The sequence below is a fragment of the Enhydra lutris genome, unplaced genomic scaffold (genome assembly GCF_002288905.1).
Source record: "Enhydra lutris kenyoni isolate GAN:26980312 unplaced genomic scaffold, ASM228890v2 scaffoldscaffold8, whole genome shotgun sequence".
Lineage (NCBI taxonomy): Eukaryota > Metazoa > Chordata > Mammalia > Carnivora > Mustelidae > Enhydra > Enhydra lutris.
The window spans coordinates 12,302,733-12,374,821 of record NW_019154092.1 but is presented as its reverse complement, the minus strand read 5'-3'; positions in this window follow the sequence as shown (position 1 = coordinate 12,374,821).

Sequence of the window (72,089 nt, the reverse complement as noted above, 5' to 3'; positions counted from 1 at the left end):
GTTATTTCCTTCCTTCTGCTAACTTTGGAATGATGCTCTTTCTTGGCCCATTGGTACTTAGTGACAACTCCCACACAGACTCTATTATTTGTGAATGAATGCCAAATTTGTTTGTTGTTGGGTGGGCAGAAAAGGAGAGATGTCTTATGTTGCTATGATGCTAATGTCAACAACCTAACTTTATAGTTCTAAAGTGCTTAGATTTAAGTACTTTGTATTAAAGACATAAAATAAGCATGTCAGACACACAAATAAGGAATACGTTTTTCAATCAGAACTACCCATTTTCTTTTCTCATGTTTTCTGAAATCTGGAAGTGTACATGGAATATGTGAATATTTTTCTTCACATAAAACTGTTTCAAAGTCATTGTTGTACCTTACAGGCTGCTAATATGAATAGAAGTATAAAAACTTTTGTCATAATTCTGTTGGTATAAAAATTTTATTGAAAGTATTTTGTTAAATAATATGTTACAAAATGAATTCAGGTTTTCCATAACTAGGTCCATTTTGATTCACACCTGAATATATTCCCATTAAATTAACAGTATTGCAAATTTATATTTAAATAACTTAGTGTGCTTCTGATATAAAAGTGACAAGGTAAAAATTGCATAAATTTTAAATTAAACAATAGTACATTTAATGAATAATAGAAAAAATATGTAATAGTTACCTTACATATTTGAAATTGATTCTTTCAGTTTCACTCATAATATATAAGTTTGCCTTTTAAAAGCTATGTGTTTCAACAAGGATCCCCACTCTCACCACTCTTGTTCAACATAGTATTAGAAGTCCTAGCAACAGCGATTAGACAACAAAGAGAAATAAAAGGTATTCAAATTGACAATGAAGAAGTCAAACTCTCTTTGCAGATGACATGATACTTTATATGGAAAACCCAAAAGACTCCACCCCCCAAACCAATAGAACTCATACAACAATTCAATCATGTGGCAGGATGCAAAATCAATGTACAGAAATCAGTTGCTTTCTTATATACTAACAATGAAAATACAGAAAGGGAAATTAGAGAATTGATCCCATTTATTATAGCACCAAGAACCATAAGATACCTGGAAATAAACCTAACCAAAGAGGTAAAGGATCTGTACTCAAGGAACCACAGAATACTCATGAAAGAAACTGAAGAAGACACAAAAAGATGGAAGACCATTCCATGCTCATAGATTGGAAGAATAAACATCATTAAAATGTCTATACTGCCTAGAGCAATCTATACTTTCAATGTTATTCCGATCAAAATTCCACTGGCATTTTTCAAAGAGCTGGAGCAAACAATCCTAAAATTTGTATGGAATCAGAAGAGACCCCAAATTGCTAAGGAAATGTTGAAAAAGAAAAACAAAACTAGGGGCATCACATTGCCTGATTTCAAGGTTTACTACAAAGCAGTGATCACCAAGATAGCATGGTACTGGCACAAAAACAGACACATAGACCAGTGGAACAGAGTAGAGAGCCCAGATATGGACCCTCAACTTTATGGTTAAATAAAGCAGGAAAAAATACACAGTGGAAAAAAGATAGTCTCTTCGATAAATGGATAAATAAATGGGAAAATTGGACAGCTATGTGTAGAAGAATGAAACTCGACCATTCTCTTATACCATACACAAAGATAAACTCGAAATGGATAAAAGACCTCAATGTGAGGCAGGAATCCATCAGAATCCTAGAGAAGAACAAAGGCAGTAACCTCTTCGACATTGGCCACAGCAACTTCTTTCAAGATATGTCTCCAAAGGCAAAGGAAACAAAAGCGAAAATGAACTTTTGGGACTTCATCAATATCAAAAGCTTCTGCACAGCAAAGGAAACAGTCAACAAAACAGAAAGGCAACCCATGGAATGGGGGAAGATATTCACAAATGACAATACAAAGGGCTGATATCCAAGATCTATAAAGAACTCCTCAAACTCAACACACACAAAACAGATAATCATGTCAAAAAAAAAAAAAATGGACAGAAGACATGAACAGACACTTCTCCAAAGAAGACATACAAATGGCTAACAGACAGGTGAAAAAATGTTCATCATCACTAGCCATGAGGGAGATTCAAATCAAAACCACATTGAGATACCACCTTATACCAGTTAGAATGGCCAAAATTAACAAGACAGTAAACAACATGTATTGAAGAGGATGTGGAGAAAGGGGAACCCTCTTAGACTGTTGGTGCAAATACAAGTTGATGCAGCCACTTTGGAAAACAGTGTGGAGATTCCTTAAGAAATTAAAAATAGAGCTACCCTATGATCCTGCAATTGCACTACTGGGTATTTACCCCAAAGATACAGATGCAGTGAAAAGAATGGCCAACTGTACCGCAATGTTCATAGCAGCAATGGCCACAGTTGCCAAACTGTTGAAAGAACCAAGATGCCCTTCAATGGAAAAATGGATAAAGAAGATAATGGTCCATGTATACTATGAAGTATTATGCCTCCATCAGAAAGGATGAATACCCAACTTTTGTATCAACATGGATGGGACTGGAAGAGATTATGCTGAGTGAAATAAGTCAAGCTGAGAGTCAATTATCATATGATTTCACTTATTTGTGGAGTATAAGGAATAACATGGAGGACATGGGGAGATGGAGAGGAGAAGTGAGTTGGGGGAAATTGGAGGGGGAGACCAACCATGAGAGACTGTGGACTCTGAGAAACAAGCTGAAGGTTTTGGAGGGGGATGGAAGGTTGGGTGAGCCTGGTGGTGGGTGTTATGGAGTATACATATTGCATGGAGCACTGGGTGTGGTGCATAAACAATGAATTCTGGAACACTGAAAAGAAATTTAAAAAAATAAATAAAAATTAAAAAAAATCTATGTGTTTAATATGGAATTTCCACTGAAAGTGCCCTAAGAGATTCATGTTCAACACTTTTAAAATATTTTAATAAATGTGAAGCAAAGAAATGTGGTAATTGATTTTAACAGTAACCCAAAACTTATTTTACCCTTTAAGGAACATTATGTTTTTTAGTACTGCTTGTTCATTCCTATTTTTTTTAGTATGCTATAAACAATTATGACACAGAATTGAATAAATTATTCCCAAGATACTTCTCATATGTTCATTTTTCTCATTTCAATATCACTCTCTAAAAAGTAGTTTTAATTATTTTATGACTGACAATCAGTATCAGTTTGGGTTACAAAAGAAACATTACTATATTTTAAGCATATATAGAATAGCTTTTGCAGCCATAAGTTTTACACCTATCAATATATGAAGCATACAAGGTACTATTCTAAGCATTTAATGGTAACTCACTAAATCATTCCAACAACTCAATGAACTTGACTCTATTAATATTCCCATTTTACAGTTAAAGAAACTGGCATACCATGATTAGAAACTTGCTCATGGTTTCAACACTTTGAACATTGGCAGTTGGTCTGCAGATTGCATGTTCTTTTCTACTATATATAACTACTCACAAGAGAGCTCACATTTGTATCATAGTAAAAAATAAAATTATGTATAGAATTATCAAGTGATGGTAATTTTCAAGCATGCTATTTGCAATATATGAAGCTATGATGCTATTGGAATGGAAAGCAAATACTGAATTTAAAGGTATTTTATATTAGAAGACAGAAAGTGTTACAAAATACAGTGAAAAGTTAAAGTTAACCAAAGAAGTAGTGACAGAGCTTCAGTTTTCCAGAAAAATTAGTGAAAGAGTTTGTAATAACAAATACCAAGAGGTGCTACTACAAAATTAAGTTATTCTGTAATAAAATATAATAATAAGACAGATAAAATTCTATAGGCATTAAAGCAATTTCAGAAGTATTTGTTATATTTTAGGAACTTAGACTTGTTTTCTGGGTAGTTGTTAAAATTATTTTTAAAAAATGTGAACAAAATTAAAAATTTAGTGTTCAATTTTTACTGTGGTGCTTGCTGTAATGACTCATTATGACATCTGTTGATGAACTAATTATTTTAACAACTTTGTCTCCATATGTCTTAAGGTGTTTTTCTCCTGAATTTGAAACTTATTTTGAAACATTTCCAATGATCCACTTTGGCTCTTTTAGACAAGGATGTATATAAAACATGCATTTGTACTACAGAATGCCAAATACTTCCATAAGGTTTTATAACGTACAACTTTAAAAGCCATTTGTAAGATACATGAACTGATATATTTAATTAATCTTCTAGTTATCCCCTCTATTTCAAACACAAAGCAGTAACCAATAATATAATCAAAGTTGAATTCAAAGTCCAAAAGGACTTAATGGAATGGAAATATCAAAGAATGAGTGAAGCTAAAGCCCTGGGTCTTCCAGAAGGGGGGCAAAGCAGCCTGATATAAACTCTAGAAAAGAATTTAAGAGGGGTCAATTAGAAACAGTATTGGAAAAATTACACAGAAACTAGTGTAAAACAAGGAAAACAAAAGTAAAAGAAAAACCACACACACACACACACACACACACAGAGAGAGAGAGAGAGAGAGAGAGAGAGAAGAAAAAGAAAAGAAAAGAAAACCACGTAGGAAGAAAACATGGAGGCATAGTGAGGCTTCTACATTCATGAAACCAGAAATTCAGTAAGAGCAGAATGGAGCAACAATCAGAGCAATTTTCCAGATCAAAAATGTACTCCAAGTACTCAGCAGAATGATTTAAATAAATAAATGTGTAGACATAGAGTGGTAAAGTTGTAGAACATTAGAATAAAGAGAAAATCTTAAAAGGCAACAGAGAGAAACAACCTATTACCAACCATGGCATGATCAATTAAACCAAGAGAAATCAGCAACAATAAATGGTAAAAGACAATGGAATAATAAACTGAAAGTGGTGACTGAAAGTAACTGTAAACCTAGAATTTTATACACAGATAAATTATTCATGACTAAATGAAAAATAAAGAAGTTTCATGGTAACAATTACCAGAAGAATTTACCAACCACACAGACTCTGATTAAAAGAACTATCAAGGGGCACCTGGGTGGCTCAGTGGGTTAAAGCCTCTGCCTTCGGCTCAGGTCATGATCCCAGGATCCTGGGATGGAGCCCCGCATCAGGCTCTCTGCTCAGCAGGGAGCCTGCTTCCCCTCCTCTCTCTCTGCCTGATTGTAATCTTTGTCTGTCAAATAAATAAATAAAATCTTTAAAAAAATAATAAATAAAAGAACTATCAAATATATACTTCAGCAAGAAGAAAACCAAACAAAAGAAGGAAGCTGTAGGATTCAAGAAACAAATATGAGTTTTAAAATTTACTAAATGCCAGGAAATCTCATTAACAGTTCACTATAAATGTTAAGTAAAAACTTATACTTTAAAATAGGGATCTAAAGTTAATAGCCCATGCAGTCATGGTGAGATTGGAGAGGTATCTTCATTTAGTAATGAAAATATTGCATCTTTTCAAATTTGGAAGAGGGAATGAATACTGAATATCTTTGATGTTTTCAAGAGGAAAAAATGTAGGGATAGAAGTGCTCAACGCTATTTATAACTTTAAACCAGAAGAGGGGTAATGAAAGAAGTATATTTTTTAAGTTAACAATAGAATAGAAATCAGGAAGAAAAAGAGACTTAAAGTAAAATTTTAAAAATGGTAAATGGAAAGTGATATGACTAAGTCCAAATATTTCAGAAATCACAACTATAAAATTTATGTACAAATACTGAAAGACACACTGGATTTTTAAAATCCCCGTTATGATACTGAAATGAGTAATCAAAACCAAAATTCTCCAGAAAGATTGAAAACAAAATGCAGAAAAAGAAAACATGGGAAATTTTTCCAATTATCTGAGAGCAAGAAACATTTTTATAATTATAACTCAAAACCCAGAAATTATAAAAGAGTGACAAAGTAGATAAAAAATTTAAATATCTGCATATCAAAAGATATAGTCAAAATGAAATTGGAGAAAAATAACTGCAACTCATACCACAGAAAAATGTTTTAATATTGTTGGTATATTAGAAGATGGTATTATATACCAGTATATTTATTATTATTTATATTAATAATTTATATTATTAATATTATTATTATTTATATTAATTCTGTAAGATATGTATATCTTACAGAAACACATACCTGTACAGATATCTATAATAATGATTGTGTAGTGCTATTTATAATAGTGAAGATTAAGTATGCAAAATGTCCATAAAAAGGAACATTGATACATTGTTATATTTTGATACAATGCAAAATTATGGAGTGGTTGAATTAATTTGGACTTTCAAATTATCATACATATTTCCCCACATATTTTTGTACTCATAATCAGTACACAGTGTTTGAATTGCATATGAATTGTACCATCTTTTCTAACCTGCTTTTTATTTTTACCAATAGGGTTTCACAGACTTGCCTATATTGTTTCATGTAGCCCAAGTTTATTCATGTTCACTCCTCTTGAATATTTTATTGGAATTGGATCACAATTCTCATTTTTCTAGACTTGGCCACAAATGACTTAAAAATAAATTAAGCATTTGGAATATATTTTTTTAGAATTTCCTTCATGATCTTCTCTTTTTGAGTAAAAATGAAGCCAATTTTCATGATCACTATGGGGCTCCAGAAATTTGTGCCAGCACTATTAACCAGATGTGTTTCCCAAAATATGAATGGAGTCGCACCAAGCAAGCATTTGTCTCCTTCCCCACTCCTTGTTCCAACGTGCACTCTGAAATGTGAGATGAAAATTCCCTAACCAATTGAGGGGTGGGGGGCTCCCATCCAGCTTCTAATCCCCTAACTCTGACATCTACATTCTGCACCCTAAAGGCAGACAGCCATCCTAATATACCACAACTCAAGGTATTCCAGATACAGAAACAGTTCCAAAACCTGGCGAGTTCAGGATAGATGCTAAGGAGGGACTAAAGAAACGAGAAAGCATGTTAGGTTTGTACTCTTCAACCGAAAATGCAGAATTAGGTCAAGAATTCTTTTGAGATATAAAATTTCTAATTTCATCATTGATACCTTGAGTAATATTTAATAGCAATTTGTGTCATTTGATGAATTTTGTTTTTAATCAGGGTGAATTCTTTGTTTTGTTTTGTTTTTATTTCAATTCCAGTTAGTTAATATACAGGGTAATATTTGAAATTGTATTTTTATTATATAATTCTTTGTTATCTAACGAAGTGCTACTTTGGCCAAATGTAAATAGTTGCCTATGGATAGCTTTTCCAGAACAGTATAAATATATATTTCATACACATATTTGTGGATTTATACACTTATATTTCAACACAGAATGCTTCATAGCCCAAAATAAGATTTGGGTTTTTTTTTTTAATCATTGGAATGGGGGGGCTGTTTTATGAAATTTTAAAGAAAAGAATCATCAATTTATTAAAAGGTGGTTTTCTTGTAGTAACAGACTGCTATGCATCGCCTCTTCCTATTAGTTTTCTTTGATTGTTCATGTCTGAAGATAGGATACATTTAACAAAACCAGGGCAGTTTAAGCGCAAAGGGCTCCCACAACACTATACACATACTGATGGCCCTTATCAAAAAAGTGTAGAAATTTAAATATGTCCTCAAGGATCCCTCTTCATCTGCTATAAAAAAAGGGCCACAGGTATTCCTTGATGTTTATCATGTATGAACATTTAAATATCACAATAATATAACAAATGGACTGTTTAGGCATTGGACTTTTATGGGGAAAACATACTTAAATTAAATTTCCTTAAAAGCTCATTTCACATAAAACCTTAAAACTTTTTTTTTAAAGCATGCAACTATTTATTTACTTATTTATTTGACAGAGAGAGAGAGAGAGAGAGAGAGAGAGAGTGAGAAAGGGAACACAAGCAGGGGGAGTGGGAGTGAGAGAAGCACGTTTCCTGCTGAGCAGGAACCTGATGCTGGGCTCTATCCCAGGACCCCTGGGATCATGACCTGAGCCGAAGGCAGACACTTAATGACTGAGCCACCCAGGTGCCCCAAACCTTAAAACTTTTTAAGAACAAAATGCACTTTTAAAAATGTCATTTGAAATAGTTATTATTGTATTTAGAAAACTTGATTTGCATCGGGGAAATTATTTTTTTTTTTTTAGTTAATAAATGATGTAAATGTACACTAACATGTGCCCACTAAGATTAGTAAACAACGTATATTGCAAAAAGCCTATCTCTCATTTTTTTTTAAGATTTTATTTATTTATTCAAGAGAAAGAGGGAGAGAGAGGCAGAGGCAGAGGGAGAAGCATACTCCTCGTAGAGTGGGAGGCCCACGCGGGGCTTGATCCCAGCACTCTGGGATCATGACCAGAGCCAAAGGCAGATGTTTAACTGACTGAACCACCCAGGTACCCCTGCAAAGAGCCTCTTATGTCAGTTTGTTTTTCAGTGTGCTTTATTCAGATAAAACTTCAACAGTGTGTGAGGACACTTTTTCCATTACTAGTGCTAAAGACTGTCAATCTTAAACATTTTTGGCAATCTCATCGGTGAAATGTAGTATCTCGAAGTATTTTACTTGGTATTTCTTTGGTGATAATTATTCTTTACGCATGTCTACTGAAAGAATTTATTTCTCCTGAAATATGTCTATTTATATCCCTGCTATTTTTTTATATTCTTACTAATATAAAGGGACTACTTACATGTAAGGAGTATATATATAAGGATTACTAGCCTTTTACTATGTTATTATCTTAATACAATTTTAACATGTCTTAAATATTTTCTTCAACTGTTTTAAACTTGTGTGTGATAGCAATTATGGTGATCTTCTTTGGGGTATCTGGATTTTGTTTCACGGTTTTATAGGTCTTTGCCCCAGTTTTCTTCTACTAATAGTTGCAATATAGATATTTTTTACTTATTATCTATCTAATCTATCTATCCATCTATCATCTATCTATCTATCCATCCAACTATCCATCCATGGCTGGTTCTGATTTGTATCCCTTTGCTAAAACAAAATTGTAAATATGAGTCTACTCATACTCATACTACTATTTCCTCTGAGTTTTGTGAATCATTCTAGCAAACTGTTAAACCTGAGAGGATACTGGGAACAACCAAATTTGAAGCCAGCTTTCCAGAAGGGAAAGCAGATTGGGGATCCCTGAAGTTGCAGCTGGTGTCTGAAGTGAGGGCAGTCTTGTGGGGACACTACCCTAATCTGTGAAGTTTAGTCTAACTCTAGGCAGTTGATGTCAAAAGTCAATGTGGTTGCAAACAAAGTATAGGGACTTTCCAGGCATACTTCACCTAGCTTTTACTGCAATGGCAACATTGGCGTAACTGTAGTCTATCTGTACTATCCACACCAGGAAATTAACATTGGTACATAACACAAAGCTAATTCAGATTTAATCTGTTTTACCAGGACATAATTGTGTATATGTATATATAACTGTATGCAATTTTATCACATGTATAACTTCATGTAAACACCATCACAATCCAGATACCTGACTGCTCCATCACAAGTCTCCCTCATACTATTCCTTTATGTTCCTTCTCACTCCCCTTTCAATCTCTAAACCTAGGCATATTTCTATAATCTGTTCATCATCTCTATAGAGGTGCTATTTCAAGAATGTTATGAAACAGAATCATACAGTATATAAACTTTTGAGATGGACTTTTTTCACTGAGGACCACCCTTCTGACATCCATTAAAGCTACTGCATGCATCACTAGGTCAATTTTCATGGCTGAGTAATATTTCATAGTTTGGATAAACCAGTTAGTTTACCTGCTTATTCATCACCTGGAAGGCACTTGACCAATTTCTAGTTTTGGGAGAGGGTATTATGAATAGAGCAGCTGCGAACATTTGTGTACAGATTTTGTTTGAACAGAAGTTTTCATTTTTCTGGGATAAATGCTCAAAAGTACAACTGGGTTATATGGTAAGTGCACTATTTAATTTGTTTTTGTTTTTGTTTTTTATAAGTGAGAAATCTAGGCCTCAAAGAGGTGGAGTGCCTTGCCTGTAGTCAAACAGCCTGCCAGACCCTGTCAAGGGAGAGTAGAAGAAGCCAGATGTATGCTTGGCCTTCACACAAGTTTTGCTTTGGGCTACCCTGGCAGGCCTGTCCAGCTGGTGGCACAAGGATGCAGAAACAATTTCTGAAATACCCCAGTGTGTCAGGTTAATGGTCTCCTTGGAGTCTTTGCTGCCAAACAGAGTTAAAAGGGAATTGATATTTTAACAAGGTCCACCTTGGTAACCTTACCATATATAATTAACAAGGTCCTTTGGACATGGTCTAAGAGAACTGCCTCTCTTAGTACCAAACAGGGTGTTTTTGAGGGTCATATTCAAAAGGACTCAAATGTGTAGGATCTTATAAATTATAATAGGAAGGACACAGGACATTATCTGTATTCTAGGCAGTGTTCTAGAAATTTTTTATGCTTATTTTCTCTAAATAAATTCTGCTATTATCCAATTTTATAGACAAGGAAACTGAGGCACTAAAGATCTGAGCATTTTGCCTAAGGTCACATAGCTAGCAAGTATAGAACCAAGCTTTAAACCCAGGCATGTTAGCTCCAGACTTCATGCTTTGACATATTTTTCTATAGGTGTTGACATGTTTTAATATCTACAATGCAACGGTAATTTGTTGATAAGTTTCTTTATCCTATAGTCTCTTCAGTTTTAAAATAGCTAAGTGAAAAGTAACCACATAGCCCATGAAGGCTATTTTGTCATGTGCCATGGAAAGTTTTAGGGGATCCCTGCTGCCCTTAGTGTGACTTCTGAGGCTCCTAAATTCTGACTCCTGCCTTTGTCTCCAGCCTGAGCCGATGACTCCCTCCTCCACTCATAAAGAAACTGATAAATGATTTTCCAGAATGGCTAAATCATGTTACAGCCCCTTCTGGTGATGAATGAGTGATCTAGTCAGTCTGCATCTTCAAGAGCATTTGGTGTTGCCATTTTATTTCATCTTAGCTTTTCTAAGGGGTGGGTTATTTGGTTTTTATTTATATTTCTCTAACATCTAACATAATACATTCTCATGTGTTTATGTGCTGTGTGCATATCCTCTTCAGTAAAATGTCTAATCATTTATCTTTTATCTAACTGGGTATTTTTTAATGCTAAGTTTTGATGGTTCTTAATATATTACAGATACTAGTCTTTTTAATCCATTCTGGCTGCTATAACAGCATGCCATAGGCTGAACGGCTCAATAACCAAGAGAAACGTAATTCTTACAGTTCTGAAGTCTGGAGGTCTAACATTGGGGTGTCAGCATGGTCTGGTTCTAGTGATGGCCCTCTTCTGTGTTGTGGACTGCCGTCTTCTGGCTCTGTCCTCACATGGTAGGAAGAGGATTAGGGAGTTTGGTGGGAGGTCATTTTTATTAGAGCACTAGTTCCATTTATGAGGACTCTAACTTGATGACCAATCACCTGTCAAAGTCCCCACCTCCTAGTGTCATCACATTGGGGATGGGGTAGGTTTCAACATATTAATTTTGTTGGACACAAACATTCAGATAATAGCAATTCCTCTGCAGGTTATTTTGTTTGAAAATATTTTCTCTCAGTCTGTAGGTTTGTTTTTTTTTTTTTCATTTTCTTACCAGAATCTCAATTTTTTCCTTTAAATTTTATATTACTTAACTCAATTAATTAATATATAGTGTGTTATTTGTTTCAGAGGTAGAGTTTAAGGATTCATGAATTACATATAACACACAGAGTTCATTATATCACATGTCCTCCTTAACACCCATCACCTAGTTACCCCATTCCGAACCCCCATCCCCTCAAGCAACCCTCAATTTGTTTCCTGGAGTCTCTTTATGCGTCTCTTATTTAAGAGTTTAAGAGTCTCTTATGATCTGTCTTCCTCTCTGATTTCATCTTTTTTTTAAATTTTCCCTCCCTTCCTCTATGATCATCTGTTTTGTTTCTTAAGTTCCACAAAGGAGTGAAATCATATAATTGCCTTTCTCTGATTGACTTACTTCACTTAGTATAATACCCTCTAGTTCCATTCACATTCTTGCAAATGGTTAAGATTTCATTTTTTATGCCTGAGTAATATTCCATTGTGGAGTGTGTGTGTGTGTGTACCCCATCTTCTTTATCCATTCATCTGTCAATATGGACATCTGGGCTCTTTCCATAGTTTGGCTACTGTGGACAGCACTGCTATAAACACTGGGGTGCAGGTGCCCCTTTGGATCAGTGTTGGATCCTTTGGGTAAATACCAAGTAGCACATAGGGTTGCTGGGACATAGGGTAGCTCTACTTTTAACTTTTTGAGGAACCTCAATACTGTTTTCCAGAGTGGGTATATCACCTTGCATTCCCACCAATGGTGTAAGAGTATTCCCCTTTCTCCACATCCAACATTTGTCGTTTCCTGACTTTTTAGTTTTAGCTGTTCTGACCGGTATGAGGTAGTATCTCATTCTGGTTTTGACCTGAATTTCCCTGATGCCAAGTGATGTAGAGCATTTTTTCATGTGTCTGGTGGCCATTTGTATATCTTCTTCTCTTTTTCTTTTTTTTAAGATTTTTTTTTTTTTTAATTTGAGAGAGAGAGTGTGCACAAGTTGGGGGAAGGGCAGAGGGAAAAGCAGACTCCCTGCTAAGCCTGGAGCCCCATGCAGGGCTGGATCCCTTGACCCCGAGATTATGACCTGAGCCCAAGGCAGACAAAAGCAGAAGCTTAACTGACTGAGACACCCAGGTGCCCCCATTTTTATGTCTTCTTTTGAGAAATATCTGTTCATGTCTTCTGCCCATTTCTCGATTGGATTATTTGTTCTTTGGGTGTTAAGTTCGTAAGTTTTTTATAGATCTTGGTACTAGCTCTTTATCTGATAAGACATTTGCAAATATCTTCTCCCACTCTGTAGGCTGTCTTTTAGTTTTCCTGTTTCCTTTTCTATACAAAAGCTTTTTATCTTGATTAAATCCCAGGAGTTCATATTCGCTTTTGTTTCCCTTGCCTTTGGAGACGTGTCTAGCAAGAAGTTGCTAAGGCCAAGGCTGAAGAGGTTGCTACCTGTGTTCTCCTCTAGGATTTTGATGAATTCCTGTCTCACACTGAGGTTTTTCACCCCTTTTGAATTTATTTTTGTGTATGATGTAAGAAAATGGTCCAGTTTCATTCTTCAGCATGTGGCTGTTCAATTTTCCCAAAAGCATTTGTGGAAAAAACTTTTTTCCATTGGATATTCTTTCTTGCCCTGTTGAAGATTAGTTGGCCCTAGAGTTGAGGGTCCATTTCTTGCTTTGCTATTCTGTTCCACTGACCTATATGTCTGTTTTTGTCCCAGTACTATACCGTCTTGATGATTACAGCTTTGTAGTATTGCTTGAGGTCCAGAAATGTGATGTCCCCAGCTTTGGTTTTCTTTTTCAATATTTCTCTTGCTATTTGGGGTCTTTTCTGGGTTCCATACAAATTTTAGGATTATTTGTTCCAGTTCTGTGAAAAATGTCGATAGTTTTTTGATAGGGATTGCAATGAATGTGTAGATTGCTTTGGGTAGCATAGACATTTTAACAATATTTGTTCTTCCAATCCATGGGCATGGCATATTTTTCCATTTCTTTGTGTCTTCCTCAATTTCTTTCATAAGTGTTCTGTAGTTTTCAAAGTACAGATCCTTTGCCTCTTTGGTTAGCTTTACTCCTAGGTATCTTATGGTTTGGGGTATAATTATAAATGGGACTAATTCCTTAATTTCTCTTTCTTCTTATTATTAATATATAGAAATGCAACTGATTTCTGTGCATTGATTTTATATCCTGCAACTTTGCTGAATTCCTGTATTAGTTCTAACAATTTTTGAGTGGAGTCTTTTGGATTTTCCACATAGAGTATCATGTCATCTGTGAAGAGAGTTTGACTTCTTCTTTGCCTATTTGGATGTCTTTTATTTCTTTTTGTTGTCTGATAGCTGAGGTTAGGACTTCTAGTACTATGTTGAACAACAGTGGTGAGAGTGGACATCCTTGTTGTGTTCTTAACCTTAGGGGAAAAGCTCTCAGTTTTTCCCCAGTGAGGATGATATTCACTGTGGGCTTTTCATATATGGCTTCTATGATGTTGAGGTATGTTTCCTCTATCTCTACACTGTGGAGAGCTTTACCCAAGAAAGGATTCTGTATTTTGTCAAATGCCTTTTGTGCATCAATTGAGAGGATCACTTGGTTGTTGTCTTTTGTTTTAATAACGTGATGTATCACATTGATTTGCAGGTGTTGAACCACACTTGCAGCCCAGGAATAAATCCCACTTAGTTATGGTGAATAATCCTTTTAATATACTGATGGATCCTATTGGCTAACATCTTGGTGAGAACTTTGGCATCCTTGTTCATCAGGGATACTGGTCTGTAATTATCCTTTGATTGTGATGCACTCTGATTTACTGATTTTTCCTTTCTTGAATTATGTTTTTGATGTCAACTCTAATAATTGTTCACCTAATCCCAGGTCCTGAAAATTTCCTCTGATGATTTTTTAAATTTTTAAAAATAGTTTTATGATTTAAAAAGTTTAAGTCCACAATCCACTTTTAGTTAAATTTTTGTATAAAATTTGAAGTTTAGGACCAGGCACTTTTTGGCTTGGTTTTATTTTTTTCCTATGGGTATCCAAGTGTTTCAGTACTATTTGATTAAAAAAAATTATATTTTTCTATTTTGGGGTTCCATTTTCATTGATTCATGTGTCTATCCCTACAGCAATACCACACTGTCTTAATTACCTCTGTTATACAGTAAGCCTTATCATCAGGAAGAATAATTCCTTCCACTTATTTATTTATTTTTAAATTGTGTTAGCTATTCTAGGGCCTTTGCCTTTCCAAAAAAAATTTAGAATAAGCTTGTCTATGTCTACAATAAAACTTGCTGGGATTTTGAGATCGGTTTGGGAAATACTGATATTTTTGCTATGTTGAGTCTTTCAGTCCACATTCACAGCAAATCTCTTCAATTATTTAGACATTGATTTATTTTATCAGCATTTTGTAATTTTCAGCATACAGATTCTGCACATCTTTTATATTTATACCTAAGTTTTTCATTTACTTTTGAGTGATTTTAAATGTTATACTTTTAATTTCAGATTTTCATATGTTGCTTTGATAGAGAAATTTGACTGCTTTTTGTGTGTCAATTTTGTGTTGTACGGTCTTGATAAACTTAATTTTAGCTTTTGTTTGTAGATTCCTTGGGATTTTTTAATGTTAAAATCAGCAAAGAATCTGTAAGTAAGGAAAATTTTCCCAATATATATGCCTTTTATTTCTTTTCCTTACCTGGTTATTTCAACTAGAAGTTCCAGAGCTATGCTAAGAGTATAGAGTGAGAACTTGCCTTGTGTAGAATCTTGTGGGGAAACATTCAGTCTTGCTGAATTAAGTATGATATTAGCTCTTTTTCTTTATTTTAATAGATGTTGTTTATTAAGCTTAGGAAGTTTCCTCCATTCCTAGTTTGCTAAGAGCTTTCATGACGAATATGTAGCACTCTGTGAAATGCTTTTTCTGTGTCAACTGCTATGATGATATAAGTGTTCTTCTTTAGTCTGTTAATATAGTGGATTACATTAATACATTTCAAATGTTGAACCGGGCTTATACATTCTACTTGACTATAGCACTTAGTTCCTTTTATCCACCGCTGAATTGAATATTTTATTGAGAGTTTTGCATCTCAGCACAAGACAGTATTGGTCAATAGTTTCCTTGCTTTGTGCTATCTTTTTTTGGTTTTGGTATCAGGATAATATTGGTACAGAAAATGAGTCAAGAAGTGTTATATCCTCATATGTTTTCTGTGATTCTATCATTATATAAATTTAACACTAATTGTTTAGGTGAAATCCTCCAGAGTAATGACTTTTGCCTAGGATTTTCTGTTATGGCAGCTTTTAAATAACAAGTTAAATTTATTTCATGGTTATAGGACTATTCAGATTAAGTATTTTGTTTTTCAGATAATCTTTGTTGAATTTTAGTGGCTTTTGATTTCAAGGAAATGGCCTGTTTCTTCTAAGCTGTCAAATTTATAAAAGCAACAATTCAAATATGTTTAACTTGTATCTTTCTGTATGAATATATGCATTATGTTATGTAGAGTTTTAATTTATAATAATCATCTTGTTGCTCACATTTTCTTTCTTATTCTCATTCCACTCTATTCTATGAGTATGCTTAATATACTCAGAAATATGGCTTCAAAACTTCTCTTTAATACCACATGGTATCCATCCACCATATTTGATCTATGAACTCCAGGGATACACCCTAAATTACCTGCAACTTTAAACTATCATGAATGGTTCAAAAAATATTGTGACCATATCCTCTTATGTATCCATGAGAAAATTTTTTTCAGAGTGCTTTCTGTATAAAATATGTTCCATTTTTTAAAGAGTATATTTATATATGTATTTATTTATTTATTTGTGGGGTAAGGGGAGAAACAGAAAGAGAGGGACAAGGAGACTCACCCTGAGCATGGAGTTGGTAAAAGTGCCCAGTCGCATGACCCCCTGAGATCACAACCTGAGCCAAAATCAAGAGTTGGGTGCTTGGGGCACCTGGGTGGCTCAGTGGGTTAAGCTGCTGTCTTCGGCTCAGGTCATGATCTCAGGCTCCTGGGATCGAGTCCCGCATCGGGCTCTCTGCTCAGCAAGGAGCCTGCTTCCCTCTCTCTCTCTGCCTACCTCTCGGTCTACTTGTGATCTCTCTCTGTCAAATAAATAAATAAAATCTTAAAAAAAAAAAAAAAGAGTTGGGTGCTTAACCGACTGAGCCATTCAGATGCCCCAGAACAGGTTCAATTTTTAAAAATCGAATTGTAGAGTCTCTGATGAGTTTAACTTGTTTACATATATCCTCATTATTTATAGTTTAGGAGTAATTTCTACCTTTTAAATTCACACTTTTCATTTATTCTATTTTTCCTGGGTTTTTTTTGTTTGTTTGTTTGTTTGTTTGTTTCTGTTTTTGTTTTTTTCCTCTTCTTTCCTGTTTCCCATTAGACTCAATGACATATTTTGGTGATTTCAAAGTTCTACATTCTAAGTTTCTTGTTGTTTTCTGTTTTGTTTTGCTTTGTTTTTTAGATTTACTTATTTACTTGGAGAGAGAGCACACAGGGAGGGACAGAGGAAAACTTTAGCAGACTCCTTGCTGGGCTTGGAGCCTAACACAGGGCTTGATCTCAAGACCCTGAGATCATGACCCGAGACAAAACCAAGACATGGGCACTTAACTGACTGCACTACGTAGGGTCCCCTACATTCGAAGTTTCTAACGGTCAATATTCTTAACTTAAAATCCATATTCATATTTATTCGCCTGTACTGATTATCTAAATTTATTAGGATCTCTGTATAGTATCTCTATAACATAACAGGTACATTAGCCTTGTGTTCCTTAATCCCTATAATTTGGATTTTGAATATTTAAAAAATTCTGGATTAATATAAACCTAATTTTGAAAAACCACAATTTACCAATGATAGATACGAATTTAAGAATTATTGCTATTATTGCTTTTTAAAATATTTTACTTTGAGTTTTTTAGGTTTTTAAAAAAGTTTTAAGTAATCTCTACACCTAATGTTGGCTTGAACTCACATCTCGAGATCAAGATTTACATGCTCTACCAACTGAGCTGACCAGGTATCCCTAAAAATTATTACTATAATTACAAATGATTTTGAGACTATTTCTTTACAGAGAAATAAAAATTATAACAGAAAAAAGTCTGAAATAAATATTGATTCTTTCAATATTCCAGGTATTTTAATAATCCCAATTGTGATTTTGTACTATTAAATCGTAAAAAGAGTACATAACCTTTACTGGGAATAAGAGAATGAGGAGTAAGTGTAGTTCTTGATATGTAGATCTTAGTTTAAATGTCACTGCCTTAGCGATATTTCTCCTAACCATCCAGCCACTCTGTCATGTTATGTCACATCACTGTATTTATTTCCATAGCGCTTATCATTATTTATTTTTTTACTGTTCAGTTATTTTTTTTATGGCCTGTCTCACTAGAGTGAGAATATAATCCCTGTGAAATCATAAAGAGGAAAATAATTGGTGTTCAGTACATGTTGGCTGAATTAACAGATACATATTTGTAGCTTATTTAATAGACATGGGTTAAAATAAGATTACATTGTTACAAACATTAATCACATGGCATTTATTATCTTCATGACAATTATTTTTGAAGAGTTTTTTTTTTCTTTTCCTTCCTTCTTTCTAAATTTTCTCTCTTCCTTCTAAGAACAGAGGCAGATAACACATCAGAATCTTTGGTATGGTTGAATGTATAATCTTTAAATATGAGGTTATTCATACTGATCTATCATATTTTTCCAGGAAGCTCAGTCGTTCAGGACCAAAGTCCAAGATAGTTCGAGATAGTTAAATGTATGAGAAGAAGGTGCTGTTCCTCTCTTTGTACAGAAGTGCTCATTTGCAACTTGCCTGCTGTAAAATACACTAGTCTTTGCTTAGTAGAGTAACATTCTCTTATTATGGTGCTTAATCACTCCATGTGGAAAGCAATTATTCCTACTCATCACATCACTAGAAATAGTTTAGTAAAGGAAGTATTTACTCCACTCTTTTTATAAATACACACATCTTGTAACTCTTAGAAAGTAAAAATCAGATGGTAAGAAGAAAACAGTGATTTTGTACATTCTGAGACATAGAGTGCCTTTTGCTTAAAGGCTCTTCAAAGGTTGAACCCAAGAAATGCAACCATAAAGAAAACTTGATGCAATTTAACTTTTCATCATAAAATACCCTAAACAAAATTAAAAGGTAAATAATGAATCTTTGGGTTATATTTTATCATATGTGCAGTAAAATATGATAATGAATCAAAGACTTATGAATTAGAAATAAATGAATAAAATATAGAAAAATCAGAAATTCACCTATGGCACAACTGATGGGGCATGAAGATAAATCCAAGAGGAGAAATATAAATGATCCAATGACACATGTAAAAGGTTTTTTTCCCTAGTTATAAACACATATAAATTCAAAGAATAAAATATTTTAAACTTTACCTGGCAAATTTGCAAATATTTACAGACTATAATACTGAATTTTGGCACGTTGGGAAAATGTAGTCTTCTTTACAATTTAGTGAGTACCTTGTTTCAGTCTTTCTGGGAGAGAATTTATAGCCATACATGCCAAGAGCACAGGCTATGCTGTGCTATACAGGGTTCCAAATTCACAGTGTCAACCTGAAAGCTTTATCCCTCAAGAGTCCCTACACTGCCAACAAAATGAGCCATCCCCAGTATTCTCAAACTAACTCTAACACCATCATGCCAGAAAATACACTGACAAAGTTAATTCTATATATCCTTTGCTCTCTAATATTTCGAAATGCCATGATTTAAAAATATCAATAGTCCGGGCATCAATAACAAGAAACCCTCACTCATAACTGGGGTGCCTTCTCCTTTTTATGAATCCTGCAGTTACTAGTTACTTCTTTAACAGTCATTTCTGATGCTGTAGTTGTTGATTCCTCCTTTGGTCTTCATATCAACCCAGAGGTTGTATGTATGTATGTATGTATGGGGATTTAGACATCTTTTTCTTACCTACAATGCTCCCTCTTTCTTTTTTTACTTAGAACCATCCATCAATAACTAAAAAGAACATTAATGGGTAGCATTTGTTCAGAGACTTCTCTGCATACTTGCCATGGGCCACATTATATAGTAACGTTACACTCTCTTTGCACTCATTCTCTCTTATCTTAAGCAGTCAGTACCCTGATAAAGGGATTATCAGAACTATAAAAATTATGTATAAAAGAACTATTTTAACAGTATGTTATTTTCTAGAAAATAAGAAAACATGATTATTAAATCACAGTATGTCATTCAAATAAGTATGGTACAGTCTCTTTATTTAGACTGCCAACCTGATGTCAACATCAGCAAAATTTTGAAATAATATTTTTTAGAGCACAGGATCCAGTCTTCAAAGCAGTAACTGTTGACAGTTTGACATACCAAAACAGCAGAACATTGGGCTTTTGAGATGTCCTTCCTTGACACTGGGACCAGGAAGCATAGCCCAAGATCACTTACATCAAGTGTAATAGATGAGGCACTTGCATGGAGCTAGCATTCCCTGTGATATCAAGAGTAGGCGGTTAATGAGGGGGATGCTAGGCTAACAAATGTGCTCCAAGCAACACCTTGTAGGAAAGTGATTAATGATTCATGTTAGACAGATGTAATATGGTAGAAAAATACATTTATATTCAGTAATTTAAGATTTTCCCAAAATAAGAGGAGTAGATACTGCTTCAGGTATGTATCCTTCTTGTGAAGGATAGGATTTAAAATAGGATTAGGATTTTAAGATAGGATTCCCTATCTAAACTTTTCCATCCATTAAGGTCATCATAGATGACACCAAAGGAGTCCTCTGACTAAATTCTTATCACACCGTATCATTTAAAATGAGGATTTCTGGCCCACAATAGGCTGTGACATATGACAGATTAAAACTGACATTGAGTAACAATTCTCACCTACCAGGTTGAAAGAGTAAATATGAGTTATTACTATTCCAGATAAACAAAAATCCCTGAGAATAGACTTGACCTAGGCACCAGTCACCCTCCACATTGTGTCTTAGGGATAACTCTCAATGGCTGAGAATATAATTTCATTATTTTAGTTCTTCAGCTGGGGTTTAAATGTGATCTCTCATTAGGTTAAGTATAGAACTTACCTTCTGTTACATAGATACAACCATCTCTACAACAGGGGAAATGCAATTGTTACAATGAAGTATAGGAATTTAGTTCAGAAATTAGAGTAAAGTCCATCAGAAGATATGATTTGAGGGAAGATGATGCAGTAGGAGGACCCTAAGTTCACCTTATCCCATAGATATAACTAGATAAGACTCATATCAGCATAAGTAATCCAGAAAATAATCTGAAGACTGGCAGAATATCTTCCACAACTAGCAGTAGAGAAGAGGCCACATCAAAGAAAACAGGATGGGTGAAGACTTGCTTTGGGAGTGAAACAGACCATGGCCATCTGCAGTGTGGTGGGAGCCAGTGTCAAAGAGAAAGGCCCAAAACAGACTATCACACTGGGGATTCGGCAGTGGAAGATGAATCTCCACATTTGGCTTAGAAAGTGAGAGGGGCTGAATTTCATGAGTTATTATAACCACTGAGAGTTAAAGCCTGGAATTTTAAAAATCAGGGGGCGTGGCTCTGGGACGGCACAGAGGGTATTAGGAAGCTGAGTTCACCTTTCAAGAGACAGCATAACAAACAGGCATGTGAAAATACAGCAGGGAAGAAACAAGTTTGAAAGACACTAGCACAGATGGGAGAGAGAAGTGATTTATTCATCTTAGAGCATGGCCCAGAAAGGCAGGGATCATAGGAGACCCCTCCAGGAAAAGATGTGCTGGCAGGCACCATTTTCCTCCTTTGCCCCCCAGTGTAAACACAGTACCACCAGCGAGAACCAGCCCAGCGCAGACACTTGTTAACTAATTTACTTACACCAAGCCCTGCCTCCCTGTGCTTCAGTGGATCCATACTTCCCAGTCATACTTGCCTCAATCCCTGAGCTACTGGTCTCCTCCCCTAGAAGACTGGTGCAAACCTCACCAGGACTATCTCCTGACCCATTCCTTTTATGGAGCCTCTGTTCTGTTGGCAGTGGTAGCAGATCAGATTTCATAAGCAGATCAGTGCATGCCTTGTTAAAATATACTGAATCAGCCAGGGACCAAACAATGCCCACAAGATGCAAAGAGGGCCTTTGCAACAACCGGACTGAAATGAAGAGAGGCAGGACTCAATAGCAGGGCATAGACAATACACATAGAAGATACACCTTGTAGCACCAGGCTCTGGAACAGGAAACACTGCACTGCAGGACACTACAGGTCCTCCTTCTCATAAAGCCATTACCTTCAAGAGCAGGAAATTTAGCTGGCTTTCTTAACATACAAAAACAGACACAGAGAGTTTGACAAAATGAAGAAACAGAGGAGTATGTCCCAAATGAAAAAATGGGACAAAACCATAGCAAGAAACCTGAGCAAAGCAGATACTGTAACATGCCAGATAGAGAATTTAAAGTAATGATCATAAAGATACTCACTGGACTTGAGAAAAGAGTAGAGGATATAAGTGAGATCCTTAGCAAAGAGATAAATAATAACCAATCAGAGATGAACACAATAAATTAAATTGAAAGTACACGTATGGTAGAATAAATAGCAAGCTAGAGGAAGTAGAGGAATGAATTAATACCAGGAAGACAGAGTAATGGGAAGTTATCAAACTGAGCAAATGAGAGAAAAAATTATGCAAAATGATAAATGACTAAGGGAATTCAAAGACTCCATCAAGTGTAATAACATTCACAATGTAGGGATCCCAGAAGAAGAAGAGAAAAGGTAGCAAAAAAGTTATTTGAAAAAATAGCTAAAAACCTCCCCAATCTGGGGAAAGAAACAGATATCCAGATCCAGAAGGCACAGAGATCCCCCCACAAAATTAACCAAGAACATCCATAGCAAGGCATGTAGTAATTAAAGTGGCAATAAAGGGGTGCCTGGGTGGCTCAGTGGGTTAAAGCCTCTGCCTTCAGCTCAGGTCATAGTCTCAGGGTCCTGGGATTGAGCCCCACATCAAGCCCTGCACTGGGCTCTCTGCTCAGCAGGGAGCCTGCTTCCCCCTCTCTCTCTGCCTGCCCTTCTGCCTACTTGTGATCTCTGTCTGTCAAATAAATAAATAAAATCTTTAAAAAAATGACAATAAAGAAAAAAATGTAAAAGCACCAAGAGAAAAGGAGACAGTTACATACAAGGGAAATCCCGTTAAGCTATCAGGGATTTTTCAGCAGAAACTTTGCGGGCAAGAAGGGAGTAGCATGATACATTCAAAGTACAGATATATCTGCAGCCAAGAATAGTCTGTCCAGGGGCACCTGGGTGGCTCAGTGGGTTAAGCCTCTGCCTTCGGCTTGGGTCATGATCCCAGGGTCCTGGGATCGAGCCCCGCATTGGGCTCTCTGCTGGGGGCGGCGGGGAGCCTGCTTCTCCCTCTCTCTCTGCCTGCCTCTCTGCCTACTTGCGATCTCTCCCTCTGTCAAATAAGTAAATAAAATCTCTTTAAAAAAGAAAAAAAAAAAAAAAAAGAACAGTCTGTCCAACAAGGCTATCAGTCAGAATAGGAGAGATAAAGAGTTCTTTAGTCTAACAAAAACTAAAGGAGGTCATGATCACTAACTAGCCCTACCAAAAAAAAAAAAAAAATTAAAGGGGAGACTGGAAAGGAAAGACTATAACTGAGAGTATGAAGAGTAAAAACACAAAAGCAGTAAAAATAAGTGTTTCTGTAAAAATCAGTCAAGGGATTCATAAATAAAAGGATATAAAATATGGCACCATATTTATTGTTAAATTGTACTGAATAAATAGCAAGGAGGGCAGGAGGAAAGTAAAGAATGGATTCAAATTTATGTGACCATCAACTTACAAAAGACTGCTATATGCAAAAGATGTTATACACAAACCTAATGGTAACCACAAATAAGAAAACCAGTATAGATATGCAAAGAATAAAGATAAGAGAATCCAACTATATCAGTAAAGAAAGCCAATAAACCATGAGAAAAGAAATGATTAGAGAAAAACTAAAAACAAAACAACGCCCCCACAAAACAAATAATAAAATGACAATAAATATGTATCTACCAACAATTTTTTTAATTTAATTTTATTTTTTTCAGTGTTCCAAAATTCATTGTTTATGCACCACACCCAGTGCTCCATGCAATACATGCCCTCCCCAACAATTACTTTGGATGTAAATGGACTAAATGCTCCAACCAAAAGACAAAGGGTAACAGAGTAAATAAAACAAAACAAAACAAAACAAGGCCCATTTATATGTTGCTTATAAGAGACTCATTTCAGACGTTAAAAAAGTCACCTACATATTGAAAGTGAGGAGCTGGACAAGCATTTATCATGCAAAAGGGTGCCAAAAGAAACCTGGAGTAGAAATACTTATATTGGACAAAATAGACTTTAAAGCAAAGACTGTAACAAGAGACAAAGAAGGACAGTATATAATAATAAAGGGGATAATCCAACAAGAATATATAACAATTGAAAATTTTTATGTAAAACATGGGAGCACTCACATACATAAAATAATATACACATATTATATCACATACCAGTTAATGATAAACATAAGGGAAATAACCAATTATAATACAATACTAGTAGGGGGCTTTAACACCTCACATCAAAGGACAGATCATCCAAACAGAAAATCAAAAAGGAAACAGTGGCTTTAAATGACACACTGGATCAGATGGATTTAACAGATATATTCAGATAGCCTAAAACAGCAGAATACATGGTCTTTTCAAGTGTACATGGAACATTCTCCAGAATAGATCAGATATTTGACCACAAAACAAGTTTCAACATTCAAAAGGATCAAAGTCTTATCAGGTATCTTTTCTGACCACAACGCTATGAAACTAGAAATCAACCACAAGAAAAAGTCTGGAAAGAGCACAAATACATGAATGTTAAATAACACACTACTAAATAATGGATGGGTCAACTAAGAAATGAAAGAAGAAATAAAAAAAATACATGGAAAGGAATGAAAATAAAACACAGTGTTTCAAAATTTGGGGGATGCAGCAAAAGCAGTTCTAAATGGGAAGTTTACAACATTACAGGCCTACCTCAAGAAACAAGAAAAATCTCAAATAAACAACCTAACCTCTCTTCCTAAAGGAGTTAGAAAAAGAACTCACAAAGCCCAAAGGAGGCAGAGGGAAGGAAATAATAAAGACTAGAATAGAAATAAATGATATAGAAACTAAACAATAAAACAGACCAATGAAACCAGGAGTTAGTTTTTCAAACAGATTAAAAAAAAATTGATAAGCCACAGCCAGTCTCAAGAAAAATGGAGAAAGGACTTAAATAAACAAAATCAAAAATGAAAGAGGAGAAATAGCAACCAAGACCACAGAAACAGAAACAATTGTAAGAGAATATTATGAAAAATAATATGCCAACAAACTGGACAACCTAGAAGAAATAGATAAATTCCTAGAAAAATATAGCCTACCCAAACTGAAGCAGGAAGAAATAGACCAATTGCCAGCAATAAAATTGAATCAATATTTAAAAACTGCTCCCAACAAACAAAAGTCCAGAACCAAATGGCTTCACAGATCGATTCTACCAAACACTTAAGCAAGAGTTAATAAGTATCTTTCTCAAAGTGTTCCAAAAAATAGAAGAGAAAAGAAAACTTCCAAATTCATTCTATGAGGGCAGTACCACCCTGATACTAAAATCAGGTAAAGACATCACAAAACAAAACAGAACCAAAAAACAAAACAAAACAAAACTACAGGCCAATATTTCTGATGAGCATATATACAAAAATCCTCAACAAAATACCAGCATAATGAATCGAACAATTCATTAAAAAAATTATTCATCAAGGGTGCCCAGATGCCTTAGGCACTTAGGCATCTGACTCTTGGTTTCTGTTTAGGTCATGATCTTAGGGTCATGAGAGCCAGCCCTACCCCCTTGGGTTCTGCACTCAGTGCAGTCTGCTTGAGATTATTTCTCTCTCCCCCTGCCCCCTCCCCTTGCTCATCAATGCCATCTTTCTCTTTCTTTCGCTCTCAAATAAATAACTAAATCTTTAAAAAAAAAAAATCATTCATCAGGATCAAGTGTGATTTATTCTCCAGAGGCAAGGGTGGTTTGATGTTCTCAAATCAAACATGATACGTAATACCAATAAGAGAAAGGATAAAACCATAAGATTATTTCAATAGATGTAGAAAAAGCATTTGGCAAAGTACAAAATCCATTCATGATAAAAACCCTCAAAAAAGCAGGGTTAGAGGGAACATATCTCAACATAATAAAGGCCTTATATAAAAAGCCCACAGCTAATATCATCCTAAATGGGGAAAATCTGAGAGATTTCCCCTGAAGGTCACAAATAAGACAAGGGTGTCCACTCTCACAACTGTTATTCAACATAATACTGGAAGTCCTAGCCACAGAAATCTGACAACAAATAGAAATAAAAGGCATCCAAATTGATAAGGAAGAAGCAAAACTTTCACTATTTGCAGATGACATGATACTATATATAGAAAACCTGAAAGACTCCACCAAAAATCGACTAGAACTGATAAATGAATTCAGTAAAGTTGGAGGATACATAATCAATGTACAGAAATCTGTTGCATTCCTATACACCAATAATGTAGCAGCAGAAACTGAAATCAAGAAAACAATCCCATTGTTAGTTGTACCAAAACAATGGAATACCTAGAAATAAACTTAATCAAAGAGATGAAAGACCTGTATTCTGAAAACTATAAAACACTGATAAAAGAAATTGAAAATGAAACAAGGGAATGGGAAAACATTCCATGTACATGGAATAGAAAAACACATATTGTTAAAATGTCTGTACTACCCAAAGCAATCCACAGGTTTAATGCAATCCCTATCAAAATACCAACAGTATCACAGAAGTAGACTAAACAATCCTAAAATTTGTATGGAACCACGAAAGACCCTGAATAGCCAAAGCATCTTGAAAAAGAAATGCAAAGCTGGAGGCATCATAATTTCAGGCTTCAAGTTTATTACAAAGCTGTAGTGATCTAAACAGTATGAAACTGGCATACAAATGGACGCATAGATCAATGGAACATAATAGAAAACCCAGAAATAAACTCACAATTATATAATCAATTAATCTTGAACAAAGGAAGAAAGAATACACAATAAAAACAGTCTCTTTAACAAATTGTATTGGTAAAACTGCTCAGCTACATGCAAAAAAATGAAACTGGACCACTTTCTTACATTGTACACAAAAATACACTCAAGTGGATTAAAGACATAAATGTGAGATCTAGAACAATGAAAATCCTAGAAGAGACCACAGGCAATAATTTCTCTGACGTTGCTTGCAACATTTTTTTTCTCTTGAGGCAAGGGAAATACAAGCAAAAATAAACTACTGGACTATATAAAAATAAAATGTTTCTTTACAGGGAAAGAAAACAATCAAGAAAACTAAAAGAATGGAAGAAGATATTTGCAAACGTCCTATCCAATAAAGGTTTGGTATCAAAAATATAAAAAAACTGATACAACTCAATACCCCAAAACCAAATAACCCCATTAAAAATGGGAAGAAGACATGAATAGACATTTCTCCAAAGAAGACATACCAGATGGCCAACAGACACATGAAAAGATGTTCATCATTACTGACCATGAGGGAAACGCAAATCAAACTTCAGTGAGGTATAACCTCACACTTGTCAAATAGCTAATATCAAAACCACATGAAACAGTATTGTGGAGGGTCTGGTAGAAATCAAACTCCTTTGCACTGTTGATGGGAAGGTAAACTGGTGCAGCCACTGTGGAAAACGGTATGGAGTTTCTTCAAATTTAAAAATTGAACTACCTTACAGTACAGTAATCACCCTATTGGGTATTTATTCCTAAAATACAAAAACACTAAATCAGAGGGATACATGCATCCCTATTTTTATAACAGCAGTATTTACATAGCCAAATTATGGAAGCAGCCCAAGTGTCTATTGATAGATGAATGGATAAAGAAGGTGTATGTGGAATATTATTTAGCTATAAAAAGAAAGAAATCTTGCCATTTGTAACAACATGGATAGATCTAGAGATAATAATGTTAAGTAAAACAAGTCAGAGAAAGACAAATACTCTGATTTCCGTCATATGTGGAATTTAGTTAACAAAATATATGAACAAAGGGGAAAAAAGAGGGAAAGAGAAACCAAGGAAGAGACTTACTGATGGTTACCAGAGGGGAGATAGGTGGGAGAATAGGTAAAATAAGTAATGGGGATTGAGAGTTCACTTACTGGGGTGCCTGGGTGGCTCAGTGATTAAGCACCTGCCTTCGGCTCAGGTCATGATCCCAGGGTTTTGGGATCAAGCCCCGTATCAGGCTCCCAGAGTCCTGGGATCAAGCCCTGTGTTAGGCTACCTGCTCGGTGGGAAACCCCCTTCTCTCTCTCCCACTCCCTCTGCTTGTATTCCCTCTCTCACTCTCTCTGTCAACTAAATAAACAAAAATGTTTAAAAAAAAGGAGATTAAAAAAAAAGAGTTCACTTATCATAATGAGCCCTGGGTAATGTATAGAATTGTTGAATCACTGTATTTCACAACTGAAACTAAGATAACACTGTATATTAACTCTACTTGAATTAAAATTTAAAAACTTAATAAAAAAAAGTCTAGCACAGGATTAGGTTAAAAAATAAATTTGAGTAATATGCGAGCATCCTTAAGATAGGCAGTAATTGGGGCACTTGGATGGCTCAGTGGGTTAAACCTCTGCCTTCCGCTCAGGTCGTGATCTCAGGGTCCTGGGATGGAGCCCCACATCGGGCTCTCTGCTCAGTAGGGAGCCTGTTTCCTCCTCTCTCTCTCTCTCTCTGCCTGCCTCCCCACCTACTTGAGATTGAAATAAATAATATCTTAAAAAAAAAAAAGATAGGCAGTAATTGAAATTCTTCATAGTTTTCCAAATGGCCATTCATCAATGCCAAGAGGCCATCAGCAACCAGGGTTGCTATCTAAAACTGAATTACAGATTATAAAGGATTATCTCAAAGTTTTAGCACACGTTGTTATAGTCTGCTTGCATGCATATGATAAATGAGTTAATGGAAGCCTACTATAAATTTATCTGATAAAAAATACCCATGTTGTGTACTTTGTACTTGAAGGTAGAAAAGGATTAATTTAAAATTTCATGAAATTATACTGCTATAATAAATTAGGCCTCTTAATTTTGTTGTGGTATTTTATGCATAAGTAAGGTTTATATGAGGAAAATTTTCAAATGCTCATTACATATCCCTAAGTCCCTATTTATCATAAAATTAACTCCCACTTAAGTGGATTGGGGTTGTTTTTTCTGGGAATACTGTTACAAATTCAGATTCAACTATATTTTTAAGTTATGCTTTAAAAAATAAAAGATGATCTTTATTTAAGATTTTTCTAAAATGATAGTGAAACTAGGAAATTTCAAAAACTGCTTGAACAAAGGTATCCTTTTAATTTTCTGAAAGGAAGATAAAGATCACTTTGTTGCTGATTTTTCTCTTGAAATATTCACATTCTAGGTAACCAACTAATATTGACAGTCATTAAGTTCATCCAAGGTGCAAAATATTTAATATAAATCAGAAAATAAATGACTTAGTTTATACCAATTGGGAAATGTTGATGAGATTAAATGTCATGAGATTAAATATGATGGGATTAAAGAAGGCACTACTTCAAAATTCCAGATTCTATTCCCATTTCCAAGATAGGACAAGTGGTATAAAATAATTTATTTACTTTTTCTATCCATAACATCTAATTATGTATAAAATGGAAACCAAGTAAGTGGTACAAGAAGCACCAACTTTAAAAAATGTTAAAAGTAGTTGTTTAAACTCAGATGCAATATTAAAATGTCTAATTTTACAGTTCTATTAAACATTATGCTAAACTTCTAATGATCACAGTAAGAAAAACAACAAAATTAAATCCATACACACTGGAGCGAAGGAAATGAAATTACTGTTATTATTTTCAGATGATATGAGTGACTATATAGAAACTCTTTTCAGGATGTACAGATAATCAGAATCACTAAGTGTACAGCAAGTTGCTGAATATAAGAGGAACATAAAACAGTCAATTGTACTTCTATGCATGCAAACAAAAAATATTTAAATAAAACTTGAAAATTGATAACAATTATAATAGCATCAAAAATACAAATATTTGGGGTGCCTGGGTGGCTCAGTGTTAAGCCTCTGCCTTCAGCTCAGGTCATGATCCTAGGGTCCTGGGATCAAGTCCCACATTAGGATCTCTGCTCAGCAGGGAGTCTGCTTACCACCCCCGCCACCGTCTTTCTGTCTACTTGTGATCTCTCTCTCTGTCAAATAAATAAATAAAATCTTTTTAAAAGATTCAAATATTTGGAGATAAATCTAACAAAGAATGGGGAGGACAACATGTAGATTATTATAAAACTTTAATAAAAGATATTATGGACCAATATTCCATTTCATTGAAAAGAATACTTAATATAGTAAACATGCTACTGTTCTTCATGCTGAGTTTAAGATCTTAAGAGTCACTGCAACTTAAAATAATACTCCAAAGAGTTATTTTTTAACTTAGAAGGTTGATTCTATTATATAGGAAAGAGTAAAGCCTCAGGCTCCAGAGAGAGAATGACAGTTAGACTGACAATAGCAGCAGCAAAGGCGGGAAAATATCATGAAATATTATCTTCAGTAGCCTAAGAAAAAGTAACTGCCAACTTAGAAGTCAATAATAAGCAAATATATCTTTCAGTAATGAGAGGAAAAATAAGGGTATTTCAAACAAGCAAAAACTGAGAGAGTTTAACAGCAGATCCTCTGGAAAGAAAATGCTAGAGGATATTCTTCAAACAGAAGAATTATAATTTCAGATGGAACGGCCAAGATGCAATAAATGATGAGGATTTCCACAGTGAAACTACACAACATTGTTGAAAGTGATTTTAAAAATTGAAAAATATCCCATGTTCATGGATTGGAAGACTTAGTATTGTAAAAATGGAAATATTCTCCAAGTTGATCTACAGATTCAATGCCATGCCTATCAAAATTTCAACTTCCTTAATTATAGAAGTGACAAGTTGATTCTAAAATACCTATAGAAATCAGAGAAACCAGAATAGGAAAAATAATCTTGAAAAAAGAGGAGCAAGGTTAGCAGACTCACACTTTCTGAAATTGAAATCTACTGAAAGCCACAGTCACCAAAATAATGTGGTACTGTCACAAATATAGACATATAGATCAATGGAATAGAGCAGTCTACAGATGAACTCAAACATCCATAGTCAATTGACTGTGACAAGTGTGCTAAGACCATTCAAGGAGGAAAGACTATTCTTTCCAATAAATGGTGCTGGGACAATTGGATGGCTACATACAAAAGAAAGAAGTTCAACCCTCTACCTCAAACCATAAATAAAGGAATTTTAAAAATATAAAAAAATCAAGTGTGAGAGATAAAAACTATAAAATCTGTAAGAAAACAAAGGTGTAAATCTTCATACTTGGCATTAGGTAATAGTTTCTTAAATATAATACCAAAAACAAGCAATCAAATAAAAAATAAATAGATAGCACCTCATGCACTTCAAATGAATAACTTTTATAACTCAAAGAACATTCTTAAGAAACTGAAGAAACTACCACAGGATGGAGAAAGATTTGCATATCATATATCTGATAAAGGTCTAGTAACCAAAATGCATAAAGACCTCTTAAACCCCAATAATAAAATGACAGATAAAACAATTTAAAAATGGGCAAAATATCTGAAGAGACATTCCTCCAAGATAGATATATAAGTGGCCAAAAGTGCATGAAAAGATGTTCAACATAATTAGTCATCAGGTATATGCAAATTGAAGCCAAAATGAGATACTACTTCATACCACAGGATTTCTATAATCAGAAAGAAAAAACAAAACAGAAAATAACAAGTGTGGATCAGGATGTGGAGAAAATGGCACCTTCATAGATTTCCGGTAGAAATCTAGTGTAGTCTCTGTAAAAATCCATTTGGCATTCACAAGAGCATTATTCAAATGGCCAGAGGGTAGAAACAATAAGCAAAGTGCCCATCAAATGATGAACTGATAAACCAAATCAGATATATGGACACAATGAAATGTTTTTCAGCCATAAATAGGAGTGAGGTACTAATACATACTACAACATGGAAGAAACTTGAAACATTATGCTAAGTGAAAGAAGCCAAATAGAAAAGGCCACATAATGTATGATTTATATACATAAATATCTACAAGAGACTGAGAGTAGATTAGAGGTTGCCAGAACCTTGGGGGAGTAGGACAGGGAGTAAGTGGTAAGTGTTTTGGGGGAGGGTGACGAAAATATTTTAAGATATTGGTAATGATTGTACAACATTGTGAATATATTAAAAGCCACTGAGCTGTACATTTTTTAAATGGTAAATTTCATCATATGTGAATTATATCCCAATTAATAAAAGTGATGAGGAAAAAATATCGGTAAAAACATTGGTTAATGTAACAAAAATCAATTGTATTTTTTTCTAACTTCTTAAAGCAAATATAACAACACTTAATTTTTTGGTGGGAAAATAAGCCAGATCTAAAATATTAGAAAGTCGTAGCATAATACCATGGACTGAATGTTTGTGTTCCCCCCAAATTCACATGTTGAAGTTCTAATTCCCAGTGTGATGATATTTAGAAATAAGGCCTTTGGGAGGTAATTAGATTTAGATAAGGTCAGGAGGATAAAGCCCCCAGATGGGATTAATTGCCTTAAAATCTTAAGAAGAGAACAGAACCCTCTCCCCCTTCCATGTGAGATAAGGCAAGAAGGCAGATATCTGCAAACCAGGAATAGGGTTCTTACCAGACACCAAAATCTGCTTGTACTTGATCTTGGACTTTAAGCTTCCAGAACTATGAGAAATAAATGGCTGTTGTTTAAGACACTCAAACTATGCTATTTTGTTATAGTAGCCTTAGATAAGACACATACCAATCTGGAAGGGACAATTAGAGTTCAAGTATGGTAATAACTTTGCATTGCTTGGGACAAACATAAAGCTATTGATTATTTAAAAAATCTGTTAGCTTTGCATATATGCCAAAATATCTAGGCTATACATTAGAAGAAAATCATAAAGACTATAATGCTCTAGATGCATAATTTCCAAGCCATAAAACAAAAAGTATAATTTTAAAAGCAAAAGAAAACTCCACTATTTTAAAAAAAAGGGGTACCAAAAGCATCAGGAAAAGTAGGACCACAAAATTCACTGAAATGTATTTTGCATGTGGGAAGGATATGAATTATATGACCAAAGGGCAGACAGTACCATGTTATACTTTCCGAAAATAGCCACAGCAGCATTTTTGGTCTAAGGTATTCTTCCATAACTTTGGCAATCCCTTACCAAGAAAGAGAATGCATTCCCATTTCTTTAGAAATTGGGTGAGCCTACGTGAGCACTTGACAAATAGGATGTGGTGGACATGATATTGCATGGCTTTTAATGCTGAATCCTAGAACATTTTCATGTGTTGAAGCCGTGAAGACGTGGTTTCCATCTGGCTTTCTGCCTAGAGACATTTGCCCTTAGAACTGATAACCGTGTCTTCAGGAATCCAGATTAAATGGAGATGCTCTGTCTGGGTGTTGTGGCTGATGTTTCCAGCTAAGGTCCCAGTCTACAGCCAGTTACCAAGAACCAGACGTGTGAGTAAATGAGGATTCTAGCCCTTAACCTTTGAATGGTTCCAGTAGATACTAGAGTGGGAGAGATACACTGTCTTCACTGAGGGCTGCCCAAGTTACAAATTCATGAGTAAAATAATGTTGTCATCATTTTAAGCTACTAAGTTTGAGGTAGTTATTATGTAGTACGATCAACCCAAATTGTTAAACTCTTTAGCGTAACAACCCCCCTAACTTTGGGATAGCTATTTTCTGGTATGCAGAAAATATTAGGCTTCTTTACCAATGGCAACAATGGCTTTATTTATTAATGCAGTGGCTTTAGTTATCAATGCAGTGGTTCTCAACCTTTTTGAATTTATGATTTGCTTTTAAATCCTAGAAATGTTGGTAGGCACTTGAAGAAGTTATATGATTTAAAATGATATAAAACATATCAGCAATATCCACTGTCTGATTATTACTGAGAATCACTATATCTCACAAAATTTCTAGAAATCCACAGCTACACTTTTCACTTGGTCCTTCTTCAGGGCTGATCTGTCTCTGCAGAACTACCTTCTACTGTGACCTCCTTATTTACACAAAAATGAGTAACTATAGTTATGGCTCCGGTAAATCCATAACTGTCCTTGGCATTGGTTCCTTTTCTTCTCTCTCTTGCAGCCAATTGTATCCTCCTCTGAAGCAGGTGGTACAGTGTGCACAGCTCAATGTTCCTTTTGACAATTGTTACAAAAACACAGGAAATTGTTGTTGCTAAAGGATTCCAGTTCTCTGAGGAAATGTATCAACCCTACAAGATGATGGAATAAGGTGGGATGGCAAAAAAAATTGGGAAAATTAGCTGTGGCTATATAATTTTAGAAGAGTTTATTCCTATACAAAGGTTCTTATTGATATTAAAAAGATGGATTCTTAGAGGAACAGTTTCCTTGGACTGAAGAAAATGTTATCACTGCTGTTTACTCTCTAAGGCAGCTTCTTTTTCAGGATGTAGATGGTAGACATTAGGTACAATACAACTTGTCACTTCCCTTAAACTTGCTTAAAAATGAAAACTGCAAAGAAGCCCTGTGAGGAGGTCAGAAAAAATCAGTGGAGAGAGTGAAGCAGGGTTTTGTAATGAAGTTACATTCTCCTGGCTTTCTCAGGGGACCCCATTCATTGCTTGAACTTATCCAGGTGACATAAACAAAGCTAATTATTGCTAAGAAGCACATTTTGCATAGAGCTATCTTATTTAAAATAGGACACGTTTCTGGCTGCTTATTCCACATATGTTTTTTAGGCACATATGCTCTAAGGAGCTGCATATAAGAATATATTATGATTTAGATATACATATAGATAATTTGTACGGACTAGATATACTATATATATATATATATATATATATAACCCCCACACATATATATATATCATGTATATATTACCCACATATATTACCCACACATATGTAGTATTTAAAATATATATTATATATAATATCATTTTTATATATGTGGGTAATATATCTTACACATATGTACATATATCAACACAATTTCCATCCTTTGGTATTCCTAGTCTATGTGGAGAGAAGCCCACATCCTTGCAAGCCATGGTCTTGCAAGGTTTTCTTAGAATTACTCAATCCCACTTTCCAGCTCACTCTATGGGTATCCATAATTGGTAGAGTTCTAAGATCTCTGGGAAGAGCCAAGCTAAGGAGCATCCAAGCCTCATTCACATTATACTGCATCGACTACTACTGGGATTTTCAAGAAGATATGAGTGTTTAAGGTATACTAGGACTTTCTGAAAATCATGGAAGGATAAATTAAGGTTAAGAAGTAAGGGAAAGCTTAAAACAGAGGCATCAGGGTTGTGCAATTTTTCACAGCCACTATAATGGGGGGACTAAGGAGGAGTTCAGGTGCTTCTATTTGATTCTATAGTTTCCCGCAATAGCCTAAATATTTAGAGTATTTCTTGAGATACAAGAAGAGAAAATATAAGTGATAGTTCATGGATATTGGGGGGGAAATAAGAACTTTAAGGTTTTTTTCTGCCACAAAGATAAATTAACTTCAAAACTGAATTACTTCATAACTTTAAAAACTGTTAAATTTGGCAGGAGATGATATGGTAGTGTTAGTATGCCCATTTTCCTTTTTGGTCTCTGTTTTCTATGATATTGCAGACATTTGTATTTCTATGATAAAGAAGGTATCATGTGATTTCCTAAAATATGGTTTCATATGGAGGCCAACTGTTTTTGGGTGCTTCTGTAACTTCAAATACTACAATATCATAAAATGCAACTTATACAATTCAATCTGCTACTTTTATTACCATGCTTAGTATACTAAATATAGAAATAACTATTACCCAGAAAACTGTTTAACATTTACTAATTACATTTATGTAACTATGTACATATGTACATAAGTTATGTATGTAATCACTACACCACATGTGGGGCTTGAACTCATGACCCCAAGATCGAGTCAAATACTCTCCTGTATGAGCCAGCCAGGTACCCCCAATTTAATTCTTTTTTTTTTTTTTAAGGTTTTATTTATTTGACAGAGAGAGAGAGACAGCCAGAGAGGGAATATAAGCAGGGGGAGAAGGAGAGGGAGAAACAGGCTTCCCTCGGAGCAGGGAGCCCAATGTGGGGCTCAATCCCAGGATCCTGGGTTATGACCTCAGCTGAAGGCAGACACTTAATGACTGAGCTACCCAGGTGTCCCAAATTACTTTTAAAGATGAGCTTTTATTCTCTGTCATAAGTTACTTGTATTCATGGAATGTGGAATTCTTAGCTTTTGCTAGTTTCACAAGGTTAGAGTAAAAACTTAAAAATAAGGAAACTCTACTATTGTTTTTATAAAACAAAGAAAGAATGACTTTGGGAAAGGAAAGGCAAAGGGTTTTCATTTATTCTGTTTTGTTGTTAACTTTTTAGTTCAGATCATTGTATGCTCTTGTTAAACTGATTTAGAAAGAATGCCTTTGGAAAGGCAAGCATATAAAAATATTTTTCTATATGCTATAATAGAGGTAAGCACAAGGGATAAGAAAGCATGGAAAGATGACATCATAAGGGCCTGGTTTTAGGATAGTGAGGGACAGGCTTTAGGCAGAAGTAACACTTAAGGAAGAGTTAGCTAGGTGTGAAGAAGGGGAAGAACATTTCAGAAAGAGAACATGAACAAACGCAAAGAGGAAAAGAGTAATATGTTTGTGCAATTGCTAGTAATTATGTACTCACTTATGGTGAGAGCAAAGTATATGGGGAGTAGTGGGAATTGCAGCCAGAATTGGGGGCAGAATTTGCTGTGCTGTGCTAAAACACACAGATGGAAAGTCATGGTCCCAGGAAGTCATGGTTTCCTATGAGGAAGTCACGGTTTCCTATTAAGGACAATATGGTCAATCTTAAATGGCCCTGAATGAGTGGGTAAAGGTATTTTTGTAAGGTAGGTCATATCAGAAAATAAATATGTCTTATTGTGATGAGCACTGAGTAATGTACAGAATTGTCGAACCAGCATATTGTACACCTGAAACTAATATATTATGTTAATTATACTTCAATTAATAAATAAGTAAAAATTTTTTGAAAAGGTTAAAAAAATGAAAAGCTAATGTATGGTGTTAGAAGTCAGGCTAATGGTTATCTTTGCGGGGATAAGTGCAAGAGAATAAGGAGAGGTTTTGGGGGTAGTGGTAATGCTCTATTTCTTAATCTGGTTATGTGAATGTATTCACACTATAAATTTATTTGTACTTTTTGGTATGCATGTTATACTTAAATAAAAAGCTCAAAAGTAGAAAAAATTCAAAAAAAGGAAAATAAATGTGTTTTGGGATGAAGAGAAATGAGTTACATTTTTGGCATGTTGAATTATAAATGTAGTTATGGTACCCAACTAAAGTTAGCGACAAGAAGCCTGAAGATACAGTTGTGGATCTCAGGAGAAAATTCCATGCCGGAAATAATTGCTTTGGGGTTCATCAACATGTGCTAAAAGTGGAGAGTGTTCATTAATACACATTATACCATATGAAAAGTGAGTAAGAGGACAAAATCATTCCCTGAGAAAATATTACTTCTCATAGGTTCAGTTCGACATCATTCCATTGTGTTATTGTATATTTACAAATGTGGAAAAGACTGCAGAATGTGTAAATTGTCAATTAACCAAGATGTTTAAAAATTACATAAATTCCTCAGAGGCAAATTTTTTGTCTGTTCTACCCATTGCTATGTTATCAGCACCACAAAGAATACCTGGCATTTAGAAGGTTATTAGTAACCTACTACAATATATACTAATTTAAAAAATTAATAAAGAAATTAATACCAGAGAGGAAGAGAGGAAGATGATAGAGCAGGTAGATCCCGAGGTCAGATTCTCCCATAGACACACTGAGGCAACAACTACATGTAATATAACTGACTCTGAAAATGACCTGAGCAGATTTTCCACAGCTAGAGGCATAAAAGAGAAGGCTCATCAAAAAGGGCAGGGGGGGGGGAGGGGCAAATTAGGAAACCAAACACCTGGCATGCAATAATGTATAAATGGGAGAGACAGTGTGGAGGTCCTCCCTGAGGAGCAAGAGGATCAAATCTCACAGAGGGCAGCCCTGTCCCTGAGGACTAGCCCTGGGAAGATGAGCCCTCATAATCTCTGGCTTTGAAAATCAATAGGGCTTAGATCTGGGAACTTTGAATATTAGTGGGCTTAATTCTGGGAAAGTGGGAGGACGATAGGAAACTGAGTCTCTGCTCTTCAATGGCCTACACACTGTATCACTTGGTCTGAGATTCCTTGTGGAGATGGCATTTTAAAAAATTGCCTGGGGTTCGGTAAAGATTTCTTGGCTGGCTAATTTTAGGATGTGTCTTGCCCACCTTTAGCCCAGCTAGGCAATTGCTTGTGGGAGGCAGTTCTGATACTCTCCATCTACCACGCTAGTACCAATTCCACAACCTACCCCCAACCAAGCATTTCCCTAGGAACCTGCCTTATCCAATTCTCCTGCTCTGGCAGATGCCCATCCAAAGCAGCTCCTGTCCTGCCACATCCAGCAGGCCGCCTCGGTTGGGACCAGAATTTCCCCCAGAGCAACTATCACTACATCATATTTGGCAGGAAGTACTAGCTGGGACTGGTGCCCCTCTGACTTGGGGAGGGTAGCTAGCTCTACTGACCAGTGCACCTAGTAGTTGCAGGTGGGCTTCTCAGTCAGCTGTAACAGGAGCCAGCCCCACACACCAGAGTGCCCTGAGCAGCTGAAGCTCAACAACAATATGAGGATGCACATAGCCTACCCAGAGGACACCCCTGGAGCACTTGGTTCTGGTGACTGGGGGGGATGGCTCTATGAATACCAGAAGATGTCTTCTTTTTCTTTTTTTTTTTTTAAGATTTTATTTATTTATTTGACAGGCAGAGATCACAAGTAGGCAGAGAGGCAGGCAGAGAGAGAGGGGGGAAGCAGGCTCCCTGCTGAGCAGAGAGCCCAATGCGGGGCTGGATCCCAGGACCCTGGGATCATGACCTGAGCTGAAGGCAGAGGCTTTAACCCACTGAGCCATCCAGGCACCCCTAGAAGATGCCTTCTATCCAAGGCCACAACTTTTAAAATGGAGATGTAGCTGACCAACTTAACAGTAACAAACAGATAGTCAGACAAATGAGAAGACAAAAAGAGTATGAGCCAACAAAAGAGCAAAACAAAACCACAGAAAAAGAGTTAAACAAAATGAAGTTAAGCAATCAACCTGATAAAGAGTTCAAAGTAATGGACACAAAAATACTCAATGGACTTGAGCAAAGAGTGGATGAACTTGTGAGAACTTCAACAGAGAGACAGAAAATATAAAAAAGAACCAATCAGAGCTGAAGAATCCCATAACTACAATGGAAAATATTTGAGAGGAAAACAAAAGATTACAGGATATAGAAGAATGAATCAGCAATCTGAAAGACAGGATAATGGGAAGCAAGTAAGCTGAACAGCAAAAAGAAAAAAAGAACATAAAAAAAAGAGAATAAGCAAAGGGGCTTCTGTGACATCAGCAAGTGTAATAATATTCATATTATAGGGGTCCCAGAAGGAGAAGAGAGATGGAAGGGAGCAGAAACTCTTTGAAGATAGACTAGATGAAAGCTTTCTTAACCAGGAGAATGAAAGAAACATACTTTTAGGAAGACAGAGAACCTTGAATAAAATAAACCCAGGGAGATCCACAAAAAGACACATAAGAATTAAAATGGCAAAAATAAAGATAGAATCTTTAAAAAATATATATTTTATTTATGTATTGAGAGAGAGAAAGAGAGAGAAAGAGCATTAGCAGCGGGAGGAGCTGAGGGGAAGGGACAAGCAGACTCCCCACTGAGCTGGAAGTCTGGATGTGGAACTCAATCTCAGGGCTCTGAGATCATGACCTGAACGGAAGTCAGATGCTTAACTGACTGAGGCACCCATGCTCCACAAAGAGATAATCTTAAAAGCAGTAAAATAAAGCAGACAGTTATACACAGGGGAAACCCTCCAAGGTTATTAGTAGATTTTTCAGCAGAAATTTTGCAGGCCAGAAGAAAGTGGCATGATGCAGCCAAAGTGCCAAAAGGAAAAAACACAAAACAAAATAACATTCAACCAAGAATACTTTACTTGACAAAACAAACAAAACAAACAAAACAAAACAAAAACAAAAAAACCCTCAAAATTGAAGGAGAGACAGTTTTCCAAACAAACAAAAGTTAATGGAGTTTATCACCACTAAACCAATTTTACCAGAAACGTCAAAGGGACTTCTTTAGATGGAAAAGAAAAGGCCATAAACAGAAGTAAGAAAATTCTGAAAGGAAAAAATTTCAATGATAAGAGCAAACATACAGTAAAGGTAGAAGTTTAATAACTTATAAAGGTAGAATGGAGGTTAAAAAACAAAGATAGTAAAATCAGTTATATCTACAAAATTAGTCAAGGGAAACATAAAATAGAAGATGTAATATATGATACCATGCACATAAAACAGGAGGGGGACAGTAAAAATATAGTGTTTGAATGTTTTATAGTTCACAATGTGTTTGAACTGAAGCAATTATTAGTTTAATATATAATTTAATATTTAATATCTATATTAAATCTCTTTATACAGAGATGTTATATATTAACTTCTGACAATAACAAGCCAAAAACCTATAATAAATTAAAAAAAAAACTAGACACAAATCCAATCATAACTCTAAAGAAAGTCATTTAATCACAAGGAAAGCAAACAAGAGAAAAAGAAACAGAGAATTGCAAAACAACCAGAAAACAATTAACAAAATGGCAATAAGTGCATAATTACTTTACTCAGTAATTACTTTAAATTGAAATGGGCTAAATGCTCCAATAAATTACTTAAAATGGAAATGGACTAAATGCTCTAGTAAAAGAATAGGGTGACTGAATGCTTAAAAAATCAAGACCCATCTGTGTGTTGCCCACCAGAGACTCACTTCAGACATAAAGACACATACAGACTGACAATAAAGGGATGGAAAAACATACTTTGTGCAAATAGAAGTGGGAAAAAAAACCTGGGGTAACAAAACTTTTATTAGACATAATGGACTTTAAAACAAAGACTGCATGAAGAGATCACGAAAGGCACTACATAATGATAAAGGAATCAATCCAACAAGAAGATATAACAAGTATCCATGCAACAAACACAGGAGCACCTAAATGTATAAAGCAAATATTAACAGACAAAAAGGGAGAAATTGACAGTAATACATTAATACTATGAGACTTTGAAACCTCACTTACATCAATGAATAGATCATCCAGACAGAAAATCAATACGGGAAGATCACTTTTGAATGATACATTAAGCCAGATGTACTTAACATGTATTTGCAGAACATTCTATCTGCAAACAGAAGAATATCCATTTTTTTCATGTGCACAAGAAATATTTTCCAGGATAGAGCACATTAGGCCATAAAACTGTCTCAATAAATTTAGGAAGGTTGAAATCATATCTAGCATCTATCTATTTCAACAACAACTGTAGGCTACAAATCATTACAAGAAAGAAAAGGCTGGAAAAAACACAAACACATAGACATTAAACAATATGGTATTCAACAACCAATAGGTCAATGAAGAAATTAGAGAGTAAATTAAAAAAAGAAAATACCTGGAAATACAATGGTTCAAAAATCTTTGGGATCTAGCAAAATGGGTTCTAAGAGGAGAGTTTATAATCATATAGTCCAACATCAAAAACTAGGAAAATTTCAAATAAATAATCTAACATTATACCTAAAGAAAATGGAAAGAAGATCAAACAAAGTCTAGAATTAGTACAAGAAAGAAACTAATAAAAATGAGAGTTGAAATAAAGGAAACAGGGACTGAGAAAATAATTTTTAAAAAGGTCAATGAAACTAAGAACTGGTTCTTTGAAAAGATAAACAAAATTGGTACACGTTTAGCCAGACTAATCAAGAAAACAAGAGAGGACTCAAGTCAATAAAATCAGAAATTAAAGGAGAGAAGCTACAACTTGATACCACAGAAATAACAAAGGATTATAAAAGACTACTATGAAAAATTATACACCAAAAATTGGGCAACCTAGAAGAAATGTATAAATTCCTAGAAACATATAATCTTCCAAGACTGAATCAGAGAGAAATTAAAAAACTGAACAGGCTGATTACTAGCAGGGAAATTGAATCAGTAATTAAAAACTCCCAACAAACAAAAGCCTAGGACCAAAAAAGATTCACAGGTGAATTTTACCAAATTTTTAAAGTAAACTTAATTCTTATATTTGTCAAAATATTTCAAAACATAGAAGAGGAGGGCATGTTTCCAAATTCATTCTACAAGGTCAACATTACCCTAATAACAAAACCAGACAAAGACACTACAAAAAGAGAGAGAGAGAGAAAACTACATGCCATTATTCCTATTGAACATAGACGTAAAAATCCTCAACAAAATATTAGCAAACCAAATTCAAAAACACATTAAAAGAATTACTCACCACAATCAAGTAACGTCTCTTCCACGGATGGTTCAATAACTGTAAATCAATCAACATAATATACCACATTAACAAAATGATGGATAAAAATCATATGATCATCTCAATAGATGCATAAAAAGTATTAGACAACATCTAACATACTTTCATATTAAAAAAAAAAAAACTTTCAACAAAGTGCTTATAGAGGGACCATACCTCAACAGGATAAAGGCCATATAGGATAGACTCACAGCTAACATTGTACTTCATGATGAAAATTTGAAAGCTTTTCCTCTAAGATTAGGAAGAAGACAAGGATGCCTACTCACCACTTCTATTGAACATGGTATTGGAAGTTTTAGCCACAACAATTAGACAAGAAATAAATGACATGCAAATTAATAAGAAAGGACTAAAACAGTCACTATTGGCAGGTGACATAATACTTTATATAGAAAACTCTAAGGACTCTACCAAACAAAAACCTATTAGAAATAATAAATGAATTCACTAAAGTTGAGGGAAACAAAACCAATATACAGAAACCTGTTGGGTTTCTATACAGTAATAATGAAATAGCAGAAAGAGAAATTTTTAAAGAATCTGATTTACAGGGGCACCTGGGGGTTCAGTTGGTTGGGCGACTGACTCTTGGTTTTAGCTCAGGTCATGATCTCAAAGATCATGAGATCAAGGTCCATGTTGGGGTCTTTGCTCTGTGGGGAGTCTGCTTGAAGATTCTCTCTTTCTGTCCCTTACTCCCTTACCCCCACTCTCAAATAAATATATCTTTAAAAATCCCATTTACGATTGTATCAAAAGAATAAAGTAGAAATAAAATTAAACAAGGAGGTAAAACTCCTGTCCTCTGAAAACTCTAAGACGTTGATGAAAGAAATTGAAGACAACACAAATAAATGGAAATATATACCATTTTCATGGACTAGAAGAATTAATATTATTAACATATCTATACTACTCAAAGCAATCTACAGATTCAATGTAATACCTATCAAAATACCAATAATATCTTCCATGGACTAGAAAAAATAATCCTAAAAGTTGCATGAAACCACTTAAGACCCTGAATATCCAAAGCAATTTTGAGGAAAAAAGAACAAAACTAGAGGTATCACGTTCCCAGCTTTCGAGCTATACTACAAAGCCATAGTAATAAAAAGAATATAATATTGCCACAAAAATGGACACAGAGATCAGTCAAAAAAATAAAGTTCAGAAATAAACCCAAACTTATATTATTAATCAATGACAAAAGAGGCAAGAATGTAAAATGGGGACAAGACAGTCACTTTAATAAATGGTGCTGGGAAAACCATAGAGCTATATGCAAATGAATAAAACTGGATCACTTTCTTATCCCATTCACAAAGATAAATTTAAAATGAACAAAAGACCTAAATGTAAGACTTGAAATCATAAAACTTCTAAAACTCAGCATAGACCATAAACTCTTGGACATTTGCTTTAGCAATATTTCTCTGTGTATGTCTCACTAGACAAGGGAAATAAGAGCAGAAAAAAAAAAACCTGGGACTACAGCAGACTAAAAAATGTTTTGCACAGTGAAGGAAACACGGAAAGGTAATCTACTGAACAGAAGAAGATATTTAGAAATGAAACATCTGATAAGAGGTTAGTATCCAAAGTCTATCAAGAACTTATATAACATCAAAAAAAATGGCCAAATGATCTGATTGTAGCTTTGGGTTTCTTTTCAGAGCCATTATATCCATTTGGAAGAATTAACACTTTGTGGCTTTTATTTTTTCTTAGCAATCTTCCAAAGAACAAAGCCTCTTAAAGAATAAAAATCATCCTGTCTTGTAATTAGCACATGGATACATTGGATTAATATAAACTCCTACACTGTTGGTGGGAATGCAAGCTGGTGCAACCACTCTGGAAAACAGCATGGAAGTTCCTCAAAATTTTGAAAATAGAACTACCCTATGACCCAGCAATTGCACTACTGGGTATTTACCCTAAAGATACAAACATAGTGATGCGAAGGGGCACGTGCACCAGAATGTTTATAGCAGCAATGTCCACAATAGCCAAATTATGGTAAGAACCTAGATGTCCATCAACAGATGAATGGATAAAGAAGATGTGGTATATATACACAATGGAATACTATGCAGCCATCAAAAGAAATGAAATCTTGCCATTTGCGACGACGTGGATGGAACTAGAAGGTACCCTGCTTAGTGAAATAAGTCAATCAGAGAAAGACAACTATCATATGATCTCCCTGATATGAGGAAGTGGAGATGCAACATGGGAGGATTAAGGGGGTAGGAGAAGAATAAATGAAACAAGATGGGATTGGGAGGGAGACAAACCATAAGTGACTCGTAATCTCACAAAACAAACTGAGGGTTGCTGGGGGAAGGGGGGTTGGGAGAGGGGGGTGGGGTTATGGACATTGGGGAGGGTATGTGCTATGGTGAGTGCTGTGAAGTGTGTAAACCTGGCGATTCACAGACCTGTACCCCTGGGGATAAAAATACATTATATGTTTATTTAATAAATAAATAAATAAATAAATAAATGGCTAAACAATCTGATTTAAAAACGGGCAGAAGGCTTCAATAGACAGTTAAATACTGAAGATATAGAGATGGCTAACCAATGCCTGAAAAGATGCTCAACACAACTAAGGAAATGCACTGAGGAAACGCAAGTCAAAGACTTGCAATAAGACATCACTGTATACCTGTCAGAATGGCTAGTATTAGAAAGGCAAGAAATAACAAGTGTTGGTGAGGATGTAGAGGAAAAGGAACACTTGTGCACTGTTGGTGGGATTGCAAGTTGGTTCACCCACAATGGAAAACAATACAAAAATTGCTCAAAAAACTAAAAATAGAAATATCATACAATCCAGTAACTTCAGTTCTGATTATTTTCCCAAAGAAAATGAAAAAAATTAACTCAGCATCATTTACAATAGACAAGGTTTGGAAACATCCTAAGTGTCCACTGTTAGGTGAGTGAATAAAGAAGATGCAGTATATATGCATAATGGAATACTATTCAGCCATACTGAAGAATGAAATCCTGCTACTTGTGACCACATGGATGGATCTAGAAGGTACTATGCTAGGTAAAATAAGTGAGAACAGAGAAATACAAATACTATATGATTTCCTTTACATGGAGAATCTAAAAAATAAAACAAATGAACATATAAACAAACAAAAAACAGAAAAAGACTCATAAATACAGAGAATAAACTGGTAATTGCCAAAGGGGATAGGGATGGGGGTATAGGTAAAAGGGGACTAAGAAGTACAAACTCTCAGTTATAAAATAAATAAGTCATGGGGATGAAGAGTACAGTGTAGGGAATATAGTCAATTATATTGTAATAACTTTGTATGTTGACAGAGGGTAACTATACTTACCATGGTAAACACTTCATAGTATATGTAATTGTTGAATCATTACGTTGTACACCTCAAACTAATCTAACATTATATATGAACTATACATCAATGAAAAATATAGCAATACCAGACAGTGTTTTAAGTGCTAGGCATACAAAACGATTAAGGCATATCTTCTATGCTCAAGGAAGTCATTCTCTTGTAAGGAAGGCACATCATGAGGCAATAATTGCAAAATAATATGATAAACAGAAAGTGCAGAGGACAGTTTAACTGGGAGCACAGGAGGAGAAAAGGAATGAGGACATTGAAAAGCACAGTGTTTACAGAGAGGAGTATTTTTTCAAGTGCCAGAGCATGAGGCATTCCAAGTCCTAAACATGCAATATGTTTAATGTGGCTAAATGTAGAAGCTAGTCTCATGTTTCTGCCTTTGCAATTTAGATACAAAAAAATTAAAGCTGAATCCTTTTTATCTATAAATGTACTTGTTTGAAACTACCACTTACATTATCAATCTGAATTGCATTCAATTGCATTTACTGGAGTCTGGGAAACAAAAAAAACTGTTTAAAGGAGAGAAATAGTTTACTTTTGTCATGCAACAAGGAATCCCTATGTTGGAGTTCAGATCTGGGGCATGTGGTCAAGCAACCACACTCCTGTGTCTTCCTGCTTTACCATTTTAACATGTTACATTCATTTCCTTGCTCCAAGGTGGCGGCTCTACCTCCAGGCATTGCTTAAAATTCCAGGCAGGAAGAAACAGAAGTTCATCTTTTTGTTGTTGTTGTTTTTTGTTTTTTAATTAAGAAAGTGAAAGGAAGCCTCATCCACTAGAATTCCATTTACACTTCTTTTCTTGAACAAGGTCACATGACATCATCATGCCATTATAAATAATCTTAATGTCTATCTTAAATAGAAAACTATTTAGAAACTGTGGGATTAGATTTCCAGGTGTAATATTATGTCTGACTTGATAACATAAAATCCATCTTTCTTAAAATACCTAGAAATTATGTAAAAGTCAAATAGCATACATTCTGTTACATACAAAGCTACAATCTTGTAAAAGAGAAAGATAGTCCCAATGCTGGAGACGAAAATGGCCCCAGAGACTGAAGCAGTTAATGCTTATGCTCAGGGGGATACGAAGGGCATTGGGACAGTTCAACCTTCATACTCTAGGGATTTGTGTTTGAGTACCCATAGCCCTTGCGCTGTCTAAGGCAAGGTGTGAAGATTAAGAACCCACATTAAGCGAAGACACTCAAGTGGTAGTCCTCCCCAGAAGAGGGTGGCAGGAGAACAACATCCACTTCAGAGAGAGAGATGATAACAAAGCTCTTGTTTCCTTTTGGTGTTTTCATGGGAAAAAGCTTCTCCTGAGAGTCTGATCTGGACCTTATAAGCATTTAAAGTACAAATTCTGGTTCAATAATATCCAAGCCATGGATTGGCTTGACATGAAAAAAAATCCCTGGTTGGTTACACACCTGGGACCACAGACAAAACAAAAACAAACTGCTCTGAAGTGATCCTCCCACAAGTCTGGTAGTGTGTTTTCCCTCAGGAAGGCGGCCTATCTAAAGATGAACTCACAGTTATGAAATGGCACAACACTTAAGTAAATGATTCACTCTGAATGGAAAAAATATCCCAAGAATTTAAGGAAAGCACATATTAATCTCAAGGAAGAATATAAAAATTATTTTAAAATAATTACAAACATTAAAAAGAACTGAAATTCTGTGACAAAGGAAGCAAAATACTAAGAAAGCCAGGTGCTAAAAAAGAAAGACATTTGAAAAGATCTAAACTGAAATTCAGATGAGGAAAATAGAGTCAGTGAGATACAGGTGAAGAGACAAAGAGATGGTAAATAGGGAAATAGGAAAAAGTCACACAGGATATTGTCCAGAGAGGTGAAGGTAGGCAAATACAGGGGGTGAAGGATTTGGAGGTTAAAATAAAAATACCCCTTGCATAATGAAAGAGTTCAGAAGAGAGTATGGGTGAGAAGCAATATTCGAATAGAAAGCTAAGTAAAAAATCATTTCCTAACTAAATATATTGTAGTGCAATTTTAGAAAAGCTCAATGCAGAGAACATCTTAAAATTAATGAGACAGGAAAAATGGGTTGCTTCCAAAGAGACAGTGATTTGTTAGACAACTGACTTAATAATAACCTTTCATGTTAAAACATTAGACTGGGGAAATCAGTAAAACTGGGAATTTTTCTAGGGCAGTCATTCTAAACAGCATAGTTTTTTTTTTCATTTTATTTCTTTTCAGTGTTCCAAAATTCATTGTTTATGCACCACATCCAGTGCTCCACGCAATACGTGCCCTCCATAATACCCACCACCAGGCTCACCCAACCCTCCACCCTCCTCCTCATTTTGTTTCTCAGAAGCTAACAGACACATGAAAAAACGTTCATCATCATTAGCAATCAGGGAGATTCAAATCAAAACTATACTGAGATACCACCTTACACCAGTTAGAATGGCCAAAATTAACAAGACAGTAAACATGTGTTGGAGAGGACGTGGAGAAAGGGGAACCCTCTTACACTGTTGGTGGGAATGCAAGTTGGTGTAGCCACTCTGCAAAACAGTGTGGAGATTCCTCAAAAAATTAAAAATAGAGCTACCCTATGATCCTGCAATTGCACTACTGGGTATTTACCCCAAAGATACAGATGTAGTGAAAAGAAGAGCCATCAGTACCCCAATGTTCATAGCAGCAATGGTCACAGTTGCCAAACTGTGGAAAGAACCAAGAAGCCCTTCAAGGGATGAATGGATAAAGAAGATATGGTGCATATACACAATAGAGTATTATGCCTCCATCAGAAAGGATGAATACCCAACTTTTGTATCAACATGAACAGGACTGGAAGAGATTATGCTGAATGAAATAAGTCAAGCAGAGAGAGTCAAGTATCATATGGTTTCACTTATTTGTGAAGCATAAGGAATAACATGGAAGACATGGGGAGATGGAGAGGAGAAGTGAGTTGGGGTAAATCAGAGGGGGAGACAAACCAGCATAATTTGGCAAATGAAAACTCAGTACAGATCTCTCCCTTTGGGTCAAAAACCTATTTCCAAAAAAGAATCCTAAAGTATACAATAACTTTTTATCTAATATGCCATTTATTTATACATTTAGGATAAACAAATGGAAAGCTCTGTGCTCTGGCACTAGTCCCATGCCTTTGTGCTTTACATAGCTAAGAATAAAAGGAATTATTTTATATTCTAAGCAGTATTATAGAGAATAGAGATTTATATTTAAAAACTAATTGAGTCAGACGTCTATCAATATGGAGAGCTGTGGCACTACCAGTACCCTAACATGTTATCAACAAAACATAAATTTATCTTTAAAAACTACATCAGGGACGCCTGGGTGGCTCAGTTGGTTAAGCAGCTGCCTTCAGCTCAGGTCATGATCCCAGCGTCCTGGGATCGAGTCCCGCATCGGGCTCCTTGCTCATCAGGGAGCCTGCTTCTCCCTCTGCCTCTGCCTGCCATTCTGTCTGCCTGTGCTTGCTCTCTCTCCCTCTCTCTGACAAATAAATAAAAATAAAGAAAAAAAAATAAAAACTACATCAATTTTAGAAATCCTTATGAAGAATGTATAATATACACCTGTCCTTTTGCTACAAGCTTTGACTCAGGATAGTCTCAGCAGAGACAATGCACAGTTCTAATCTTCTAGACTTAAAAAAATATTTGGATTACCTATTTTGTACAGATTAAATGTGCTGTAATATATTTAACCACAATTTAAAAAATCTGTGAGCTCACTATGATTCTAAAATGGGGGGATAAGATCTTCCTCATGGAAGAAGACCAACTAATAATTGTAGAAATAATGGCACAATTAGAAAAATCATTAACCATTGTAACCATGGTTACATTATTGTAATAACTGATTCATGCTAAAATCACCACTTGAATAGTAAAACTACTAGGTGAAAAGTTGCTGGAGAAAAGAACCTATCCATTCTCAAAGTGTTGCTTCATAGATTATTTTTTCAGAAAAGGGACAGAGAAATCTGTATAATGATGAAATCTGGTAGATGATCTAAGAGATCTAACTTAGTATCACAAAGAATGAGACACCAGACGAGGCACTCAGAAGGACCCAGGACCAGCTATGGTAGTAACTGGCCAAGAAGCTGAACCTGAATCTAGGACCAAGGGGCAGCTGTGAGACAAATGACCCATATCCTGCCAATTAATGATCATGAAAGACAAGAAAAAATGCTGGGGATTTTCTCCAGTAAGGGAAAAAAAAAAAAAAAAGAAAACACAAAAGAAAAACAAAAGAAAAAGGACACCAAAAAGCTAATAATGATCTCTGATCATTGTGTTCTGGTTCAAAATGAAAATAAAAAAATTATAAACAACATTATTAGGACAATTGGTAAAATATGAATATGAACTATGTGTTACTTAATAACGTATCAGTGTTAAACTTCCTGAATGTGATCCTGACCCTGAAGGTATGTAGGATAATGTCCATGTTTTTAGGAGACTGTGCATATGTATTAAAGCATGAAAAAGAAGAGATATAGCTAATGGGGCAAAAAGTGAACACTTGGTGAATCTTGGTAAATATATAGTGTTCATTGTACTATTCTGGAAGCTTTCTATGTGTTTGAAATTTTTCAAAATAAAAAGTTGGGAAAAAGTGATTGTCCTAAGTCTTTTGTTTCATTACACTTGGAAATTCACTATTCCAATTTTTTTTATAAAACTTTTCAGAAAACAGACAAAACTACTGCCTCATGGTTTTTAAGATTTCACCTATGTACTATGTTAATAATGATTCTTACCACTTACTATGCCAGATATCACACTAAGGACTTTAAATATATCCTCTCATTTGCCTCTCAAAGCCTTCAACTTGTTATGACTTTTAGATTTCACATGAGAAAATTGGATTTTAGTAACATTACATTAACTTGCCCAAGAGGCTAAATTAAGATTTAAATGCATCACTCTGTTTCCAGAGTCCAAGTTCTTACTTGTATAGCCTCCCTAGGAAATGTCATTATATCTAGACTGTGCATCTGAACTAGGAGCAGTGCATGATCATAAAACAAACAGCTCTGTATTCAGCTGCAGCTGTGAACTTCCTGATGCAGGTGGGCAGTTTTATTCTGGAGGAGTGAAGTAAATGAAAATGTAGATTTAAGTACAATAATAAATACAATCACTTTTGGAAATGTTGAATATTTTTATTAAACTATTTGTCAAAGCCCATAAATACATTTTTGTTTCTCACATTTGTGATCATATTTTACTGGTTTTATCACTGAATATGTCCTATTATTATTCAGTTCTCATTCCTAATCAATGTAGATTAACACAGGACATAAGAATAAATCAGACTATCTTAGTAACATGTAAGAAGATGAATTCCCTGAAGATTCTTTATCAGTTGATTCATACTTTCTTTTCATTGATGTCTTTATTTTTCTATTCTCTATGATAACAAGGCATCTTCACATAATGCTTTATAGTTATTTTAATAATAAAGCTGGATAACATTTTTTTTCTGTTAAGGTTGCAGGAAAAAATTTGTGAATAATACTTCAGCTGTTATATGTGGATTCAACAGAAACACAGCAAAATGGTAGGTACAGCATAAGGCATACAGAGACATTTTATAGAAAGAATTAGAGACAAAGCTTTGAAAATACCTTTATAAAGGAGAATTATACACCAAAAGGCAAAGTGCTATTCGTTGTAGAAAATGCTTGTTTTTTCATCCCTCTTTACCTAAAAGAACAAACACCCAACATAAATAATTTCTTTCAGCCTAAGAGAACAACACTATATACTTTACAGAAAATTAGTCACTCAATATATTCTTGTCAACATGTAGAAAATGAATCCATTCATTTATTTATTCATGTAAAAACTTTTATTTGGCTCTTTCTGTACCAGAAACCATGCTAGTTGCTTGAGGGATAAAATATCATTAAGCTATGGCGATGATGCGATTGGGCTTCACAAATTGTGTGCAGCAAATTAATCTATTATCTTCGAAAAGATCAATTCATCAACACCAATACCCTGTAAGCTAGTCCTGTAATGCAGCTTCTACTGAACATTTGAAAATTTTAGCCATTGGCAAGAACTGTAGGTCAGAGCCAAAGGATGTTAAATTCTCTGTAAACAATATAGCTAAGTTAATTAAAATACAGGAACCTCTTTTTTTTTTTTCTACTTTTTCTTTTTTTTTTTTTAAAGCAAAGAGTAATCGGCCTGATGACTCAGAATGAAACACTGCCATTTTCTAAAAGGTCAAAAATATATGACTTATAGCTAATTAGCCAACCGACAAATGCAGTTAAGACCTGTTCCAAACCGAGTAACCATTTTCTAATCATTATATGAAAGGTTAACTCCTACCCTCCTTGCTTTCTCTGGGTATGCCAACATGAACTAAATAGCCAGTGGCATCTCCAGATCCAATGTCAATGGAAGAGAAAAAAGAGTACCTGAAAGTGAAGGTCAAAAAACACAGAGCCAAGCTTCACGGAAATTAACATAAGCTCACAGGCTAACCTTTAAGACTAGATATTGCAAAAGGCAACATAAAGACTACCAAAACAACAACAACAACAAAAACAAAACCAGAAACAAACCAATATTTAAAAAATTCTAGCAAAGGGCGCCTGGGTGGCTCAGTAGGTTAAGCCTCTGCCTTCAGCTCAGGTCATGATCTCAGGGTCCTGGGATAGAGCCCCTCATCCGGCTCTCTGTTCAGTGGGGAGCCTGCTTCTCCCTCTCTCTCTGCCTGCCTCTCTGTCTACTTGTGATCTCTCTCTCTGTCAAATAAGTAAATAAAAAATCTTAAAAAAAAAAATTCTAGGGGAAAAAAAGAGAGAGAAGTAAATTCACCAGTGACTCTAAAGTCCACCAAGAGGAAAATTGAAGCATATTTGGGAGCCAGGATCTGAGCATAGGCAAAGGGACTGATCAAGGCCCTGACACTCTTATAAGTACCAAGCCAAAGGCACTGAGTGGGAGGAAGGTGGTGATGATGGGATCGGTTCTGTGTTTTGGTATTTGGTCATTTTTTTCCTTGATATTCCTCTAACACTTCAAACATGCTCTTATTAACCTTACCCATTACACCAGGTACATTATTACTAATGCCTCCCTGTATTACAGAGAGTAGAATAGCCCCTGGCTGAGCCTCTTTGCATTTCTAGTAGATACTTTTGAAGATTAAAGAGAAAAAACTCACAAATACACCTAAAAGTCAGAGTGAGGATAAAATATTTTTAGTGTCCTTTCAGTGTCCTTTTTTGTTGCAGTGACAGAAGTGGAACACAAACTAGATTAAACAAAAATGGAATTTATCACATCATTAAACTGAAAAGCCGAGAGCCGGCATTGGCTTTATATACTGCAGGATCCAAGACTCAAAGGATGCTGTAAGCCTCCCTTCTTCCCTGGAACTCTGTGCTCTGCTTGTCACTGGGCAGCTTCCTTCTGCATCTAGCTCTAAGTATAGGGAATGTTGTCCACATACTAATCCCACAAAATGATTCAGATAGTCTCAACCTGCCTCTCATCACCCCTCTGTCTCAGGACTAGGGGAAGGTACAGTGACTGGAAGCTTTACCGTGTGAGGAAGAGGGTCTGGTTTTCCCAAGGAAAATGATTCCCCACAGTATATAATCACTGTTTCTTGAATGAATGAGTCAATCAATTGGTGAAATCATTTCTAGAATAGTGGACAGTCTTTTGAAGTGGTCAAATTTCTGTACTCCTTTCCCTGACCATGTGTCTTGCATTCATTAAAATACTCGTAACAACTAGAAAATAAAATGTTATGGGTGAATAAAAAATATTGGGATGAGTACCTACTCTAAGGAAAATCCAGGAGGTCAAAGTGGAGATTCTATCAGGTAGTAAAATTGACAAAGGTGACCGGACATTTCAGGGTAGAGAGGTATGGAGAAGGGCGCCTGGGTGGCTCAATTGGTTAAGTGTCTGCCTTCAGTTCAGGTCCTGATCCCAGAATCCTGGGATTGAGTCTCACGTCAGGCTCCCTATTCAGTGGGGCGTCTGCTTCTCCCTCTGCCCCTCCCCCCACTATGCACGCGTGTGTGTGCGCGCTCTCTCTCTCTCAAAAATAAATAAAATCTTTTTTAAAAAAGAGGTATGGAGAAGAAAGGCAAGTCCATGGAAGTCTGAGTCACTATACAGCAAAGTAGAGATTCATTTGTTTTCTATTTTTAATAAACTTTGATTTGGGAATAATTTTAGATTTACAGAAAAGTTACAGAGCGTTCCTGTATAGCCTACACTCAGCTTCTCTTACTAATAATCTTTTTTTCAGCTTTATTAGGGTATACTTGGCAAATAAAATTAAACTATATTTAAAGTACAAAAAGTAATGATTCTTAAAGGAGAGAATATAACTCAATTAATCTTGGCAACTTTTTTTAAACCATCATCACTGCCCAAGAAAGATTCTGGTATGCCCCCATAGAATGAAGGACACATATATGAGGTGTTAATAAACAAAACTGGTTTTTAACATGCTCTTATGATAAGTGACAAAACTGGTTTTGACATGATCCAAAAAATTTGAAGCAATGAACCCAAGCTAGCAAATTTAAGTTAAGCAGATACAGAGGTCAAGTTCCATGAGCAAGTTTAAAATCATACAGAAACAGAACAGAAAGACTTAGAAGATCATTTGGGAGGGGGAACTCAGGATCAGAGAACTCAGTTAGAAGGTCATAATTGCCATCTGTCCTTTTTGACAGCTCAACATAATTTAATCGCTCTCTACACAAGATATTTTCTTATATTGTCATCTTGCCTTCTCCATGTAAAATTCAGCAAAACCCATATTTCTTAGCTTCCCTTGTCACTAAGGTGAAAGCATATGAATTGGGAGTCCACTTCTGGGATGCACCCACATAAGTCAGGTCAGAATCGAGCTCCCCAAGTGGAAGGCATTGATTTTGGAGGTGTAGATGGGTTCTGTGGCAGCCAGAACCCCTCTAAGCTGAGGATCTGGGAGTCTAGGTTGTTATGTACCCATTCTTACAAAGTTGACCAAGTTTCCGAGCACTCTCTAACATTTTGAAAAACAAACAAGCATACACATTTATTTATTTATTTATTTACTTACTTACTTACTTACTTACTTACTTACTTTGAGAGAGAGAGAGAGAGAGCAGGGGTAGGAGCAGAAAGAGAGGAAAAGAAAGAATCTTAAGCAGGCTCCTTGCCCAGCGCAGAGGCTGACGCTAGAATTGACCTTGTAACCTTGAGATCCTGAACTGATCTAAAATCAAGAACTGGACGCTTAACCAACAGAGCCACCCAGGTGCCCCCACAAAAAACACAAACAAATTGATATATATTGAAAACTAAAGTATATTGATACATACCAATATACTAAAAATATATGTGTAAAATAACCTTCTAAAATATAATTTAGTATAATTAACATTGATTAAGAGCATGTACAAACATGCATAGGTACATTGCATGACTTTGCAAAACAATTTGTCATGATATGGTCTTTCAGTTTTTATAAAGAAAAGTAAGATTTTAATCTATATTTCAGTTTGAAATATACATTTTTTACCTGGGGTAAGTTTAGTATGTATAACTTGAGTATATCTAAGTTCAGTGTAGTAAAGGTGCTTCTGGGGTGCTAAGTGTACAAACTCAATCCCTAGCCCTATGAGGGTAAACACACACAAACATACGTGAGTGGGGGATAATGTGTGGCCTCCCCACACTCTGCTCCAAGGGGGCTTTACTCATGCTTTTACTATCATTTAAGTATGTTTTCATTTGCCATTCTACCTAGTTGGATTAGGAACTCTGCAACAACAGGGCTCATTAAAACAACAGCTTCATTAAGATACAATTCATACATGATATGATTCACCCATTTACAGTGTACAGCGGTTTTTTTTAGTATATTCTCAGAATTGTGCAACCATCACTGCAATCCATTTAGAATATTTTCATCACACCTAAAAGAAATTTCATAACGTTAGCTGTCTCTCCTCCTTTTCCCACCTCTCCTCTCTCCCTAGTCCTACATAACCACTAATTTACTTTCTGTCTGTGTAGATTTGCCTATTCTGAACATTTCATATGAATGGAATCGTACAATACGTGGCCGCCTGTGACTGGCTTCCTTTCATAAGTCTCATTCGTATTATAACATGCATCAGTACTTTGTTCATTTTTATTGCCAAATACAGTTTCATCATCTGGATATACAATGTTTTAATTACCCATTCATCAGTTGATGAACACTCGGACTGTTTACAATTTGGGGTTATTATGATAAATGCTGGTATTACATTCATGTCCAAGTTTTTACTTGTGGATGTGTTTTAAATTTTCACCACTATACACCTAAGAATAAAAAAGCTGGATCATGTGCTAATTTTATGTGTCACCTTTTAAGAAACTGCTAGAATGTCTTCCAAAATGGTGACACCACACAATTTCTCCATATTCCCTCCCAAGATTTGCTCTTACCTGTCTTTTTTATTCTAGCCATTCCAGTGTGGTAGGAAGTGATATCTCATTCTGGTTTTGATTTCCTTTGCCCTAATGATGACATTATTAGTCTATATTAAGCACATTTTCATGTGCTTATTGTCCATATATATATGTCTTGGAAAAATGTCTGTTCAGATCATTTGTCCATACTTTAATTGGGTTATTTGGTTTTTTATTACTGAGCTCTAAGAGTTATTTATGTACTGTAAATGTAAGTCTATTATCAGGCATATAGTCTGCAAATATTGTGCTCCATTCTGAGGGTTGTCTTTCACTTTCTTGATGGTGTCCTCTGCAGCACAAAAGTTTTAAGTTTTAAGGAAGTCTAATTTATTTATGCTTTCTTTTTTCACTTGTGCTTTTGGTGTCATATCTAAGAAACCACTGCCTAATTCACAGACACAGAGACTTATAACTGTTTTCTTCTGTGAGTTTTATGTAGTTTTAAATCTTATATTTAGGCCTTTGATCCACTTTGAATTAATTTTTAATATGGTGTGTGATAGGGATTCAATTTTATTTTTTTTTGCATGTGGACATTAAATTGACTCAGGACCTTTGGTTGAAAGATCTTTCTTTCTCCATTGGATTGTCTTATTCTTCTCAAAATTTAATTGACCATATACATGAGGCTTAATTTTTTTTTAAGATTTTTTAATTTATTTGACAGAGAGAAATGATAAGTAAGCAGAGCAGCAGGCAGAGAGAGAAGGAGAAGTGGGCTCCCCGCTGAGCAGAGAGCCCAATGCTGGGCTCAATCCCAGAACCCTGAGATCATGACCTAAGCCGAAGGCAGAGGCTTAACCCAGGCACCCCAAAGAGGCCTAATTTTTGGACTCTATTTTATTGCTCTATATATCTATCCATATTCACTTTTGTAACTTCTACAACTAGCACTGTGTATATCCCCTACTTAGTGCAGTATACATAGACATTTCTAATGAGTGGAAATACACTAGGAAGAGTAGGCTTTTCGGTTTACTGTCTTGGGAAAAGGTATGTTCTGCTATTGTTGGAAGAAGCAGTCTATAGATGCCAATTGTACTTAATTGGTTGATGGTGTTGAGTTCAGCTATATCTTTTTTGCTTTTCTGCTTGCTGTCCATTTCTAAGAGGGTGTGATGAGTCTCCGGCTAGGATAACAGATTCATCTATTTCTCCTTGCAGTTCCATCAGGTTTTGCCTCATGTAGGTTGATGCTCTGTTATCAGGTGCACAGACATTAAGAATTTCTGTGTCATAGGAGAATTGACCCTTTTACTATTATGTAATATTTTTTCTTTATCCCAAATAGCTTTTGTTTTGTTTTGTTTTGTTTTGCTTTGAAGTCTGTGCTGTTTGAAATTAGTATAGCTGCTCTTGCTTTTATTTGATTAGTTTTAGCACGGTCTATTTTCTCCATCTATTTACTTTCATTGTATAGATGTCTTTATATTTAAGTGTACTTTTGTAGGCAATGTATAGTTGGATTGTGTTTTTTGATCCACTAAGACAATCTCTGTCTTTTAATTGATGCACTTAGACCACAAAAATTAAAAGTGCTTATTGACATAGCTGGAATAATATTTACCATAGTCATTGCTGTTTTTTATTTGTTTTTGTTCTTTTTGTTCCTAATTTTGTCTTCCATTATTTTTCTGCCTTTTGTTATTTTTTTTGCCTTTTGTTATTTTAATTGAGCATTTTATATAGTTCCATTTTCTGCCCTATTTTAGCAAATCAGTTATACTTTTTCTTTCTCTTTTTTCTTTTTACTTCTTTTAGTGGTTGCCCTAGAATTGCCAGTATCCAAATTCACTTTCCAGTAACACTATACCACTTCACACTATACATTATATAACAAAATAATCCTAATTCCTTCCTCCCACCCCTTGTATCATTGCTGTCATTCATTTCACTTATATATAAGCATAAATATATATGTATAATTATAATTGAATATATTACTGATATCATGATTTTGAACAAACTATTATATGTTAAATTAAGAAGAATGAAAGTTTTAAAAGATTTTTTATTTATTTGAGAGACAGAGAGAGAGAGTACAAGCAGGGAGAGGGGCAGAGGCAGAGAATCTCAAGCAGACTCTGCACTGAGTTTGGAACCCCATGCAGAGCTCAATCTCATGACCCTGAGATCACAATCTGAGCTGAAACCAAGAGTTGGATGCTTAACTGACTGAGCCACCCAGGTGTCCCAAGAAGAATGAAAGTTTTTAATTTACCTTTACTATTCCTTCTTCAGTGTCCTCCCTTACTTTGTAGAGATATGAGTTTCTGGTCTATATTATTTTCCTTCTCTCTAAATAATTTCTTTTAACATTTTTTTGCAGGGTAGATCTATTGGAAATGAATTCACTCAATTTTTGTTTGAGAATGTCTTTATTTCTCCCTGACTTCTGAAGAATAATTTTACAGACTTCTGGGTGGGTGGACTTTTTTCTCTAAATATTTCATTCCACTCTTTTATTACTTGCATGGTTTCTGAAGAGAAGTCAAAAGTAATTATCTTTGTTCCTTTATAGGCAAGGTGCTTTTTCTTCCCTCTGTTTTCCTTCAGGACTTTTCTCTTTGGTTTTCTTTAGTTTGAAAATGATTTGCCAAAGTTGTAAGTTGGTTGGTTTGTTTTTGGCATTTATCCTCCTTGGTGATCTCCACGTTGCTTAGATCTGTGGTTTGATGTCCGACATTAATTTGGGGAAATGCTCACACAACTCTTTCAAAAATTTTCTTCTTTTACTTTTGTCTCCTTCTAGTACTCCCATTATGCCTATGCTACACATTTTGTAGTTGGTCCAGGGCCCTTGGATATTCTGTTGTTTACTTCATTGTTTGCTTTTTGGTTTTCAAACATTTTATTGATCTATTAAGTCATTTTCGTTTTTTCTTCAGCCATGTCCAGCCTATCAAATAAGCCCATTAAAAGCACGCTTCTTCTCTGTAACTGTATTTTTAATCTCTGGATTTCTTTTTGGTTCTTAGGATTTCCATCTTTCTGTCTACATTGCCCATCTGTTCCTGCATGCTACTTTAGCCAATTGGGCCCTAAGCACATTAATCACAGTTCTTTTCAATTCTTGGTCTGACAATTCTACCATTGCTGCCAGGACTGGCTCTGGCGCTTGCTCCCTGTTTTCACATTGTGGTGTCATTTCTTTTCCTGATAGCCACATATGATGTACTGAGCGCAAGGAACTGCTGTAATTTAGTCCTGTGGTGGTGAGTTGCAGGGAGAGCAGAAGTGTTCTACAGTCTTGTGATTGGGTTCCTGTCTTTCAGTGAGCCTGTGGACTCTGGATTGGGACCTTCATGACTAATTCTTCTTTGTCCCCCTCACCCCTTTGGTGGGTTAAGATGGCTAGAGAGGGCTGGAACTGGGTATTTTCCTTTCCAAGTCTGTCAGGTTCTAACAGAACCCTAGCAGGTTAGGCTCTGGTTAACAAGTTTCTCCCATGGGAAGTCTTTGTTAATAGGAATGGAGCGCTCTGGCATAGTTCATAATGGTTCCTTTTCCTCTTCCCCTGCCAGGAACATGAGGGGACTTCCCTGTGATATTTACTGTGCAAACCTGATATAATTCCTGAGGCTAAACCTCACAATCTTGTGGGGCCCCTCTGGCTGGATTCCACTGGAGTTTTTAACTCTGATAGTTGTCCACACTGAGGCTCCAGGAATTCATCAAGTATGGCTTAGGTTTTCTTCTCCTGGTACTGGTTCTCACAAAGGTTCTGCCCATGAGTCTCTGCTCTGTTAAGCGCCAATGACCTGTATTCATTTGTCTCTACAATTTGGGGGTCAGTGGTTTGTCCTATATCTTGTCCTCTCTTAAGAATCTGACAAGAGTTGTTGATTTTTCAGTTTGTTCAGTTTTCTAATTATTGTTAGAATGAGGTAGAAACTTCCAATCTCCTTGCATGTGGAGCCGGAAACTAGAAGTCCTTGCTTATTGTCAGCATTTGCACAGCTTTCTATATAGGTTTATAGCAGTAGAAAGAGGCACTCTAGGCCTTTAACTCCACTATGTGTTTAATACAAGAGTATCTAAGTTTATGATATAAAGGGCCTGCCCCAGTATCTCACAAAAGAAAATCACTCATTTTTTTATATCTGTTTTTTGTTATGTAATTATTCTTGGCTATAACATTCTTCTATGCTCTTGTCAACTCCATTCTTGATTGTAGGTAATAAAGATGAATTTATAAGAATTTCAACTTTGATTTTTTTTGAAACAGAAAAGAGAGTCCATTTTGATATTTTAAATCTTATATTCTTCTGTATGACCTAAGTCCAAGAACTAGAAATGCTAAATGAGAATGCTAGCAAGCCACTTAAAGTGTATCAGATATAATGTCTGTTTTTACTATTTGCCAGGCATTATGCTATCCTTTATGCACATGATCTCTTTTTACCTTTATCCCAACACTGGAGGTAGGTGCCATTAAACTGATTTTTCTAAGAGTAGAAAACCAAAACATAGATAGGTTGACTAACTTAACCAAAGTTGTAGAGAAAGGTAGATTTGGAGCCAGTTATTTGAGTATAGTTACAATCAATTTGAGAGTTCATAATCTCAACAAATAATTATAATAGGGATTACTATTGTGATTTCTTCATTTTATCAATAAGGAAAATAAGATCTCAAGATATTTAATGATTAAACCTAATCATGCAAAGCCATGGAACACAGTTGTTCAGGTTGTGTATTACACAAAGGTAGGAGTATTAGTTACACCATGTTATTAGAACTGAACCCATTTTCCATGATAGCCCTGCAAATATTTGCAGATTCCTATCACATGGTCCTTAAAACTCTACATATCTGCTTTTTATGTGGTCAGATTCAATTTTTGATCTAGTTCTCTTCATTTTCAATACGGTTAGATTTGTTCGTCACGGCCTCCGTTATGTTCTGGGATTCCTGAGATATTGGCTGAGTTTTTAAAAAGCTTCCATGTGGTAAAATTCACCTTTCTGTTGTAACAAAGACATAGAGCCAAGTACCTACCAAGCCAGTACCAAAAGAATACTTCCATGTAAAGGAACAAATAATCCTGGTTTGCCTAGAAGAGGGATTAAGTAACACATAAGCCTTTTGGTTTTAAAATTGGGACAGTCTTGAGCAAACTAAGAGGAATAGTTGGTCCCTATTTCTGTTATCTTAAAAGTTCCCCTCTGCAGTGATTTCACTCATATGTAGAATTTAAGAAACAAAACAAATGAAAATAGAAAGAGAAAGAGAGAGAGAAAGGAAAACCAAGAAATAGACTCATAACTATAGAAGACAAACTGCAGGTTACCACAGGGGAGGTGGGTGGGGGGAAGGGTTAAATAGGTGATGGGGTCAGGGAGTACACTTGTGATGAGCTCCGGGTGTTGTATAGAAGTACTGAATCACTAAATTATATACTTGAAACTAATATAACAGTATTGTTAATTAACTGGAATTTAAGTAAAAACTTTAAATTCCCTCTGCACTCTCCTTGCAATCATGCTGCTCACCAAATGCCAACCTTTAGCAACCACCCATCTACTTGCTACCATCTCTATAGTTTTGCTTTTTCAAGAGGGTCATATAAATGTTACCATACAATGTATCCCTTCAGAGTCTGGCCCTGTTACCTCAGTTCCCTGATGGACATAAGAAAATTCATTAATTTGCAGTTTGTCTAGATTTTCTTTTATTGTAAGGTGGGGGTGCTGCTTTTTTTCCAGCTGTCTGCATTTCTAAGCCAGAATCACTCATCTATTTTTTGAATGAAGGGAAAAAAATTTTCAAACAACACAGAAACCAAATAGTGGTCTAAATTTATGAATTATTTATATATGATAAACAAAATGAAATATATGATAGTTCGATTTTTTTTCAAAAGGTTATGCCAGATATAGAGTAGCCCAAAACAAAGAGAGGAAACAAAAATATTCAAAGTTGTAAAGAACACAAAATGCAAGCCTCTGTGTTATTTAGACTGTAGGAACAGTGTTCCCTTTATGATCTAGGGAAAAAAAATATACCTTTAAGCAGTTCTCTGCTAGCTGTTATTGTATACCGGTATCACCAATTAAAGACCAATGTTTCATGGCAAACACTGATTGGTATCATAATTCTCTTTCCATGGTGTTATAAGGAATACACAGTTGGCAATCACTGTTTCCTAATAGACTCAACTCCTCACAACAATAATAAAATTATTACTCAGCAACCTTGCAAATGATTACAAATTACAGCGATAAGAAAAGGTATTCAACCTCATTATTGCACAATCAAGACATTTTAATATTAATCAAAGAAATTAATAATGAACAAATGAGGCATTTCTTCTTACGAACAGAATTGTATAGTTTTATTTAACACCTCCCTCCTTCTCCCTGCAAATTCTTTGCAGGTTTGATAATGTAAAAGTAAGTTATAGTCCTCTTCAAAATATTGCCACTCACTACATAGCACACTTCTTAGATTCACATGTTTAAGCCTCCTTTATTGAACACAAGAGTAATAATTTTATGTCAATATTTAAAGAGAAATTTTACTTCGGGTAACTGATGAGAAAGGGAGAAGGCAAATATTGTATAATGTAGTTCTTCAAATAATTTTCAGAAATCAAAACTGGCAAAAAAATTATTCACTTCAGTAACATCATCAGAAACATATCAAAGCCTAAGGTCATACTGGTAAAAGCAAGGCAGGACCATCCATCCTCTTCCTCACTTAACACAGAATCTAAGATATGCATGAGAGAGAAACACAAAAACACAGAGAAACACAAAACAAATTCATTGGTTAAAACTCTATATATGGTGAGAGCAACTTTGGGGAGGAAGACAAAAATACACACAAAGTCAGAGCCAAACTAATGTGACGTGAGACCAATTCCAAACAATTTGGTCACAGATCCTGAAACTATTTCCAAAACAATGGTTCCAAAGTCAGTCATTTTGGATGGAATGGTATATGTTAAAAATAGAAATGTAGAGGCAATTACTAACCTGGAAAAATCTGAATAGCTAGTAAAAAACCACAAGTATACTTGACAAATTTATCTATAATGCCTACCCAACCCAACCTTCAAAGTCCATCTCGAAAAGCCTATACTAATGTTAACTATGAGAAGTTAAATGTTTGCAAGGATTTTAAAGCCACCTAGTGATGCAAAGGATACTAGTTACTCACTCCAACATCCATTTTCCCTTTGCTTCTTAGAAATAGAACCCCAGATTTTAGCTGGATACACTGCCTCCTGGATCCACAGACTACATTCCCTACCCTACCTCACCGCAAAATGTGGCCATGTGACCAAAGCCTGGCCAATGAGGCTTAAGCAGACATGTGAGACTTCCAGGCTCCTTTTAAAGGGGAGGAGACAGCCTTACTCTTTTTTGACCTTTTTGTTGCTGAGAGAACAGAAAAGAAGAATGGAGCTCCAGAAGTTTTCTTGGACTATGATTTAACTTTGATAATCGACGAGATCTGCTGAAGACAGCAGAGCAGAAAGGTACATGAAAAATGGGACCCTAAATCACTGGTGAAACAGAAGAGCCACCATGCCAGTCCTGGGTATCCACACTGCTTTTATGTGAAAGCGCAATAAAATATCTTTAAAACAAAAACACTGTTATTATGTAAAGTCAAACCTAATCCTAACAAATCTGTTGTATTTGTTTTAGACTATGGCATGTTCCATGTGAATTGATGTCTCTGTGTATGTGTATGTGGTGGGTTGTTGGCAAAAGCATATCTAGAGTCTATAGATATTCAGAGTCAGGAATCAGTTTTAAAAAGTAATGGTGTATCTCTGAATTCATATTCCCTGTGATGGTCAGTTTTATGTGTCAGCTTGACTACGCTATAACCCCAGTTGTTCAATCAAACACTAATATAAGTGCTGCTGTAAGGTATTCTGAAGTCTATTATCTGTTGAATTTAAGTAAGGGAGATTATTTTAGTTAATCTGGGTAGATCTGATTTATTCACTTGAAATGGTTTAAGAGAGACTCAGGCTTTCTGATGAAGGAGAAACTCTTACCTATGAAGTTTCTGCCTCTGCCTGTGAATTCTAGCCTGTCCTTCCTCATACCCTAATACCCTGCCATGCAGATTTCTAGCATGCCTCCCTAGACTCCCAAATCACATAAGCCAACCCTTTATAATAAATCTATTATATATCTCCTACTGGTTCTGTTTTTCTGGTTCAGTCCTGACTGCTACAGCCTGAGATTTTAAAAATAAATAAATAAAAAATAGGGCAAAAGAACAACTGGGTCAAAAAAGGAAAAAATTATATGAAGAAATTTATTATTTTTACTCTATCACATGTAAATTTTAATTGGAGAAATACTGTTTCTTCATTTCTTTCTTCTTCCTTTAGCATTGAAAATTTGCCATCTTAAGCAAAATTATTCTATGCATCTCAAAAAATTTCTCTAAATACTCTTTTGGATTATTTTATCCTATGATGTTACACTGAATGAATTTAATCCACATTTCTCTATTAAGACCATAGCCAATGGAAACATCCTACTTTGCCTTAGGAAAGAAAGGACAGTTGTGATAGACTACAGACGCCAGCTTTGATTCAGCCACTCCATTAGTTTGATCAAGTTTTCCCTTTGTCTTTTAAGATAGAATTTGTAAATGGTTTCTAGTATTTAAAAACTATCTAGTGGATGGATGGATGATTTTCATCACTTCCTGACATCTTTCCAGAAATGTGAGGCTCTCTGCTTATTATGTTCTTTGTTCTAATAGATAAGAGAATAGACTAGATAAGAGAATAGGAGAATTGAGCATTCACAATTGAGATTCTGCATCTTTGTGTATATTAATTACCTCTTGGATCAGCTGTGAGAGATCACCTATCACATTATCCTGCTGGATCCAGAATCACTGTGGTATATTTAAGTATTTTAAAGATGGTAGTTCATCAATGTCAAGAAAATTTGACTTTGTAATCAGGGCATTTCCCTTGATCTGATTTTTTTTTTTAAGTGTGTTTTTAGAAAACAAACTAGTGGAAATGTTACTGTGTTTTACATTGAAAAAAAAAAAAAAAGCCATAAAGATTTTGTAGTTGTTATGCACTGAATGTTTGTGTCCCTCAAAACTCACATGTTGTTGTCTAATCCTCAATGTGATGTATTTGGAGGTGGGATCTTTGGGACGTAATTCAGCAGTGAGGGCAGAGTCCTCATGAATGGGATCAGTGTTCAAGCTCACACACTCTTCACCATGTGAAGGTACAACTAAAAATTGGCAGTGTCCAATCTGGAAGAAGGCCCTCATCAGCACCTGACCATGCCAGCACCCTGACCTCAGATTTCTGGCCTACAGAACTTTAAAAAAGAAATGTTTCATATTTCTAAGCCACTCAGTCTATGGTATGTTGTTAAAGCAGCCTGAACTGACTAAATGATAGTCAAGTAATTTGGGGAAACAATGAGTTAAGAAAAGTTTAGGGCGCCTGGGTGGCTCAGTGGGTTAAAGCCTCTGCCTTCGGCTCAGGTCATGATCCCAGGGTCCTGGGATCGAGCCCCACATCTGGCTCTCTGCTCAGGAGGGAGCCTGCTTCCTCCTCTCTCTCTGTCTACTTGTGATCTCTGTCTGTCAAATAAATAAAATCTTAAAAAGAAAAAAAGTTTAAAGATGTCTCTACTACAGGATTTGTGAAAGCCATTGACCTGCAAACGTGCATCATAATTACCCAAAATTGTGGTCAGCATGTAGTATTTCCTATTCTACAGAAACCAGATTTGAACCAACTTCCCCAGATAATTTATTTGATGGGATTATTGCCAGGTGGACTAATCTTTCTAAAAGGTCCCACTCATATCTGAAATAGAGACATATTATCTTATTGTAGAGTTACTCCAGGTAACATAATGTAAAATACTACATAGTCATCCATTTAACATTGATTGAGTGCTACGCAGTATATTATTTAGAATTTGACACTGGAGTTTCCAGAACCATCACAGGCAATACACAATTTTTGCTTCATCTACAAAATGAGTTTAAGGTTTAAGAGATTTTGTGGCTTTTTCATAGCTTCACTCCTGCTTCCAAATGCCACTGAATATTATATTTCAGTCCCCTCCAATACCTACTATATATAGGAATCATCATCAACTTTTCACTACCTCCTTCTTGCACAAAGTACTCATGAAATCTTGCAAATGGGCAGAAACCTTATAGGTTTTAAAATAATGATTCTTCTAGTCTAGTCTGTGTGAGGCTAAAATTCATACAAAAATTTTTCTTTCTGACTTTTAAAATATGATGTTTTTGCATGGCTCCTAAGAAATCTGGGATTTTTGCCAACTTTCCTTTAGTAGGCCTTAGAAAATCTGCATACTTAAAAAAATTTGGAAGGGTATTATTGCTCATAAAATTGGAGATAGTCTTAGCTCATTTACATGGACAATGAAAAATTGCCTATATTTAGCACAACTCTAGCATTTGTGTATCTAGTACATACTCCATTTATTTCTGTGTTCTATTTTGTTTTCTTAGGCAGCATCTTTGGTGTACATCTCTACTTGCTCTGAGGACTAAAAGTTAGAAACATACATATTGAACATTACTGGTACACAGACCTTTAGCATAGTGAGACTAGAACAGACACTGTCAGGTTCTATGTGGTGTTACCACTTTTTCATTATTAACGTCTAACATAAATGCTGAGGGGAAAGTAAAAAGACATCTAATTATAGTGAAAAAGATTTATACTGCCTCAGAAAATATTCAGGCAGAACTCAATAATATATTTTGAAACCTGCCTATGAAAATGTGTCCCCTTTCCCCTATAGTTTTTTCAAAGGTTTTAATATTTGTCAACTTACTTAAAAAAAACAAACTTTAATTTCCCTGTTTAATATTCTAAAGCTAAAATAAATGTGATATGAATCATACAGATTAATCATTAATTCTACAAAAATATTAAATTTGTTTTAAAAATCCTGTAAGTTGATCCTCTTTTATTTGGACAACTTTTCTGTAGTCCTAAAAATAATTAAAAAAAAAAAAAATCTACTAAGGCAATGCCACTTTTAAAAATGGTATAACCAACTTGCAAAATGTCTTAAATTTTCTATTTCTTTAAATATATGTTTTGAGGAGAGAATACAAAAAAATACATCATTTCTAAAATATAGGAGAAAAACTTAAAAAAAAAATCAGTCGTTATCCTATATCCAACCAGAAATAACAAAAAGACTTTGGTCCTGCCCTGCCTCCCTCCTTATAGAAGACATCAGATCTTTATAAAGATAGTCATTCTGTGTCTATAAGGTTATATGTAAATCACGCAATGCTGTGACCCACACAGTTTATTCCAAGAGCACTACAAAAAAGAACTGAGTTTTCTGGAAAACATAAATAAGTTCCAAGTGGTTTTCATTAAGTCTTCAATAATATGTTAGAAAATTCACTTTTCCCCTCCTCCTTTCTCCCATTTATCCTAATTGCTTCTGAATCTCTCTCCTTCACCACCCACAAAGACACAACCTAAAAACTTCCCCAGTCATATTCTCCATCCTTCCCCTTTTTCTTTTCATTTTCTAGCACATTGTAGAAAGAATCTAAGAAGAGGGGAAGGTAGCAGTAGACCTCAATTTATTTGAGAAGACAGACAAGATAAAACTTGAGAAAATCTGAATTCTTATTTTCCACATGCTCTTAATCTAGTGCACATGTTCTTATATATTTATGAAACCTTTGGGAATTGCTTGTATATTAGCCTCATCTATTTCTCAATCTGGGTGTTTACTCTTTATCTTATTAATTTTTATATGCATCTTAATTTTTAATCACTTATGTACATTACAAAAAATAATTTTCCCCAAGTTTATAATTCATGTTTGTGAATTTCATATGCATTTCCTTCAACTGTTTATCTTCTGGGTCTTAGTTACTTATGTATTTATTTTTAATGTGTTGTCAGTTATGTAGTTTGCCCAGGTTCTATTTTCAGGTCATTTATGATAATTTGTCCAAACTTTCCTGTATTCAATTCTGTTGTTTTTTTCTTCTTTGTTAATTATTTTGGGGTTTAGTTCCAGATCCCCGTTTATAACAACATTGATCTGTATTTCTCCTAGCACTTTTAGGGCATTTAAAAGAATTTGAAACAATTTATTTACTTGGGGTTTATTTTGGTGTTGTGTGAACTAAAGACCCTAACTTTAATTCCTCTAGTTGGTGTATTTCATCATTAATAAATAAGATAAACTGAAAAGTTTTACCTTGGTTGCTAGGGACTTAAAAATTCTAAGTAACTTAAGTACCTTTGCTTAAGTCATTTTGGGGTTAAGCCCTGACATTATTTAGGAAAAATAATTTTATGACTTTTCCTCCATTATCTGTTTGTTGTGGTTTTCTGCCCTTCCGTCCTTTTTTGAGCCTGTTATTCTATTTTAAAAATGGAAAGGTTTAAGTAATCTCAGAAAAGGGAATATTGTTGATATCATAGGTGGGTTTTCAAATATATTATCTAACACTACCAACAACTTGCTCTCACTTATCTGAGGATGAGAAAGTGTTACGGTTTTGTTGGCATCCTGGACAATGAAGACACTGTAGAGGAGAGGGTCTCTTGGCTTGATATTCTTAGTGTTCTTTTGCGGGAGGTTCCCGTTTACCTTTTTTAATCTATTTGTTTGAGATGTTTGTCTGACTAGAGCAACCCTTATGACACTGCAGGCTGACTTGCTGTCACTCATTGCTTTCTGTCTTCCCTAGCACTCTTTGGTGATCAATCAAGATCTGGGTTTTGCCTTAGGAAATAAGGAGACCAATTACTTCACTAGACTAGTCAACACATATTCTAGCCCAGTTAACTAGAGTTCAGATTAGATTGGGGCCAAAACATGCATGAGTGCTGTAATATTTTGTGTGTTCCTGTGTCATTATTCTGTTAGGTAACTCCCTTGAGAACTTCTTGAAAAAGAGCCTGTGTCTTATTTATTTCTAGGTTTCTGGCCCTAATACCATCTAATACAAGTGCAAATTCCCCATGAGTTCTCAGAAGCATTCTATATAAGGGCTTTTAATGTGAAAGAGCCTCATACATTTGAATATGAATTCGATCAAGGCTAATATGGACAGAATTCAGACAATCAGGGGGAAATTTGGTGAAAATAAGGCATAAGGGGCTGTGAAGGTCCAGCTTGTGCAGGATTTCCCTTTAACACCTTGGGAAACACTGGCAATTTTCTCATAAGAGTAATGGGAAGACTTCTGAAGGCTTTAAACAGGGGAGCAAAATTATTATAATAACCTTATAAAAAGATTCTTGATGAAAAGGATTCTTGACTTTCCCTTTCTCGACAACTACCTTCTGAGTGTTTATCAATTCTATTATATTCTTACACAGATTTTTTCACATAGCTATCATTTTTTATTTTGCTTATGGATCAAAGACTTAAGATGGTAAGTTAGAGTGTTATTACTGTCAGTTTTGTCTATTTCTCATATATTTTACTCATATATATTGATATAATTTATCAGCACATAAAAGTTTCATGAAAAATATGTCTTTATGGTAAAGGAGAATTCTTATTAAAATGCCAAATGCACACAAATCACAGAAAAATGAATGTTTAACCACAGTTAGGTTAACTTTGTAAGGTTTGTGAAATAGTCTTTTTTGGTCTAAATCCAGAACATACAAAGCAAAATTTGAAAGTCACTATGAAAAATACATTAGATTTGCAAGAAGGTGAAAGAAAACCACTAAAATTTTGTCACCACTTTAGTAGCTTAACTAGCTCTCCAACTCATTGTCATTCTCTGTTAGCTTGTCCCCTAGGGGCCAATAAAAGATGTTCTGGTTGGAAAACTATAACTACTAGTGCAGAAAAGAATTATGTTGGGTTTATTTAGTCATGTCATGGAGCCCTAAGGAAGGCAATAAAAATCTCAGATGCTCTCTAGGAAAGGAGAAACTCACCACATGTAAACAAATGTTCTAAAAAGACTTCAGCCTTGAGGAAAACAGTCCAACTTCTTTTTAGTGATGGGAAAGAGAAGGTGTGTATCCATGAAATATGTAATATCAGATGGAACTGAAAGAACATTATGGAAAATACAAAGACAAATAACCCAGTTGAAAAATGGACAAAGGATCTAAATACACATTTTTCTAAGGAATATATACATATGGCCAATAAGCACAAGGAAAGGTGCTAAACATAATTAGTCATTGGGGAAATGTAAATCAAAACCATAATGAGATACCACACTTGGATATCTAGAATCAAAAAGATAATAGCAAGTGTTGGCAAAAACATGGAGAAATTGGAATCCTCTACTCTTTGTGGGTATGTAAAATGGTAAATTTTCCTGGGGAAATGGTCTTGTAGTTACTCAAAGGATAAAACATAGCTATCTTATGACCCAGAAATTCCACTTCTGCATACACCCAATAGAAATGAAAACATAAGTCTACACAGAAACTTGAACATATTCATAGCAACATAGAAGATATTCATAGCAGCATTATTCATGATAGCCAAAAATTGGAAACAAGTGTCCACCAACTGATCAATAGATAAACAAAATGTGATATATCCATATAATGTTTTTTTGGTTTTGGTTTTGTTTTTCATAAAAAGGAATGAGGTGGGGTGCCTGGGTGGTTCAGTGCGTCTGCCTTCGGCTCAGATCATGATCTCAGGGTCCTGGGATTGAGCCCCGCATCAGGCTCTTTGCTCAGCAGGGAGCCTGCTTCCTTCTCTGCCTGCCTCTTTGCCTACTTATGATTTCTCTCTCTTTCTCACTTGCTGTCAAGTAAATAAATAAATAAATCTTAAAAAAAAAAAAAAGGAATGAGGTACCATTAAATGCTACAACATGGATTAATCTTTTTTATTTATTTATTTATTTTTTTACTATTTTATTTAAGGGAGAGTGAAAGGGAGAGGGAGCACAGCGAGGGAGAAGCTGACCTGCCACTGAAAGGAGAGCCTGAGTGACTGTACAAACTTACATTCCCACCAAGAGTGTAAGAGGGTTCCCCTTTATAACAGTTGTTTCCGGTATTAATTTTTGCCATTCTACCTGGTGTAGTGTGGTATCTCATTTTGGTTTTGATTTGTATTTTCCTGATGGCTAGTGATGTTGAACATTTTTTCAAGTGTCTCTTAGCCATTTGTTGTCTTCTTTGGACAACTGTCTGCTTATGTCTTCTGCCCATCTTTTGACTGGATTATTTGTTTTTATGGGTGTTGAGTTTGAGAAGTTCTTTATAGATCTTGGATACCAGCCCTTCATCTGTAATGTCATTTGCAAATATCTTCTCCCATTCCGTGAGTTTCCTCTTACTTTTGTTGACTGTTTCCTTTACTGTTTCCTTTACTTGATGAAGTCCTAAAAGTTCATTTTTGCTTTTGTTTGCCTCACCTTTATAGACACGTCCTGTAAGAAGACAATGTGGCCAATGTGGAAGAAGTTACTGCTTATGTTCTCCTTTAGGATTTTGATGGATTCCTGTCTCACATTTAGGTCTTTCACCCATTTTGAGTTTATCTTTGTGTATGGTATAAGAGAATGGTCCAGTTTCACCCTCCTGCATGTGGCTGTCCAATTTTCCC